Raw genomic sequence first — 72,089 nt, forward strand, 5'->3', positions numbered from 1 at the left:
TTTGGAATAGAAGAAGTTCCTGTCTGAACGCCTTCTCTGTGGTGAAACATTTATGGGGAGTATGTGGAAACGCTAACGAACACTTAGGCTTTAATAGAAGAGTGTCGGGGAAACGCAACGAGAAGGCTAAAGAGTAATAATCTCTTTCGCCAGTTAGAACTCCTTTAGAATACACTGCTTAGTCTAATATCTGAGATCTTCATGAAGTTGGATTGATTACCGTATCAGTCCGCGTTCAATATAAAGGGGCTAGATTTGTAGAACTTTGACGAACTGAGTAGCGTAGACTATTAAACTGTTAAAGAGTCTAGATTGGGAACACTTGGACCGAAGGCTAAATATCTGGCATATTTGAAGGATATCTCTTTAGCAGTAGTGTTGAAAAGGTATCATTAGCCCCATCATTCTACAGTAGCAGAGATCATGAGAATAAAATTAAGGAGATTAAGTGTAAGAACAGTGAAATTTCAGATGTTATTTTTCCTTAGAGCAATAAGGGATCGTAATAACTGTATCCGAGCGCACAACGGGGGGATTTTAGTTTTTCATTCGATGCAGCCTAGTTGCCTTTATCTCATCCAACCTTAGTTATTTTCCTTCTTATCACCAACAACTCTTCTTGTGTGCGCATCATGATCTACATTATTTGAATATTTTAAAATATATTTATTGTAACTAAAAAATAACAAAAAACTGAATTCTTGATATTTTATGCATATTATGGAATCACCCCCTGCCACACACCCTAACATATGGCTTGCTAGGTACCATCTAAAAGTGGAAGATATACTTTCCTAGTGATAATCGCCGGGAATACTTCCGCCTCTGAATCCCTGAGAATGGAAGCCGCACCTCTGCATCAAAGGCTCGGCTGATGACTTTCTGTTTCGGTGGAAAGTTGCCGCTCGTCCCCACTTCAGATCCAGGATTTTCCCACTCACCTCGTCAATGTCTGACAAATCTCAGCAGGGGGTATGTTGAGGAAAGCGGTCACTCTCCATTACCCGCGTATTTTTTGTTCATCAGTCTTTGTGAAGAAAGGATAATGAGAATGGAGAGAGAGAGAGAGACAGCGAGGTAGGGAGTGAGATTTTACGCCTTCAGATTCTTCTACTGTTAGTATCGTATGGTATGAAACAATGCGGTGGAACTTATCGGGGGAATTTTTTCGGGTTCACCCCTTAGGTAACTGATTTTCGCGATACTAGGGAGCTCATATTATTTTTCGTCCGACTTTTAACAGTTTTTCGGAGAATCAATTTAGATAGATTTTTAGCAAATAAGCATTATAACTCAGGCACCCGCAAGAGAGAAAGTTACACTATAATTATAATTTTCAAATCATAGACGTATTTCGCATGACACAACCTACCTGCGGTTCTTACACATAGCGGCGAGACTAAACTTTGAAAGTGGCAATACAGTTTTCCTGAGAAACGACGCTTTCAATAGCCTTGACCTACATACTTAGAAAGTTGCGATGGCTAAAATTGTCCTAGATTGATTTAATACTCGGGGGAAATGCTAAACGAATCATTCACAAAAGGAAAAGAGTTGATGATGACTTTTCAGGAAATATTCATAAGTGATGACAAAGTTGTATGATAAGCATTTGACGGGCAAATTTTTGTATGGAATAATAATTCAAAAAATGTGTTTTTAAGACAGAATTTCAAATGCGGCTCGTACGCATGGCATTTTGCATTTAGGATGTTAATTCTTGATTTCCATTTCTTTTCTTAACTATCAAAGAATTGTAATACACAGAAGTCATAGTGTTCATTGTTGAGATAAAATAAATTAAAGAACATCTGATAGTGCATACACCCATTTAGCGATGTAAATATTGTTTCTCTCTGCCAGGTGTAAAGATTTAAACTTATCAGAAACCATAAGGACTGGGTTCGAATCCCAGAATAGGCAGATATTTCTCAGTGGGATTGCTGACGCCGGGTTTCCCTCCACCTTTCATCGTAATGTCATATATGACCTCAGCTGCGTGTTGCCTCCCATAAAAACTACTGCTACGATTGGTAGTAGTACTTTATGATTTTGCTCTGAAGTTGAACTGGAATAACACCTTCACTGTGAGTCAACTGACACTAAGAAGATTTTGTTGATTTTAAATTACTTTAATTTAAAGTAAATGAATTATAATCTAGTTCTTATTATGGAAATAGGTGAAAGGCATTTTATGTCACTCATTTTATGTCTCATTTTATGTCACCTGCGCAAACACACTAGGTTATTTTTAACGCCGGTAATCATGCTTAATATGTTCAAATAATCATGTATATTTTAGTAATACAATTAAAATAAAGATATAAATTAAATATTTTAAATTAGTAAAGTATTGGGCGAGAAAAGGGACGAATGTTAAAAAGACTACCATAAGTCAAAGGAAAAAATAGTAAGCTATACTTTAACGCTTCCGTTAGAGCAACTAACATTAGTAAATTGGTATCACAATCGGGCTAAATTAATAAGCATATCATTGAATGGAAATCCTCTGATTTCAAGAGGAGAGAGAAAAGCAAGTCAAATGAGCTACCAATACTAAATATTTAGTAAATAATGATAATAGAACCTACTTTTACCAATAAAATTCCTTGAAGCTATTTTTATGCGATTTAAATTGTAAATAAAAAGCAGTAATTTCATTGTGAAAATTTACTACTTTAAGAAAGAACTTTCACCGCTTTCTATTTGGAAAAATCCCCAAGATATGGGAAATAAAAGATTTATGCATGGTAACCGTTATCATACTAGAACGGATTAGTTATGTTGAAATTTTCGGTAATTCATTGAAGACCACAATATTTTTATTTTTTTAACGACTTTTATTGGAGTGAAATTGAGACTTCATAGACCCTTCTTCCACCTATCCCTTTTACATTACATTGCAGAAAATTACGAACGCCCGAGCCCAAGGAGCAAGAAAGCCTACCTTCGGCGGGAATCAAACCCACGAGCAGGCGAAGACGTTACCTCTCCGCCACCGGCCCCGGTGCACCTGGGCCGCGTCGCCGCGGCGGTGGCGACAGGCTAACGTCCTCGCCTACCAAAAATTTCGTATATTTGTATGCACAGTCCTCATATTTTAAAGTGACGAACTAATGCAATTTTATTTGCGGTTGAGAACTACCGCTTAACTCGGATCTTAGAACGAATTGGCATCTGCGGTATTAAAGTATTATTTTATGTTATTCACACAATCGTTAAACTATCACTGCCATATGATTCTATGAAGCATGGCAAATATAGGAGACCGGAAAATAAGGTGCCTCCGTATCATTACCTAGTTCACGGGCGTGGAAAGAGTCCTTGTGGATTTTTCCCCCAGTGAATTGCGTGCAAACAGAAGAATAGAATCGTGACTTGGGGGGGGGGGGGCTGTCATCTAAGAAAAACGGAGGTGATTGAGAGTTGGTGAGTGTCTCTTTGTGGAAGTTGATGCAAAACGCCAACGTCGTCGTAACAATAGTGGACGCTGGCGGATGGTAAAAGAGGTAGGGGGAGGATGGGTAAGGGATGGATGGCGGGGGGGGATGAGTGGTGAGCGTGGGAGGATTGAGCTAATCGGATGACGGAGATTTGAGTCGAGAATGAAGAGGGAGTGGGTGAGCAAACAATGTGGGGAGAGTGGACACAAGAGTGGAAAGGAGAGAGAGAGAAGAATATCAGACGTGCCCTCGAGCATAAAGTGGTCACGTACATCGCAGACATTGGGCAAATAAATTAAAATACTCCGCCATGATCGAAGCAAATGAACTTGGAAGGGACGAAGCCCCCTCGCGCTCGTAACAGGGATCTTGGTCGCTTTTCACTAATGAAGAGTTTATTCAATCCTCGAGGTCTTTCCGGAGAAAGGAATTTGAGTGTCCTCCGCCCACGGTGTAGATGGATTTTGCATTGATTTAGGCGGTGGTTCTGAGGAAAGTTTGGACGTGTTATGCTGCGACACTCAAAAATCATCAGTAATGGAAGCATCCAATCTCACAAAAACAGTGTCAAATGGAAAAATTATCGAGTATGGTTTCAACATCACAGAGAGTAGGAGATGTCAGACTAAATGAAAAGATCCACTTAAATAAGTAGTACTACCTAATGGAATTTTAAGTGATATGGTAACTGAATGACTTTCAAATCCATCTCTAACAGAAAACACAGGGAAAGCCAAGAATTTTACTGATTCCCTCCATTATAAATACCTATATCTATACCTATACACACACCATATATACCTACAAATACCTATATCTTTACCTATATAAATACCTATATCTATACCTATAAATACTTATACCGAGGAGCAACATTCATGTTCTTTCGGCTGCAAGGTAAGGTGACCTTTTTTGTTGCTATTCAACAATGCTGTGTATACTTATGGGCATTATTTGAAACTATAACAGGTAAAATGGATAAAAGTTTCATCAAAGATCTTCGATAAGGAGCAACTCTAAAATCATGAATGAAAAAACAAATAAATGGGCACAACAAGGTTTTATTTGGTTGAGAAATAAAACCTCATACTTGCCTATTGGACCAATAGGATACTCAAGATAATACGAGCTAAGCTCGTATATGTACACATATCCCTTCCCATGGACTGCATCTTGAAGTGGAGTAAAGGCTGGCGCGTTCTGTTGGCCCATAGGAATGGGCTGGTGGCAGCAATGATAATTTCTTCTTGTAGGGTCACCTATTCCAGATAGGTCGAAGGCCAGAGGAGTCAGGCGAAAGGTCGTTTGCGTAGCGTCTGCTTCTTAGCTAGGCGACTACAAAGGCACTTGACACCAGCGGGGCAGCCATTCAAGTGATGACATCACGTCAAAAATACTATTCAAAAAGACAACGGGAAACCACTTCAATTAAATATTCCACACTACTATGATGGATATAATTATTGAAATGAGTCCTGTCAACTACAGGACTCGACTCATTGGGCCATGCGTGAATCAAAGGTGAATGTATGGTCGTTGGAAACACATTATAGTGGAATCCAACCGTCAAAAGTTATGGGCAGAAAATCGCTAGGGCGAAAAAGTATAAATACCTCGGAATACAGGGTTCGTCCGGAAAATAAGTGTACTGATTTTTTCCCGCCGCTCCAGGCGCGCCCAGCACCGCTCTGACGGGCTGCGATTGGAGGGGGGTATGTTGGCAAGCGACGCTGAAAAAGGCAGTCGGCTCTGAGCTGTGGTGTAGTGAGGAGCTCTGTTAACGCAAACCTCCACGCTCGACCCACGTCACGGAACGCGATGCCGAAGTTTTTGGAGCAGCGTTATTCCATCAAATTTGCGGTAAAGCTTGGGAAATCGTCTACCGAAACTGTCGGTATGATTAACCAGGCTTACGGGGAGTCAACCATGTCCAGAAACATGATCTTTCGGTGGCACAAGATGTTCGTGGAGGGCAGAGAAGAGGTCGACGACGAACCACGGCCTGGACGCCCATCAACGACACTCACCGACGAAAATGTGCGAAAAGTTCGCGATGTACTGAACTCTGATCGTCGTCTTAGTGTTCGGATGATAGCAGAGCAGTGTAATGTGCCAAAAACAATAGTGCACGAGATTATTAGGGAGCAATTACAGATGCGAAAAATTTGTGCAAAGTTGGTGCCGAAAGTGCTCAGTGTTGATCAAAGACTCAATCGTTTGGAAATCGCGACACAACTTGCGGATCACTGCAAAAATGATCCACATTTTTTAGAGAACGTTGTTTCGGGTGATGAGACGTGGATCTTTGAGTACGACCCGGAGTCGAAGAGACAAAGTGCGGAGTGGCACACCCCATCATCACCCCGTCAAAAACAAGCTCGCATGAGCAAATCTCGGATCAAGGCGATGCTCATTGTCTTTTTTGACAAAAGGGGAGTCGGCCACTACGAATTTATACCTGAACGACAAACTGTAAATGCTGCATTTTACGTCCAAGTGCTCGACAGGCTTCGAAAACGAGTCGCCCGCGTCCGGCCAGCGATCAAAAACATCTGGCGGCTGCATCACGACAATGCGCCGTCTCACACCGCGCTTGTCGTGTCGGACTTCTTGGCCAAGCACGGCGTGGCAACGCTGCCGCACCCGCCCTACAGCCCGGACTTGGCACCACCGGACTTCTTTCTGTTCCCGAAGATAAAGAGGAGTTTGAAAGGAACGCGATACGGGACTTTGGACGCCGTCAAAGAGGCCGTGACGACGTGTCTTCGAGAGGTTCCCGATGATGCCTTCGCGGGAGCGTTCCAGGAATGGGAACGCCGCTGGAACAAGTGTATCGACTCACAAGGGTCCTATTTTGAGGAATATTAGCTTAAGATATGTAAAAGTGTAATACATTTTTTTTCCTGAGCTCAGTACACTTATTTTCCGGACCAACCCTGTATATATAGACGACAAATTCAAATTCCAGACGCACGTTAACTATACCGTTGTTAAGGTTAAAAAGGTATTTTATGAACTACGAAGACACAGTCCAACAATGCTTGGGCAAAAATGAGTTTTTCATATTTTAAATGGCATTATTAAACGTATTGTTATATACGGATGCACAATCTGGGGTAATAAGGTTCAGCACATCAGGATTCAATAAAAACTGCAGGAGACGCAGCGTGCCTGCCTGATCCCTATTACGCATTGCTACAACACGGTGAGCACGATAGCCCTCAATGCCATCGCTTTGACACCTACACTTAAATACGATGGGTTGGAGCGTGTGGCGAGAGAAGAGTACAAATGGGACAAAGTCGCTACATACCTGAATATAGAAATTAATACCCTGGAGGGGGAATAAACATAAGTATTGTTAAAAAGGACTTCGTAGAATAACTTAAGAAGAGTGGGGTAAGGAATGGTCCGAATCCAAAAAAGGTAGAAACACATAAGAGATATACCCAGATTTAAAAACAAGGAAAAGTGTAAGGTTGAAGTAACAAGTAAAGTGTGTCAAATAATAACCGAACACGTAGACTGCAGGGCATATATTGCCGAGACAGGAAAAAAGAATAGTGGAAAACTTGAGGAATACGGACTACCGGATGCATTCAAATATAGAGTAACTACTTACATTTAATATGAAGCATGGAGGCTTATACTGTGGCATGAGATAGAGTATCCGGCAGAATCGCAAACAGAAATTATACCTACATTACTGTTTAAAAAGCAATATGTAAGATTAACCTTTTGATAAATTGATTCAACACATTAACAAGTGCCGAGAAGAAGGATAGTGTTCTAGACTAAGAAAATAGTGCCAGAAATAAGATTAACCGTATAAAAGAAGATCTCAGGTTAAAGTGTTAAAGACAAAGTAGAGAGAATTGCACTTAGAGAATTGTAAAGGAGAAAAACTATGGTATCAAACTATATCCAACGAGGATGCATAAATAAGAATTTGCATGCTGCATAAGACTTAATGTACTAGAACTATAAACACAGTTTAGATATTGAAAAAATTATTATAAGTAATGTACACCTATAAGCAATAAGCATAAACAATAAATAATAAGTGCTGATATAAATAGCAAGAAATGTAATAAATGTACAACGATGTAATTAGTATAAATAAAAGAGGACCATTAATGAAACAGAAAACTTATAGGAAACGTAGAGCAAGCAAATCATAAACAAACCATAACAGATACCAAAGCAAAAATAATAAAATTGTAAAACAAATGTATCGGTAGGACTTACAGATAAGAGTTGTAAGCATATGCAGGAATCCACAAAATGTACAAAAATTGTACTTATTCTATAGTTGAAATAAACGCGGCAAATTCTTTGAATGAGCCATGATATTGAAAAAAATTGGGCCATGTGTCGTGTTCCGTGGTGGGAAAAGCAAGGCTTCCACGGTCATTCTCCTACGCAACCCTTGCAGAGCGAAATCGACAGCAGAAACAGAGAAGGCAAAATAGACCGAACCGGTTAGAATACGGACTTGGAATGTTAGGACGTTGATGAGAACAAGGAAATTGGCAAATACAAAGCTGGAGATGGCAAGGAAAAATATAGATATTTGAGGGCTGTGAGAGGTGAGGTGAAGGATAGCGGGTATTAATGGAACTCTCTAGTGCGTGGTCTCTATAATGAAGTAAAGAGAAATACACAACGTAGGGAAAGATGAATAGCTAGGGTAGGTAATACTATTAAACGAAAATGTAGTTATAGGCGTAGTTAACTTAAAGTCGGTGAGTAATACATAAAATACCATTAGTAAAAGCTGAACCAAATAACATAGCCATTTTCTGGGCTACATGGCATCAAGCAAACATATAACGCTCGTCTGAAAGTAATCAGTAGCAAGTTTTGCTTAAAATACTAAGGAAGGGTAGCGCCAGTTTCAAAAGGATGAAAGTGGGAAGGCGATCGAGGAAATGAGAAGTAGGCGCATCAACAAGAACGATGGTTAATGAGTACCAGTAGACAATAGAGAAAGAGATTATAGGGGTGTGTATATGTATGTGTGTGTGTGTGTATATATATATATATATATATATATATATATATATATATATATATATATATATATATATATCGATTGTACGGAAACACTCACATGAGCAGTATAATATTGGGACGACACAATAGAACACAAATAAAATAGTAACACTTAAAAGGACAGTCTCATGGCAAATTGTTAAGTATTCTTATTTTATTTGTGTTCTATTGTGCCGGCCCAATATATATATATATATATTATATATAATTATATATTATATATATATATATATATATATATATATATATATATATATATATATACTCATATATACAGAAACAGATATAAGGAAAAGGGATAGGAACACACGTAAAGGACGAACATATATATATATATATATTATATATATATATATATATATATATATATATAATATAATTATATATAATATATATATACACACACACATGCACAAAATTACTTGTTCGTACGTTCGTCTAGTGTATAATGTTTCAAAACGTCTGAGTCTGAAGACCTTTGGGAAGAGTATAAATCAACCTTAGGTTGATTTGATCACAATATGCTACACCAAGCACTTTCGATGTTGCTATTATCAAACATCCATGGTCTGCTGCTGTGATTACCTTATGGTGTCTCAAAAACCTCTTCTCCATGTCTATCGCGTCGTTAAACTGTACAAGCTCGGAAGTGTTTCGGACCAAAAGAGCCTGGATAGTAACTCCATTTGAAGAAAGCTTGCTTTAGGCAAAGAGGCTTTCACAAAGAGGGAATTAATCACAGGGACTTTGAGTAAGAAGGTTAAATTAGTGAGAACTTGATATGAACCGTGGTTTTCTTGTAGTTGAGAACGCAATGCAAAAGTACATTTTTCAGCGCTAAATATTTTCTACCTCTCTTAATTCTGATCAAAATGCCTAGTCTCTTTCTACTTTGCCTACCTTTATATGTCTTCTGTTTTATCGTATTTAGCATCCCATGGTCTCTCCCACATTTATCTTCTCTGACTTTATTGAATTTCATCCAATGAAATTCTCTTTCCCTCAGATACAATACAAAATTCTCTTTCCCTCAAATACAAAAATACGTACAGTACATATCAAAGGTCTCAAAAATTTTGATTTTATCCCTAATTAAGTTTCCAGTGATCAACTCTTTTGTCTTTTTAAAATCTTCTTAACCTGGCGTGATTCTTCCAGCATTATCCTTTTAATTTAAGCGATTCCTTCTAAACACTTATAATATACTCTTGTCGCATTCCTATGCCACTGATTCTAGAAGTTGTCAAGCATTGACTGCAATCCTTTGGTGGACTAATTAATTCAAATTTGACCATCCGTAAGTGAAACAGATTTGATAAATTATTCACCTGCTTTCACCCCTTACCTAAACCTTTCTTTTGGGTCTTCTACTAATTCCAACGCGTATATGTTGAAAATCATGAGATATAATTGACAGCTCTGTTTTACTGTTCTGCTTAGCACTGCCAGTCTACTTTTTGCGTTTGTGAAGTTTTGAGCTCATGCAGGTTTCGGATGTATTCTGTTCCTCCAGTCTAATCCTATCGCACGAAAACGTTTATTTATTTTTAAGTTACTCTGAAGAGCGCTTCTTCAGATTTCACTGGGCATATCAATACATTGTGGTTACATTCTATAGTACAGTACTTTTTCCATTATTGCTAAGGCTACACTTACCTCTGTTTCTTTTTAAACCCTAACTTATATTCTCCCGATCAAGAAGTAACTTAAATTAATCTATTTTTTTTTTTTTAAATTCCATCTTGTAAGATGGATGCCAATAATGACAAAGATGTCTATCTCTTTAATGGATTCACATAAGCTAATTTGAATATTTCTCGGACTCGATGTTAGGCCCACATATTTACCGCATAGGGCCCAGAGTACTTCAGCTCAACTGCTACGAAACAGTAAAAAATTCTATTCATTTAGACGTACAAGTCTTGAGGAGCATAAATGATGAGAGTCAAATTTACTTGAAAAAATTAAGCAACGGTATTTTCCCATAGATGAAGTATATTTATGGTGATTATTGAAAAATACAATTTCATTTTAAAACTGCCGATATTGATTAATGAATCTCCAAATCCTGTGTAATTAACGTCATTTTTCTTTTGAGAACTCAAAGTGACTGTAGACTGATGCATTGAAAGCTGGTCTTGGGAAGCTTGTTCTTATTTGAGTGATTCTTTCTTGAAGCTCTCACTCTCAAGCCTGGGGCGGCTGACTATGCCGGTCGCTTTTCGAATACAACTGCGTGTACACAATACCTCGCAAGCCGCTGCAAGTGCTTGTGGCGTATTAGTATTTAGGACTCCTATATACCCTTGCTATACAAGCAATAATATTAGTTTATGCATTCAAGATAATATATGTATGAAGCGAACGGTAACTACGGCCGTACGATTTTTCCCATAATATTATCATATATTTATATTAGCTAATATGCCAAAAAAACTCACGGTGATCAAAACATACACGCCTATATACATCATGCAATAATTAGTGTTTGACTTAATTGCTAAATTTTAGCTTTTAAGTTAATATATTCGGGTGCTTGGGTTCGATACTCTTATGATGGCATTTCTAGTGAGGAAGATAAGAGTACTAGAAACCATATGTGTGCCCTTGTATGTCCCTCTTTATTTCGTACCAGTGGTTGCATAAATCAATAATATTTGGTGCAATAGAGATTCCCTTAGTGGTTCAAGAAAACTTAGAGGTCCTGTACCTTTCTAAAAGTTTAAGCATTGTCTGGCCTCCTCGAGAGTTAAGGGGAATTCAGTCAAATCACTCCGATGTACTCGTCACTTCTCGTTAAAGAAAATTGACCCCGGTGTATGGCATATCTTTTAGCAGTTCATTCATGAGTGGGTCTACCTTTCTCTTACAGAATTTAAAATACACACTTTGGCGTTTAGGGATGCGCGCACCCTACTAATGGGCATTGTTGCCGAGGCATTTCAATACTGGCCGAGCATAAGAGGGAAGAGAGAGAGATTGAAGCTCCTCTGTGCCTGACTCCAAAAAGTAGCATCTATACGATGCATAAATCATCTAACACTCTCACTTTGTTGGTATTTAAAAGATTATGCACTCTGGGTCTGGGCTGCATCTCTTAATTTTCACCTTTGCTTCCACTCAGTCTTGGGATACATAAAATACTTTGATGGTATTATAATTATTGTACGGCCAAGTTTATATTGGCTCAGAAGGAGTTTAATTTACTTGTTGGAATTCATAAGGGAAATGATTCTCAATAAATGGGCACATGAAATATCTACGTGGATAATAAATTCTTCTAACCTTTTCAAGTGTATAGAAAACGATTTAAATAATGAAAGATAAAAAAAACATGTTAATCGAAGCCTCTCAGCTTAGTTGATTAGCTATGCATCAAAATCTTGATCAGGGAAAATGGAAAATCCCATATTATAGCCTGAATCTTCTTCTCTGCAACGAATCTTTAAAATGTCTTAAAATAAGATTTTTAAATCGGGATAATAAGAAATTTGAAACGAATTTTAACAAATAATTAACCTAGGGCTAAATTTGTCCATTTTTGAAATTTTTCTTTCTCCCACAGTTTCCAGCTTAGCCGTTTCCAAGTATATGATCTTTCAACCTTGCTTAGTTACATTTAATTGAATATTTGATTTACTAAACATTTCCCTCCTGATCACAATCCTTTTTGTATTTTTTGCCCTCAGAAAGCTCTGGAATAGCGCGATACTATCTTTTGTGCATTGCATACTTTGCTCAGCGACTGAGCTGATCAGTTATTTACATCATGGTTTGGCTCTCGAAAGACTGGTGATGATGTAGGTATCCAACAGGTTAGGCACTGCTTGAGCCACCAGACGACGCCTCAGAGCTCTGTACGTAGGACGCATAATAAATTTGGAGGAGGGAAAACCAAGAGGAGCAGAAAATAGGTACGGGAAGAATGGGACGTGACCCTTTGACGCCCTGTCCCGCATTTTTTTTCATCGCCTTTCGCAGACGAACTTTTGTATGGCATACCACTGCGGGGGAAATGTTTTGCCACAAGCAGAGCTCCTTTCGAAATACATTCTTCACGTCACGTAGTGCGATTAACTCATCAAGCAACATATGAAATGTTCTAAAATGGAATTGGTTTCCTCCTCATGTGTCACCGCTCCGAGCTGTCACCAAATTACATCATGGAAAAGTCAATCACACTGTATTACATGCACCAACTGCTAGCTGTGATTTATATGCCTCCAATGAAAAGTACTTACATTTACGTTAAGAGATACAAGGATTAGGTAAATAAGTGTTCAAATCTAGGAGTTGTTAACATCTACATTAACATTATTACCCCTGCCACACACCGTAGCGGTGGCTTACAGGGTATTGAAATTTCAATTCAGCAGCTCACACTTCAATGCTTGTCCTGAACTTTTGGCTAAAAAAGCTCAGTAATGATATCCCTGCCTCAATATTCGCCAGGCATTGCGTGACGTTTTCTGTTCCCAAAATAAAGAGTACCAACAGTTTACTTAAGTGTACATAATATATAATATCTAATGGGAACTACATCGAAGGGGAAAACATTGATTTACATTTTAGACGAATAAATAAAATTATTTCCAAAAAACTCAAATTCACGTTTTTGAACACATCTCGTGCGTATATGATACTTTGTGCATGATACTCTGATTATTCATACATGATGCCCTGAAAGTCACCGTTAGGGTGTGTGACATGGCGTGATTCAACACCATGGCAGCTAGGTCGAAGGAAAGCAGCCAGACGGAAAGTAGTTCTCTCAGCTTCTGTTCCTCAGTGAAGCAACGGCGAAGGTGTCTGACCCCAGTGAGGGGATCATTTCAGTGATTAAGTCACGTAAAAACGCTATTGTAGATAACAATTGGAAAACATCTCAATTAATTACCCCAAGAAACTATGATGACATTAAATATGAAAATAAGCCACAGGTTAGGGCCCTCAGGGCGAGAGTCGTGCCAGGTAGTGAAGGAGGCTAGTCCACATAGTGACTTGCCTCCTCCTCTGGTGGTAATCGCACAAAACCCTATCACAGCCAAGCGGATGGCAACATAAAAGAAGAGCAATGTTTACATAGTAATATAGTACATAGCGGAGAGTCAGGGAGTCAACATGTGGTAGCCATAATTACTGAATAGGAAACTGGGGTGAAGGGTAGTGATTGCGGAGCAGTTGAATGACAGATTGTTACTGGTAGAAATAAGAGCATATCCAGTAAGCCTAATGATAATCCTGGTGTTCATACAGAAAAGTAGTAGGAGGGAGGAAAAAGTAGATAATACAAACGATTAATTAGATGAAGTAAGTACATGGCATGGGTGGGGCTAGCGGCAGAAGTAAAAGCAGGAGAGAAATTCTTCAAATCAGTTAGATTTGTAGATAATCAAGCGTTTGATGGTCAGCCTGCCAAAGGGCTGCAATAATTATTTGGACATTGATAAATCAGTGTGGCAGAATTAAGATGAGAATTAATCACTAGAAAACAAAGGTTATTGAATTCCCAAGAAATAGGACGGTAAACATTAAATTTGGGAGATATAAACATCTAGATCTACATAAATACTCTGCTATCCACCTAAATGGTGTGTGTCAGGGGGTGCAAGCACCATGTTGAAAGGGTAAGGGGTAAACTAGAGGAAGGCTGTTTAAAGGGTCAGAAAGAGGGGAAAAGATCCACTTAAAATACTTAAAGGTGGGCAAAGTAGTAGGGACATTTTAAGGAATCATTCGGGAATTGCTTTCGGTAAAGAATTTACAGGAAAAAGTGGGGGTAGGTGGCAGATACCTTAAGTAAAGATACTAATAAACGACTAAATGGCTAAAGGTAAAATATACGGAAAGAAAAATGAAACGAAGAAGTTATAGTCCTAGGAGGAGATGAGATAGGTCATTTAGAGAAATTTGAATACGGCAGTACAATTGAATTCAGGAGATACTGAGAGAAAATGGAATATTAATGATGGAAATAGAAGGGAGAATATTAGAAAAGAGAGGTGGAAAGAGGAGAAGAATATGCATTGCGGGTGTTATTAGTAGAGGTAGAAATTAGCTAAAGAATGAATTATTGTAAAATGAAGTATGGCGGTTTAAGATGGACCTGGATTGCGAAAGAATTATGGGGCCTATTGTGCCATGCTAGAAATTTTGAAAAATTTGTACGAACGTATTAACTAAAAAACCCGGGATGTTAACCCTTAGATATACGAAGACTTACACGAAGAGTAAACCTATTACGAAGGTACCAATTGTGTGGTTTTGCATCTGATATAGAAGATATGATTTAGCTTCCCGATTAGGTAAACAAGCAGCACACATAATTTTCACTAGATTGCCGAACGGTACGATTCAATTATTCGTTTTTCCCGCGCACTATTCGAGACAACTACTCAGGGGATACGGGGATAGGCCGAAAAGTAAGACACACATGTTTGTAGAGCGCGAACAAAAACAAAAAGCAAGATCGGGATTAAACTACATTAAGTACAATTCTTAAGTTTCAAAATCATATATTTATTTTTCAACGTAGTCACCGTTAAGGCTAAAATATTTCTCCCATCGTGTAACAAGTTTTCTCATTCCGTCACTGAAAAGCTCTTCTGACTTTTCTCGTATCCAGGGCTTGACAGCGACCTTCACCTCATCGTCGGATCTGAAATGATTACCCTTGAGGTGTCTCTTCAGTTGAGGGAAAAAAATGAAAATCGCAAGGCGCAAGATCGGGGGAATAAGGAGGGTGTGGAATCGGTTAAACTTTCAGGTTTTGCAGGGCCTCTCCAGTTGCACGCGAGGTGTGTGGACGAATGTTGTCATGTTGCAAGGTTCTTGGCGCCAGGCTGCCTTTTACACGAAAAACTCGACGTCGGGGCTGTTTTAGAGTCTGTATATACTGAGAAAAAGTTAACTGTTGCCCCTCGTTTCAGAAAATCGGTCACATAAGCCAGGTGAGCATCCCAAAACACAATCAAAATAAGTTTCATCAACAAATATGGCTTTTCCAGGCTTGTAACCACAAAATTTTACTACCCCTAGATTTACAGCAGACCTATCAACAGCATCGTCACCATAAACTGCCGATGGATCTCAGTGGGAGTCACTTTTTCAGCAGTTAAAAATTCGATAACAGCACGCTGTTTGACTGGCGTTGATATTGCACTAGAGCACGGCTCCATACTTCCGCTTCTCGAAAAACACTGGATGAATGAAACGACCTCAAACCTGCGCATGCATGTTGAGGGGGAATGTTGAGTCCATATGCCTTCAGTAATGCTTCTGAAGGTCATTTCGTTCGCGCTCTACAGGCATGTGTGCATTAGTTTTCAGCCTCACCTCGTAGAAATGGATAAACACTGGCGAAAATACGAGTAGTTAGGAACATACCCTGTAGTTCATGCCCTCCCATGGACTAAAATCTTGACGTGGTGGAAGGGCTTGCGCGTTCCGATGACCCCTTTTGCTGTGCCGGCGGGAGTAATGATTATTGCTCCTCGTTAGGGTCACTCATGCCAGATAGGTCTAACGTTAAGAGCCAGACGAAAGGTTGTTCACGCAGCGTCTGTTCCTTTTGTGAGGTGGCTGCACTTCGCAGCCGCCTCACTGAGGAAGGTGTATGACCCCATTGGGGTGACCATATATGTATATGTAAATGTATTATGTTTATTAATTGTATATGTTTATATATATATATATATATATATATATATATATATATATATATATATATATATATATATATATATATATATATATATATATATATATATATATATATATATATATATATATATATATATATATATATATATATATATATACATACACGAGGGTCATCCGGAAAGTAGTACCCGTTCGTGCCGCATGAAGTGCTGACGACGCGAGTAGCCGCTGGACGAGGTCAGATAGCTTCAGTGGCTTGTCTGCCTTCTCTGAGCCAAGTTGCGTGACGCTAGCATTGCCTGTGTTGTTTCTGTGATTGTTTACAATGTTTAAAAAAATTGAGAACGCCGCCAGTTGTGAAGTGAGGGCAGTGATTAAATTCCTCAATGCAAGAAACGTTCGCCCATGTGATATTCATCGCCAATTAAAGGAGGTGTATGGAGACAATGTAATGGACGAGTCGTCTGTTCGGCGGTGGTGTCGCAACTTCAACATGGGGAGGGGGAACACACACGACGATGAGCGTTCGGGGAGACCGTCTGTCATTACAGACCAACTGGTGAGCTCAGTTGACGAATTCGTGAGGAACGATCGGCGCGTCACAATTGATGACATCTGTGAGCATTTTCCCAATGTTTCTCGAACAATTGTTCATGAAATTGTTAAACACCATCTGCATTATGCAAAAATTTGTGCAAGATGGGTCCCTCGCGTATCTCAATGAGCTGGCGGCGAAGGACTATGCAGCAGGAATACAGAAACTTGTCACACGTTATGACAAATGCCTTAATTTGCTTGGAGATTATGTTGAGAAGTAGTTTAAAGTATCCTCTTTCAAATAAAATTTTTTATGTTTGTTAATATTTACTTTTGTGTCTTTATTTCACGAACGGGTACTACTTTCCGGATGACCCTCGTGTATATATATACATCCCTGAACTCATGGTGAAAGGCAGCAGTTTCACCATTGGGCACTGGTGGCGCAGACCGAATGGGTCGGCCCGGCATCAGATGCCAAACCTGCGGGCGAGAGTGAAGTGCACGGTATCGACCGCAGTACTACGATGTGGAAGGCACCGGGAAACCACCACATTAGTCTCCCTAGAAGATGCAGCCTTGCGTTCGAGTGATGGCACACCTCCCGGTAAAATCTTACGGAGGTAAAAGAGTCCCCCAATTGGATCTCCGGGTGGGGCCTACTGGGAGGGGAGCACCAGTCAAGGTAGACAAATGCAGGATAGAGATATGGAACGTGAGATTATCGGGAGTGTGTGGGGAGTTGGAAAATGCCAAGATGGAAATGGACAGGTTGGGAATCGACATCCTAGGAGTGAGTGAGATTGAGTGGGCTGGGGCTGACGACTTGGTGATATACTCAGGAGACGAACAGAGAATTTGCAATTGTGGCCATCATATTGAAGAAGGAGTGGGCTAGAAGAGTCAAATCGTGCTGTTGATACAGCGACAGGATTCTGACGATAAGGCTAAAGGGAGAGCCTACAGACAGCTGATAGTGCAGGTGTATATGCCAACATCTAGCCATTCAGAAGAGGAAATAGAAGAAGCATACGTAAAATTGGAAGATTTTATAGGAGCAGCAGAAGGGAAGGAGAACCTAATCGTGATGGGAGACTGGAGCGCTGTGGTTGGGGAGGGTCGAGAAGGAAGGAGCGTGGTACAGTTCGGATTGGGAAAACAAAATCCCGCGGCAGATAGACTGATCGAACTCAGCAACAAGAAAAACATGGTAGAAATAAATAACATCTTTGAGCAATATCGAAGAAAAAGGTGCACCCGAAAGATGCCAGGGGACAGGGCAAGATACCAAATTGACTACATCCTCGTGAGAGCGAGGTACAGAAACCAAGTTAAGCAATGCAAAAGCTACCCCGGCGCCGATATAAATAGCGATCACAACCTGATGGACACGCACAGCCAACTGCGATGCAAGAAAATCAACCAAGTGACACAGGAACCCAGATGGGACCTATATATGCCGTAGGAAATGCAGGCAAGAGAAAAGTTCACCACTACCATTGGGAGAAAAATAGAAGGAATGAAAGCGACTAGCACAGAAGGACATTGGAGAGATTTGAAAAATATCATAACCAAAGTAGCAGATGAACAACTCGTGAGTAAGATGGCGCCAACCAAACGGCCATGGATAACAGCTCAAATAAGATACCTCACAGAGGAAAGAAGAAAATACAAGAATCCAAGAAATGAAACTGAGGAAGCCCTTTACAAGAATTTGCGTAACCAAGTCATACAAGAGTGTAACAAGGTCAAGGAAGAGGGGATAGAAAGCTGCTGCGAGGAAATAAATGACAAAATAAGGAAGGGAAACAATGAAACTCCTTATAAACTGGTGAAGACACAATTCGGAGTAAGAAAAACAAAATCCCACAACATCCGAGATGCTACTGGAAAGATACTGACAGAAGATGAAATAATTGGGAAGAAATGAAGGAATACATTGAAGATCTCTAGCAAGGGCCCGAACCCCTTGAATGTGACTTCATCAAAGAAGAGAGCGTGATAGAAGAATACGAACGGGGCCCGGAGATACTGAAAAGGGAATTCGACCGAACCGTGAAAGACCTTAGTAACAATAAAGCCCCGGGAGTTGATCAAAGTTCGTTGATCAAACGAAATTATCGAAGTACTCGGGGCCAATGCAAAGGATGCCCTATTTGAAATAATGAAAGATATCTACGACACTGAAAGATTATCTGAGGACTTCGAGAAGAGTGTAATGATTGCAATACCGAAGAAACCTAGAACATATGAATGCGAAGAGCACAAAGAACATTGAGCCTGACTTCCCACGCATCAAAAATATCTACTCGGATAATCAGCCGACAAAGAGAAGGAAAGGTCGAAGAAAGCCTCTCGGAAAACCTATTCGGATTCAGGAAAAACCTAGGAGCATGAGAAGCAACACTCAGCTTGAGGGTACTGGCAGAAAAATTGATCCATGTAAACAAGCCATTATAGGTAGCATTCGTGGACTTGGAGAAGGCCTTCGACAATGTCAAATGGAACAAAATGTTCAAGATACTAGAAGCGCTTGGAATGGACTACAACGACAGAAGAATAATCCATCAACGGTACGAAAATCAGGTAACAACTATGCCAATGAAAAACGGAAGGAAAATAGAAGCCAAAATAAATAAAGGAGTTCGACAAGTATGCAACCTCTCGCCAGCACTATTCAACGTGTATCTTGAAGAGGCAATACAGAAAGTACAAGAATTGGGCATCAAAGGGGTAAAGGTGAATAGCAAAGAAATTGATATGATGCGTTTCGCAGACAATATGGCATTGGTAGCAGAGGCGCGAGAGGACCTACAAGCAAACCTGAATGATATGGACCAAGTACTGGGGGAATATAATATGAGCATCGACAAGAAGAAAACAAAAATCCTTGTGTGTGGAAGAGAGAAGCTGAGTACAGATATTACAATTTTATGAGTAAAACTAGAGCAAGTGGAATACTTCATATACTTGGGCAGCAATATAACTTGGAATGGAAGGAGCTCGACCGACACCAAGCGAAGAATAGCCCAAGCAAAGAAGGCGTTCATTGAGAAGAGGCAGCCACAATGACCAAAGAACATAAGATAACAAGCAAGGAAGCATTTCGTGAAAACATTCATGTGGTGCATGAAACACTACGGATCGGAGACATGTAATAATGGAAAAGTGGACCAACGAATAATAGAAGCATTTGAAACATGGTGCTGGAGGAGAATGCTGAAGGTTAAATGGATAAAGTGAGGAATGATGAAGTGTATAGAAGATCAGAAGAAGAAAGGACCATATGGAGAGCTCTACGGCTAAGACGAACTAGATAGATTGGACATACCTCGGGGCACAATGGATTAGTTCGAAACATAATAGAAGGAAATTTTATGGGAAAGATCACGCAAGGCAGGCCAGGAGACAAGTACATAGGGTAAATTAAGAAGGACGTAAAACAGGGAACCTATCAGAGTATTAGGGAATTAACACTAAATAGGGAAGAATAGAGGGCTGAAGTAAACCAATCTTAGGATTGAAATACTGTTGATGAAGAACATGCCAGTCACATTCCTCCTCAATCTTACTTAATGGTTGACGTCCTAATTCTAAGGCTTTAGCTGTTTTATAGTAATGTATTATTTCATTTTGTTTATTGCTAGACTCGTCCTTGCGTGATCTCATCAATTTTTAATACCATGCTCTGATGTCGCTTGAATGATATCCGGTCGCCTCCATATCCCCTTGAAGTGGATCACGGGGTGCCATGCGTTTGTATAAGTTTTGGGTTAGATGTAGTATGAGTATTGCTTGCGAACTGACACACCCTGGCACACCCCTGTCTCTAGATGTAGATAGATGTTATTTAGGGCCAAAGAGAACACTAGTTTCTATTTCCTGGAAATATTAGAAAATTTTTCATCTCATCATTTAAAAATTAAAATATTCGTGATTCAAATATTCTGCGGGAAAGAATTTAGAAATACTTGTGCGAACGTTAATATCAATAGTAATCAACAATTATGAACACTGAGGAATCAATTGAACCATCACTAAAGAAAGAAAAAGAATATGAATAGCCCTGGCACTGAATAAATATATGTTATATCCGAATTGCTGTGGTACTTGAACATTGCTGTTTATTTTTATGCTCATATACGACAGATATCAATCAGAAAAAATAATGAAAAGTCTAAGGCCAACAGAGTGCCGTAGCTTCGGTGCAAGATTAGATGACTCAAGGTCATTTCATCCGACCAAATCTTCATTCAACCAAATTTTCGCGAGCTCTTTCAAAACAAGGGCGCTATCAGAAGGTTAAAATTTCAAAACTACAAGCAATATAACACCTTCTGTTTCCTTCAATAGAAACACTGAAAAAAATTCCTGCACAATATGGCATTTTAATGCCAAATAACCCTTTATATTACTTGATCTGTCTATGTTTGCTATTCAGTCGCGTCAATTTTTACGGGTTCCGTTTAACATGCCAGTGAATTACCCACTATCTCATTACGTACTTTCGTGCTGATTGGAATTTCACGCTCATTCAACGCGTAATGAAGATGATAGTAACATCAATGCGTATCAATATTGAGTCATAGCTATTTACTTGTTTTTACCCTTTACAAGCGTGAAAAAATTAAACAGCCACTTTGCTCATCGGGAAATATTTATTTTATGGGAAATGATTTAAAAGTCTGATAAAATCTGAAATATTTCATACTACATTTGTTTGGGGCTCAAAAGGTGATCTACTGCAACAGTAACGGGTCGAACTGGAGTTTTAACTTTCCCGTCTTAACCTTGAAATGGTTTTGAAAACAGTGGATTGTGAAAATCAGCCCCAAGAGCTGGGAGGAGAGGGGAAAAACTGGTGTCTTTTGGCAACAAGTAGGACGTGCGTCATACGGGGCCTCTTTCTGGCTCCTTTCAAAGCGGTCCACTCCCGTCCAGACAGGTCCACACCCCCGCACGCACCAGCCGGGCCAACTTTCCCACCCCACAATCTTCCCGTTGCCCTCCCTCCTCGCCTCCTCCTCTTCAGCCTCAACTTCGCCAAACTCCTCGAGTTCCTTCCCTTCCCGCCGCCTCTAACCCCCCTCCTCCCGCTTCCCATTCCCACTTTCACTTTGGACTCACACCACTTCCCGCCCCAACACGCTCGGCCTCAGCCGCGTCACGTACGCATCTCGACATTTTCTGATCCCCTGCGTGTCGAGCGAAACGTACGTTCAATACCCCCAACCGGTGGACTAAATGGAGAGTGCAAATAAAATTTTAGCGAAGCAGGAAAAAAAATTTTTAAAGTCAACGCTTACTTCGACCGTGTGCAGCCTGAATTAAAAGAGCTTGGACCGATTTTGATAACGTTCGCTACTTTTCTGGGCGTGATAGACCAGTGAATATAAAACTAGGATACCGAACGGAAAGCCCGGGTTCGTTTCCGGGTAAGGCTTCTAGATCTCTGCCCCCTCAGCCTCTTTCTTGTATGGAGCTGAGGGTGCAGGATATTTCAGAGAAAAGACGTTCCTGGGAAACCATAGGTGGCACAGGCAAGGTAGCTGAACCGCTTAACCTGATGAGAAAATTTCATACGCCGGTGAGCTTTGTATCAGGGCACCTCGACCCTCACCTATAAACTATCATTCGGGTTGTTTATCATAGTTTTTTTACTATTCTAATGATGGAATAACTTTAATATTTACATCGTTAGGCTATGCCAGAAAATGACAGAAATTTAAATTAATTATGTACAGTAAATCTAAGTGCGCCGTTTAGAATATTCTGCCATTTTTCCGTTCTCCTTATACGTATAAAATGCACCTCTCTCATGTCCCTAGAGATTAATACCAAATTTCGGTTTAATTATCAATGATAGTGAAGACTGCTTTTCTATGTAAAATGTTGGTGGACTCTGAGTGTGACAATCCTCTTTGCACTGATGTATGTAAGTGACACTTATTTGTGGCAAAGACCTAATGTATCTAATTTAGTGACTGTGGCGAAACCAGCTATGCATGGTAAGTCAGTTGTGGAATCATGATTTTCATACGCTATACGTCAATCTTAATGTGGAAAGTTGAAACAATTATTTAAAATTTTCAATTTATTAATAAACATGACACGTGTTTCGATGATTTAACATCATCAGGTGCCTAGATAATGACGTTAAAATAAGAAAGCACATGTCCAGTTGATAAATAGATGGTGAAATTTTACGTAGTAGTTTTATCTTTCCGCATGAAAGCACAAAAAGCATTCAATGCGGCATTTCAATTCTAATTATGAATTCTTCAAACAGCCCAATCACGTTAAAAATAGTTGTTACTCATAATTTGAAATTTTTTTCGAAGCTTAGAGTTAGAGTTAAATGCAGCCTCAAACTATTTGGAAAATCTTCTTGATTAGAAGATACACCAACCCTTTTCATTCTTCGCCAATTAGCTCCATAATTACTGTTTACTATTATTTAAAATAAAATTTTCGGAAGGTATAATTTTCCAAGTAATAAAATGTCATTCCAGTTAAATACCTAACTTTCAGTAGATATGCAACACCGAGGGGGAAATCTCATCCTAACTATCGTTAGTTCCAATCATTCAGAGGAGCCAGAATTGTTCCATTGATTGATAGACAACAATATAAAAAAATACTTGGCCCAGCATCATTTTGGAATTCCATTCAGGCATTTATCTCTAAAGGATTTGCAAATTATTGAAATTCGAGGAGTATTTTATCTTTGAAATAAGTTATTTTATTGGCCTGGAAAAAAATAGGAAACGCAAAGTAAAATTTTATACTGTAAAACTATTTAGGAACTGCATGCCCCTTGTAATGTATTTTTGGAAATCCTGGCAGAACATTAATTTATGGATAAATTATCAAAATAGAACAATTGATTATAGCGTATTTTTTAAATATGCTATGAAGTAATAACGTTTTCCTTAAAAGCAGCTTCTCTAATTTTTTCGCGCGTAAATTTTGGAGACGAGTCGAAAGTAGTTGGCCGTGGCCCAAATTCATCTCGTTTGGAATTGTAAAGGAGGAAAGAGGTAAAAAGGATAAACATAAGGTCAATGAGTCTGAAAGATATCGAAATGTATTCAGTATATACACTTGGAATCTGTATGCAAACCTGCATCTATACTTTTATCTACGCACTAATATTACCCAGTAAGAAGCCGTAAGAACATATGCAAGGTAAAATAGCTTCCGGAATATCCCAGGAAAAAATAAAATACTCTCTGCTGCTATGTGTAAATTCTGAATCATAATTTTATGTAACAAACAGAATACCGGGAAATATACAAATAATGATTGGAAAACATTATTTTTCTTAAATTCGAAAATTTGATTGGGATAACTGGCTGTGTTAATTTTATATAACAACCGCCTACGAGTGGTCAGATAAGATAGAGAACCCGAGAAAATAAGGCATAAATTTGTGAAATATTTTTTCATTCAATTTTTTTTCTTATTCATCAAGTTAGAATATAGAAAATGCATCTAGAAAGAGAGGAAAATGTTTTACAAAATACAGACTTTCACAATCATGCTCATGATAGCATTGAAATCACCACCCTTCTTCCCGAAAAAAGTGATTTGTATATTTAATGTTACATAGTGTGAAAGATACGCTACAAATAATATTGCATTTATCCATGTCATCAGTGGCTATACATTTTTAAAATCTTATTCTGTTCGTCTTAATTTTCGTCTTTGTTAAATACCGATACATTTCGCTATAAATATTAGACTCAAATATTCAGTTGAGTGATATATACGGTATGGCTGTTGACATGCTGAGATGAACTTACCTGTAAGTTTCAATGATTAAATTTGGATGAGAAGAATGGAGAAGGAAAATGTTATGAAATTAAAGAGGAAGGAACCAAAAAAATTACAGCATAGTTGGATAACTAATGTTCTCACTGAAATTTTAAATTTCAAATTCTGGAATGGGTTTGAAAGTTTCAATAAACGGGAGTTATTTTTCAAATTTATTATGAAAAACAAGCTTTCTCTGAAAATATCTCCGGAAAAAAACACCACTGTGACATCAACATGAGGAGAACTCATTTAGAAATAACTAATAAATGTCTAAACAGTGTGCCGAAAAACTTTATAACTCCTCTTTATTCAATCCATTTCAGAGACAGATGTATCTTTGCGTTCAATTACCTTGTAAGGGTGCTAACGTTACTGGGGCAATTCGTTTTATTAGCATTAGCATAAGGGTCTTTCATTAACTTTCGAGAGACCAAGGACTTTAATATTCGTATAAGACGAGCAATTAATCGGAAGCATTGTTAATAACTTAATTTAATCCAATAATCTTTTGACCTACAATTCATGATTTATTGACCTTATATGCTTCTGCTTCTTTCAACTCGCGCATTTTCCACGTTAGGTATTAATTACATGTGCTAGAGAGCAACGTCAACGGAGAATCTCATGCGTGGAATATTCATGTATTCATTAATGTGGGTAAATGGTTAGTATATAATTTTAAATTTGCTATAAAATTGGTTGGCCAAATTTTGATCTCCTGCCGAGTGAATGATATCACAAGCGATAAATATTTAAATTCAAATTTCGATAACCAGCAGCTTTCGATTCCCCGCTATCCGAATATGATTATTTTAAGCCCTAAAGGGTCTTTCATAATACATTCCTCGTTGTTTTTCAAAAATACTTCTGCTAATGCCTACCTATTAAGATCCATTCTACCTGTTTTCCATTCTATTATGGACCTGCATAATAGATAGAGTTCCAAGGCGTGCACATTTCTCCCTATCCTTTCCAAGTGACCCGTAAGGTCCTTTTGTCTTCGATATATGGACTTATATCAATATATTTTCAAAGCCAATTTACCAGAATCATTGTAGTTCATCTTCAATAACCATTAATACTACATATTTAGAATAAAAGTTTTCATATTCAATTGTAATAACGACTGTAAATATTAATCTAGGGTCAAAAGTATGTATGTTACACCACTCAATATGGCATATAAAGTTTATTTGTCGGCTTGCGCCGGTCTCGAATAAAGACCATTGGGGAACGGCCACCTCCCTTAAATCCATAGTTCATCATGGTGCACGACCCCTCTTACGGTTGCTTCCAAATTCAAATGCCGGTGTCTATCACAGGGGATCACGGAAACCAAATATTGGTGGGGGAAACCAAATATTGATTTAGCACTAAATCTCTAACTCTAATTTCTAGTAGGTAGGCATATTTATCCAAGCTTTATCTACTCTACACCGAAAATAAAATTTGCATATGCAGATATTATTTAATTTAGCTTTCTGGCCACTTTAGGAAATTGCTAAAATATTTACATCTCTATAGCTTTGTACCACAAGGGTAATAATGATTATAAAGACATAATAATTAAATGATCCAAGACAGGCTTTACCTATTTCCATTTTTTATTAATTTCATCTAAGATCAAAATTTATGTACAACTAAATTATAATAATAAAACTAAATGTGGTAACGTTTTGGAATGACCTAACACTAAAGGTTAGGCACGTCAATAACCAACAACCTTCAAAGATAGCATTTGAGCAAAATGAAGTTTCCAAATTAAATTTAAAAAATATCCTGAAATATTTAGAAATAGTCAGCAGATACCATCTTCCATAGCAACTCAATGAAAACATTAATGCAAATTAAGATTATCATCGGCCGTTTTACCGGCATATCAAATATATCAGATTCAGATGTGTCTGTACACTTGAGAGATCTTGACGTCCGATTTACCGGTACATTTTTATGAACCTACCTTTCAGACCCATATGACTCCTGATTTCAAAATTTATCCCGCATCCACACCCGGGATTTAATACCTTCAAATTTCCTTCTTCAAATGTCCAAGTTCCTCATCCACAGAGTATCAAAAATATTTTCTCGCACATCTATGTCTCCAACCATAAATTCTTTAAAACATAATAATTACGGGAAATATTGAGTTTTTTGGGTGTATAGGAAAAATACGAAATGGGCTGTTACAGGAACTACAGTTCAGTTTATCAGCCATTGCTGAACACGCTTGGAGCGGACCTGGCCATGAAATCAAATTTGACGAGACCAAGATAATATCCAAAGAGAGAAGATATTATCCCAGGCTAATAAGAGACTCGATCGAGATACTCAAAGAAAAAGACAACTTAAACGGAGAAGATGCCTATCAGGAGCCTGGAAAATGATTTGGCGGGAAACCCCCGACCAATCACAGAGTAGGGAGGGAGAGGTGAAACACACATAAACGCGGCCAAAACAACGTCCCGGCACTTCGACCTGAAGACGCTCATTGAAACACGGGCGAAACTGTTATCAGAAAAACAACCTACGCGGTGACATCCCGAGAATGGAGACTTTTTCATATGAACGCCGCGAAAATCTACGATTCTATAAATATATAATGTTTATCATCTCCCAGTTTTCATGGTAATGTAGAATCAAGCAGTAGGCTGTTTGGAAAGAGCTGACGATGGAGGAAATGAAGGCTGTCATGGTTTGTTACTATACCTAACTTTGTTAGAGCATTGTTCTGCGTACGCATGACAGCCCACGCCTAGATTTTTATTTTATTCCTCCGGACGCTTTTCGTGCCTTATGGTGAGATGGACGTGTCCGTGATCCGATGGCCTTAACCGCACCGAAAGCCAACCAAATCTTCTTCCAGGAACCTTCCGGGAAAAAAAAACTTGGCAGCTTACTTCCGAGAAATATAGAAGATGACATCTTGAATGCTTTGTTTGCGTGCCCCAGAGTATGACTTCACAATCTGGACATGTTTGAAATAGTGAATATGACATTACAACTGTTATACTTCGTGAATGTAGAAAATTAATGTTGTCAATAGCAGAAAATAACGAGTTCTCTTTAACCAAGGGAATACAAATACATATATAAATTTATTTCCCTTCCATGAAGTGATAAAATATACGAACTGGAAGGGCACCTTTAAATAAACTTCCTTGTAATTCTTACCAACCGATATGCTGAAGAAAATAACTTGTATACCCTAAACAACCCTGGACTACCTGCTGAGTATTTTCTGATATTTAGAGAATATTCAATAAACGTTTATTTTACATAAAGGCAAATTTTAAGTTCAGAAAAAATGTTGCAAAAAGCGCGTCGTGAGCAGCTAACATTGGTTTGCGGATTAATGCTATATACGTACGAGTATGCTCATTCTGCTGGTTTTAAACTACAAGGTTTCAAAGCATCATGGATTCAAGGTTCGTGGGTTTTTTCGTTGGTTATTCCCCTTCATCGTCATCGAGCGTCGTGCGAAGAGTACGGAGTAGACTCTCAAAACTTTTCCTGCTGTCCCTAATTCTACATTCAGTTCTCATGGATCCTTCCATTTTTACAACCATAAATCGTTCTCATTCCTCTGTAAAACAACTGTATGGAGTTCTTCAACCATTGTGAACCTTGTTCTGATTGATTTTCACATTGCAAGAGATAATATAAAAATAATGAAAACATTTGCGTTTCACATGAATGCTAAAGAGATGATTGCTAGGACATGTTTCCTCTCTTTCTGAGTAATATTTGGTACCTTAATTTATCCAGTTTTTATATTTTTTCTTGCATAAAAGAAATAAATAATACAGTCAGAAGCATTTCAATTGGGCACTTAACCCCTCCACCCTTTCTATGTGCGTATATCCTAAGCTTATATCTTAAGCTCTATCTATAGCTCATCAAGCTTTAAATAACAGTGTTGGTAATGAGAGATGATGACGCGTGGCGGCTATCTAAAATATTCAGTGTATTCCGGAGTTGAGAAATGGAGTATTTACTTAATAATCCTCATAATTCTCAAAAGGAGCTGAATGGAGATTCATAACGCCAGTAATAATCACGGTTTTTCTAAATTGTTCATTTCAGTAGTGTTCAATGTAAGTGGATAAAATTCGCTCGCGTGTAGTAAAAGTAGCAGTTAAACTGACCATCTCATTAGTTGAAATTCGAAAAATTGCTTTACAAATCTTCAAACTTTACTAAAATACGAATAAATTCTCGAATATTATTATTATGTGTGTGCCTTGAATTTAATTCGGCATTTCGTTTTTTGAAACTCTATTATTTAAACTCACATTCTCCCTTTTTGCCACGGTAATCAAATAAAAAGTCCTTCACCATTCTTCCATATTGCCAATAGGAAATTAGATTTTTGAAAAATGTGTACATATATATACATATATATGTATGTAAAATGTGTTCATATATATATATATATATATATATATATATATATATATATATATATATATATATATATACATATATACCTGTATATATATATACATATACAACGGTTTTTTTTTCTCTTTCTTTTCTAAATTACGGGTGGTGTCCTAACACCCCCCGCCACACGCCCTTGCGGCGGCTTGCGGGGTATTAAGTAGATGTAGATGTAGATATATGTCGCGGTAGTCCAGGGGGTAGAGCGTTGGACTACTGACCAGAGGGTCCCGGGTTCGAGTCCTGGGACAGACACTCTGGGCACTTGCAGCTCCACCCAAACGGTGTGATTTTTCGGGTACCAGGTCTTCCTGGGAAACCATTACCGGCACAGGGAAAGGAACTGGCCCCCCTACCCTGATGTGTGAGTTTCACACGCCGTCGGGCTTAGTACTGGGTGAATTCTACCATCACCTTTCAAACCGACCCTCGGGTTGGTTACTGTGTTTAAGGTTTATATATATATATATATATATATACTATATATAAACTCTATATAAATGTATAATAAATAGGTATCTGGAAGTGTATCATATTAAACTCGACGCACAATAATAGTCGTTTGGCAATGCTTGGCCTTGTGAGTTGAAAAATATATTCCTTATCTACAAAGGGTCCCAGGTAGTCTATGTTGATAAGGCGTAGGAACAGAAAAACTATTAAAATATTAGTGCGAGAATTTCAAACTTTATAATTCATACGCCTATATGAGGTTTCGAACCCGAATCCCGTTAGTTAATAGCCAATTGTTTTAGCTAGTTAGACTACGTAATGCAATAGATTTTATTTTAAAAAGTAAGGTGCCGGTACTAGTAATGGTATTCCTGACATTTTTATTTTAAGTATTTTCAGTTTACTAGCTGAATGTTATGTATACTTTTCCATCTCTTTATTTCGACGTCATGATTTAATAGTATAATGAGATTTTGAAAAGTTATAGGTAAGCCGGTGAATAGAATCAGAAAAAATATCTAGTCCAATATTTAGTATTCCATGCATCAAATTTGGGGGAATTCGAGGTATCACTGTAAATATAATTTATAAGGCATTTAAAGGCATGAGACCACTTAACTAATGAGTGGGTCGTATAATTAGCTGAAAAATTACTCCCACAACATTTTCCAGGGGTCAACTAACGCATAATTATGCCCAAACATCCTAAAACCCCTGTAGTTTCGGAAATTTTACCTCCGGGCCAGTGACTACCAAAGGTAACATAAAACTCAGTCACTACTGATTCCTTACTGAGGTTGTAGGGATCCAGTAAAGAATCAACTAGGCCGTACATGAAGTTCCTGTGTTTGTTTGAGAGAAACTAACCTTCGCCAGAGACGATCCAGGCTTCAAAAACTCAATAGATTGCCTTTCCGGGGTTTCAGTGGGAGACCCTAAGTAAGTCATACACGCATTCTCACACACATACCAAGTAGTTGCAGTTTTAGGGAAGGCGACCGGCAGCTGAGGTCATTAGCACCAAGATGAAGGGTGGAGAGAAACCCGGCGTCAGCATTGGCCTACTCATAACGAAAGGCGTCAAGGGGTCCACAGCTTAAGTCTCATCCAACAGATGGCGTACCCACTCAAAGTGTCCTCTTTGAAGCACCTCATGTAGGATTGGGATAACACTGAAAAATATCTGCCACTTCTGGGATTAGAACTCGGTTCCTCTTGGTGGGAGGCTGGTACGTTTTCCACCGCACCATCCCGATCCCCCACTAACACCTTCGAAGTGAAACTTAGCTAGATGGGCCACTGCTATTAGGAACATTGAGAATGATGAGAAACCGACCATGATAGCTTAGGTAAACAATTTTTGCGTTTCGAAATCTTCGCACTTGTGCGCTAATTAGTGAGTGACTCCGCTATAGCTACTGCAGCGGTATTTCCGGCAGTTTATTTGGAAAGAAATACTATTTTTGGTGGAAATAGAAAGGATCGACTTTAAGATCGTCGTTAATCCGTCATGTCTATAGAGTTTCCCGCAATCTGGTATTTAGTATCTAATACCATCCGCATACCTGATATGAATAATGAAAATAAGTTCAATAAAGAAAAAATATTCTGGAAAATATGGAAGTAAAATTTCGAACCTTTCATAGTTAACATACGGTTCCTTTTAATAATAATTGTAATTTTTTAGGGAAACTTATGAGAGGAATGAATTATTCTGTGGAAAGAGAGACTATGGGTGAGAGAAAAGATCGTTTAGAAATGAGGTTGAAAGGCAATTATTGAGTGGTTAGTAAAATTGTAGCAGAGCCCAGACATTAGGATTGGCGGTTTTGGATAAGTGCGCGCATCTGTTACCAATGGGAAGGTAATAAATGCTTGGAGGGGCAGTTGGAAAAACCAGAGCGGAAAATATGATGCTGCAATCAAGATTATACTCACTAAATATTATAATCTCTAGAAAATATGGCCAAATGAGTGTATCGTACACTGGGGGCTGGTAGTTAGTTATTAATTAGTATGTCCATTAGATTCAAGGAATTACAATGCGTTAGGTATCAATATGTCAATGAAAATGATGGCTTCGATAAAATTTGGGATATTCTAAGACAGTTTTTAAATATTTCATAAGTTCTTTGTAAAATCTCTTGGCTGGATTTAATAATTTCATTCAATTTTATAACCTCAAGCAATTAAAATTGCTTGCTACCAATTTGAAGACCTGTGAGGCAACAGTAACTGGTCATTATTTTTCTAAAATCTTACTATCCACTCAAAAATTGCCTTTTAATTTCATTTATAAACAAAAGTCTCTCTCACTCATTGATTTTTTCGCCAGAATTATTAATGTCACTGACAAACTCTCGTAAAAATAATCACTATCCTTAGGAGAGGCCATAAATAAACCATTAGGCCAATTCTCAGGAAGAGTAGGCTCATGACTCTTGAACTTGCCGACCTTGGTGCACTTGAATCTACCAAACTACCCTTACATTCATTCAAAAGACGATTGGAAGAGTTCTTTTACTTATTAGGTTGTCACTTCTCTGCCACTTGATTTGAATACATTGTTTACAAAGTTTATATTTGCTTACACCCAAGAGATACTGTTTTTTTCATTTTAATTGCAACCGATCCCATTTTAAAAACCTCCAAAAATCTATTCGAAACCAACTTGAAGAAAAGTGGGTAAAAACGAAAGCAATTACCTTTCTATCACTCGGAGGCATTATCAAACTGCAATTGCATATCTACCACGGTTTCGTGCATTTAATTCTTGGAATAAAAATTATAGTCGCTGTTGATAACATGTATGAGTAGCGGTAGTGGTAGAGTAAATGCAACATAGATATTTATTAATTAAAGATAATTTACGTAATTTATAGATGAAGCAGTTCATTTCCGTAAAATTGTAAATGGCAATTAAGGGAGTTGATTGCCGAAAAGGGGGTCTCAAAAGGAAATTTCGAAATCTAAAATCTCATCCGATGGTTGGACCCATATATAATAGTTCGGCCAGATATGTTATTTTTTAAATGGAAGTCGTGAAAGTTGATGTGCCTATCTATTACAAAATATGACGGATTTAGAAATTATGATATTTTTATCTTCTTCAAAATCGTATCATCTGATTACAATTAATTCCTCAGTTGTCATGCTTGTTTGTGAAGAATATTGTGAAATGAAATGTGACGTGAAACTATTTGTAGGGTGAAATATTATAAATAATCCAATGGGCCTCTCATAATCTAAAATTCCTTGAAAAAAGGATATATTCCTAATAGTTTTCATTTGAAATGGAATACTATATGATAGAACAGGAATTTCAAATGCATGTAGTTTGAAAAATTTGATAATATTTGGTTATTAATTCTAGCATCACAGAAAGAAGGAAACGTCTTAAATGCATTGCATTTGGAGAGGTGGTTGAGGAATGGTAAATCAAACCGTTACGATTTATGAATCGGGAATATATTTCTAAGTAAAATATTTAAATTAATATATATTTTTAATTATATATTGATATATATTAATATAAATTAATAAATATTAATATAAAATGAGGATTATTTGAATTCGTAGACTTTTTTTCTGGTTAGAACATTTGTTTGCCAATTGAGCCTTTTAAACAAATAAATAGTAGCAAATAGTAACTGACCATGCATGATGTTTCACACAACATGGGCTATCAAATAGAGATGATCTAGAGAGAAAGGTCAACCTAGTACATGTTACTGACCTGGCTTTATCAATCTTCATAATCTTAATAAATAATTAAAGAAATAAGCATCCAAAGAATGGTGCTGCACTTCCATATACCTTGATCCTGATAACATGTACAGTGAGAAGGAGTGCAGCAGTAACTTGAACCTGTTCGACACATCTCGACGAAAACCCTAAATTTAAAAAAAGTTCCCTTCTTTGTGGTAATTTATCCCGCCAGATAAGGATGGTGAAGATTTTTTTCCAAACGTGATTGTGTAAATAATAACACCGTCAAACTTGCTCCTCGTGAGCCGAATATGATCATCTGGTCACCACCACTCATCGCCTCACCCAGTCACGTCTGTCGGTTAGGAAAGAGCTGGAAGCCGTCTCAAGGTCGGGGAAAGTGCTCACCTTTCCATTTCTTCGATCCCATCCTGAAGCTCTCTCCTCCTCCCTCCCCGTCGTCGTCACCCCCACTTCCCTAAGCCTCCACACGCACTGCCTCTGGAGACATCTCGGCTCTTTCGCCGCTCACACAGCACGGAGCCCAACCTCGACACGTGCACCAAGCACTGGGAGCGAATGGAAAGTTGGCCGGGGTAAACGCATCGGGCCGTCGCAGTCTGGAATGGAGATACGAAATTCGGAGCCGCGTATCGACGAAAAAAAGAAGGGGGCAATAAATTGAAAATTGTGGAGTATATGTTGGACTTCGATGCATTTAATGACCGGTTCCAAGGGCTTGGCACGCGGGATTTCGAAACTGTCTCAGAAGCAAGTCACTTGGGTCAGGATCCGAATCTTTGACGCATTCGTTTTCGTCATACCCACTTGTTAACCTTTCTACTTCGGAATCGTTTAATCTAGTAGTGATTACTTTAAAGGCTTGGGGGGTTTCATTTCATTTTATATCCGGCGTGCATGAGTCTAGATTTCAAATATTTTTTCGGAAGTTTTCATGCCGGATCGCTTAAGAGAAGGAGAGGCTATTATTTAGGAATGATACAGAAAACTGATGCAAAAATTACGGCTTTCCATTGCAAAAAAGCGTTGCCCGGCTAAGTGGACGTTTACCTTACGGTAGATCTCCATCCGTTGGCTAGTGAAATACAATACCACATGAGTACTATCCAGCAAAGCAGAGGATAATAGAAACTCTAAAATACGGGTGCTTTGAGTTGAATGTTGAAGGCTAAAAGAACATTAAATAAGAAATACAATCGTATGCAGAAGTGGAAAAGGAGAATTAAGTACGGAGCGCGATATGGCTAAGAAGAACATGTCGAATCGGAAATACATTGGGGTATGATGATATTGTAATGAGATTAATTAAGGAAAATACAAGGACAGGTAACAACAGGAATATTAAGGGTCGTGGGTAAAGTAGAAAAGATTGATATACGGAAGCATTTAAAAGAGAGTTGGAATTAGAAAGGGAAGAACAGTGGGCTGGCGTTTATAATCTTCAGATTGAAACTCCAATCATTAATTAGTCAAAACTAAATTTTCTTCCTTTATTTCGCTCAATGGCTTCTCGTAGGCTATATTCACTCAGTACCATTGACGTTTAAAGAGTACACTGGAAAATAAAATAATGACGATTCTATTTCAATGATTCGATTGAATTGAAATGGCTTAAATTACAATTATCATGAAGAGAATCTTATTTCACCAACAGATATACGTAATGAACCCGAAAATTGTTTGTAGATGGCTCGGACTTAGCTCAACGGTACTTGAAATTCATACAAATGAGGAAAAGTTGGGCCGGTTCCTTTCATGTGAAGCCTGAGTTAACTTGCAAACTTTTGATACCCAGAAAATCAGTCACGAGTTTTGCTTGGACATTGTCCGAAGTTATAACTGAGTTTAAGCACAAGACCGAAGGTAGGCGAATTTTATATTGACTTTGCTACAAACCTCTCAATAAATACTAATTTATGAAAGCTAAGGAAAGAGTGTTCCTATTTTCTAAAGATTATGTTGTAAATAATAGCAACAAAATTGTTGCTACGCGAAATCCAGATTAAAGTTTTTAGAAAACCAAAACATCTTCATATTAGGTGCCAACTCACTAATTTAGAAACATAATTTAGGACCCAGGTTTTTAGCTATTGCCTTAAATGCGCGCGTTGCAAGGCACTTTTCTCTCTGAGATACACAGGTAAGTTGAAAGCCTTAACTTCAATGGTGTCAGCCTTCAGTTCATGGAATTCCTTCAGTATATGCATCCATAACATTGAAGGGAACAACGTACTTTTTTACATGGCTTTATTATTTGATACAATGCAGTTCATCTTGATACAATATACCAAATGATGCCGTATCACGGTGAAACGTGTCGTTCTAAATAACAAAATCCCGTGGAAAAGCATGGTGTAGTTTCTAACTTTATGGGGGCAAAAGTAATTCCCAATATATTTATTGGTTTCAGGAATCCAAACTTTATAAGTGGATTACCAGCACCACCTATAACATTTTTCAGGAAATACAACAAATAAAAATGAGAAAATCTCTGCTACGACCGGAAAAATTAACAAAAACCTAAGTTCCGTGGAAAATCTGGACCTATTAGACCAGGATTGATTTCTATCGTTGAAAACTGCGCGCAGGTACCATAATACGAGGGTGGTCTGAAAAGTTTCGGACCTCAGAAAATTTCACAGAATTTCAGAAAATATCTTGTACAGGTATCTTTGTTAGGTCGGAAACTTTTCAGACCACCCTCGTACAAACACGGTAAGCTACCAGGTCGTGCGTACCTGAATTACGAAACGCAAATTTAGGGGGGCGCGGGCACAACACAACGTTACATTCCATTACGATGAAGAGTGGCGGGAATCCCAACTTCGCGTTAAGTAACAGTGAGTGAGCTAATAAAAGCGCGCGGTTGTGATGATCCACCTTCTTTCCATACGCTGCGCAATGTGACGCGTTCCGGTAGGGCGGCTGCGGTCTCTTACTCAGCAGCTTCATAGGCCTAAGGAAGAAATGGCCATGCACTGAGCAAGTCAGGTGTGCCTGTCGTAAGTCAGTCGCCACACCGGTCAGCTGATCAGAAGTGAACATGCTGACGGAGATGGGTTCTCTGCATTATCTGAGTGTAGAATTATTTAAGGCTCGTTGTTCTAATCTGAGACAGATATATCTCCGGTCATTCGGGGATGCTCTTTGACTCAATCAATCAATACATTATATGGTACGTAACTCATCCAACATCCCTTTAAATTAACCGTGTATGGCGTTACGTAGTCTTTTTACAAATAATAACATATTTTATGTCCAATCATTATTTTTTATACTATGCAACGAGCATTTCAACGAATTGGCGTCACCATCAGGCAAACAAATCTTGATTTTTGTGTGCACATGATGAAAATTTTCATACTTCCCTGGTGAGCGCTGTCAATGATGTGAGTGTCACTCAAAGCCCTAAAAACAATGGGAGAGTCAGCCATTGAGTGATCAGACGCTGAGCTTCTCGCCTATATGTCTTTAATGGAACCATTTATATCCTTTGAAAAAGTGGGCGAACGCTCTCAAAAGTCTCTTCATTTCCATTTCCCTTTTTCTCAGTAATGATGACGCTAAGTCCAACGTCTTGGCTCCTCATTTGTTTATTGTAATAAGTGAAAAATTGGGCAGTAAATGTGTGATCTTAATTATACCCTCTTAATTTAAATATTTAATTTACTGCAACTATAACGCAAGAAAAGGAAATCGAATAAAACAAGAAAACGAAATTGTTAAAATGGTGCATCTGCACCATGCAGTAAATTTGTTTCAATCCTATAAGTAATATCAAACTATTTATTTAATGCTTCATTATTTATTTGGTAGTCTACCGTTTAAGGTAGGTTTTAAATGTGCAAAAATTTAAAACCCCTACATTACTTAGCCTCGCCCAGGCGCCAACTGATCACCGTCTACAGTAAACCCTTCTTCAATTCAGGATACATTCTCTCTCCTTTCATTCCATCTAAATATACATTCATTTTGTGATATTATGTGAATGGTTCTGAATTGTTGACAGCTGTTTTGCTTGGACATGTTTTGCCTTGTCTTTGATTTTCGCCTGTTCCAAAAATGGATCAAAGAATCTGTATCAAATTTTGTGTGAAAAACGAAATTAAGTGCAGGGACGCAATCCGTATGTTGATTGTGGTGTATGGAGAAACTACCTTGGACCGAAGTAACGTTTATCGATAAAACAAAATGTTCTCAGAGGGCCGAGAAGATGTGAAGGACGAAGAGCGTGCCGGATGCCCGAGCACGTCAACAACAGACGAAAACATTGATGAAGTGAAGAAAATAGTAGTGGCCAATCGTTGAATCACTGTTAGAGAAGTTGCTGAGGACAGAAACATATGGATTGGCTCGCGTCATACCAATGATTTGGGCATGACACGGCTCGCCGCGAAATTCGTACCTAAATTCTTCAATTTCGACCAAAAACAGCAACGCATTAAAATTGCTAATGAGGTGTTGGACTCTGTCCACTACGACCCAATTTGCTCCAAAGGGTCATAACTGGTGACGAATCATGGGTTTATGGTTATGACGTGAAAACTCCCAAATGCCCATTCACCCCCATGGAAGCTGCAGCACGAGCCAATACCTAAAAAAGCGTGCCAAGTTTGGTCAAATGGAAACGTTTTGCTTACAGTTTTCTTCGATTGCAGGGGCGTGGTGCATCATGAATTCCTGACACAGGGTAGGACGGTAAATAAGGAATATTACCTGCAAGTTATGCGCAATTTGCGCGAAGTAATCCGCCACAAACGCTCGGATTTGCGGAAGAACAAAAATTGGCTTTTGCACTGACAACGCCCCTGCTCACACATCGTTCTTTGTGCGCGCATTTTTGGCCAAAAACAACACACTAACGTTGCCGCAGCCACCGTATTCCCCAGATCTGGCCCCCAGTGACTTTTTCTTGTTGCCGAGACTTAAGAGGCCCATGAGAGGATGACACTACGCCAAGATTTACTAGATAAAGACTGCATCGAAGGAGAAGCTGAACCAGATCACAAAAGTTCTTCGAGGATTGGAGAAAACGTTGGCGCATGTGTATACTATCTATGGAGATTACTTTGAAGGGGATGAGTGAGATATTCGTGAATAAATAAATAACCTTTGAAAATACACAAAAGTCGTGATGCTTTTTGAACAAACCTCTTATAATAGTTATGGGATGTCACCTGAGAAATTTTCTTTCGCCACTTTTACAAGGAAAAAATAGTCAATACAAGTTATTTCGCCATCAGTGAATCAAAATAAACTTCTCCCGTATAGTATATCAATTTAATCAAGGAAATGTATATCAACTCTTTCTATTTATCATCAAAGCTCACCAAAGTAAAATGCTTCAGGTTATATAACATAATTGAACTTGATAATAATTTTTGCAATGAACCCTTTCCCTGGTGTCATATGCTACAAAAAATGAACTTTAATCTGCATTGAAAGTAAAATTCACTGTAAGCAATTCGTATAGCATTAATCGCATTACCTTGTGTAGTTGGTATGGTCATATACTAAAAATATAAATTAAAAATACCCTTTGGTATGCCAAAGTATATATACCTTTGCATTTTCGTAATATACCTTTGGTATATTACGAAATTACTTGCTACAAATCTGCTGGACATTCAATTGTTTCTAGTAAAGCTGTGGACACATTTTTTTCAATCGATTAAGTTTCAATGTGTCAGATCACTTTAATACATAGTTATTTTGTTTCAATTTGGGTTAACACTAAAAATGAAGCATTTACATTTCAAAGTGGTACAACGTAATGCTTACAGTTTCTCCTATACCAAGTAATTCATCATGTATGTTTGATAAATTCTTTCCTTTTTACTTTTGTTACTTATGAAATTAAGAGTTTACAAATTCATTTCTGCTTATATTAGAAAATTTCCATTTGGATACTCTAGCAAGCATTGACTTTCTGAATTCCTCGGTAACATTGAATACGCGTATCAAGAATACTTGTTCTGACAAAAACTTTAAAACTATAAAAGGCCAACATTCAAAACTGTGCATGTATGCCGCATTTCATAGCACCATTAAATTAACTCATCTGTATAATGATGAATAATTTCCTGGCTACGCATATCTAGGTGGATATCTTGGATAACCTTCGGTGGTCCCAAGGGTCCCAACACCTCCCCTCCCCCCGTAAATTCTTGTGACATTTTAAACCTTTCCAATGCCGGGCTCTGACAGTGAAGTTTCCGTTTTAAGTAAAGGTCTATCCTTTTCTTCTACACCACAAGCTATCAACGTACTCACCGAATCGCTCAACTCCCGCGGAATCCTTCGATGGCGGGCCTTCTAGAAATCCTAAAGTAACCCTTCCGGTTACATAAATAGCAATACCGCACTTGACAAATTCTGCCCTGCTTCAACCCATAAAACAAACCCCCTTCTACGTAACCATCCTGTTGAAATTTTCATGCGTCTACCTCTCCACAAAGTCTTCAATAATTTCCTTCATAGAATCTCTCAAATCTTAACATAACCTCTCCACGAAAGAACGACAGAAATTCGGTATTTCCTCCTACAATTTGGACCAGAAGAAGGCTTTACCTTCCTAGACATATCCCTACTCTCACCTTTAAACCCTAGAACAACCCAGTTTTATCTCCTCCCAAAAATTCAAAAACCTAATATCCCCTGTAGCCCTATATTTTCCAATTTCAACTCTCCCATCGAAAGAATCTCCGCATGCCTTGACCACCACCTCTTGTACTCTCCTTGAACTCTTCACGAAAGACACATCACTTTTTCCCCCGTTTAAAGTCTGTCTCCATTCCCCCCACCTTCAACCTTCTTATGGCCACCGTCAACGTAACTTTCCTCTATACCTCTTTTCCCCATGCTGAAGGCTTATTCTCTCTCCGACATTATCTCTCTCTACGCCCCCCACCCCCGCACCTTTCAACCAAATTTTTCCTTAGCCACTTTCGTTATGTCAAAAAACGCATTTTCGTCCCAAAAATTTTTTATTTACAAGCCAAGGGCCACCTAGAAGAGACTTTACTTTCACAACAACCCCTCCAACCTCTTCTCTGGATCCTCTGCGTAGACGATATTTTTATTCTCCGGACACACGGCTCTGAGTCTCTCCATAATTTCTTATCGACTTTAATTTCACTTGTTGGAACACGGACGAAACTGTTGTCCATAAAAACAATCTACGAGGTGGCATCCCGAGAATGGAGAGCCATTCATTTGAGCGCCGCGGAAACGTACGATCTAATTCTTCTCAGTATGTACAGACTCTTAAACACCTCCGACGTCGAGTTTGTAGTATTAAAGGCAGTCTGGCGCCAATAATCTTGCAACATGACAATGCTCGTTCACACACCTCGCCCGCAACTGGAGAAGCTATGCGAGACCTGAAATTTGAGCCGATTTCACACCCTCCTTATTCCCCCAATCTTACGACTCCCGATTTTTACTTTTTTTCTCAACTCAAGAGACACCTCAAGGGTAATCATTACCCCTCGGACGATGAGGTGATGGCAGCTGTTAAGTTCTGGATTCGAGAAAAGTCGGAAGAGTTTGTCAGTGACGGAATGAAAAAACTTGTTTAATGCTGGGAGAAATGTGTTAGCCTTTACCGTGACTATGTTGAAAAATAAATATATTATTTTTAAACTTAAAAATCGTATTTTGATGCAATGTTAGCCCGATCTTGCTATTTGTTTTTGCTCGCACTCTACAAGCATGTGTGCATTACTTTTCAGCCTAACCTCGTAAACACTGATATAGATTTTTAAAACATAAAAACGCAAGAAAGGTGATACATTTATATATATATATATATATATATATATATATATATATATATATACGGAGATGAAGAGGAGCTATATATATATATATATCTCCGTATATATAATTCCTTCCTCCCATAATTCCGTCCAGCATCCCTATCTAATCCTGCCCCTCCCTTATTTGCATAACCCCTCTTTACCACTCTCAAACATCCCAAAGCCAATTAAAATACTTTTCATCCACTTTTCTTGCCTCTTCATGATTTCTCCCAAATATCACCTCTCCTCCCCCACAACACCCAGCTCTTAGTCATTTCTTTTCCTTTTTGCCCACTTCTCCTTCTCCGTCCTCCTTACATTTCAAAAGCTTCCAATCCACGCCTATCATCCTGCTTCAATGAACATGTTTCCGCGCTGTACTATATATAGCTATGCCCAAATCAAAAATCTTCTTTGCCTTAAGCAATGATACTCCTTATATGACCCTCCTTAATGACCCTCCTTCTACTACTTTGACCATTTTGTTCCGAAAGACTTCCGAGATATGTGCATTGTTCCACCCGATCTAGTTTTTGCCCTCTTATTTAAATGTTAAACATAGCTTTTCTCCTACACTAGATTATTCATCCCACATTTGCTTAAACCTTTCAGAAGTTACGCAGGAATTTTGTCTACACCCATGGCCTTATTTGATTTCATTTCCATCAATACCCTTTCTATCTCGTCGTCGAGTATGCTTGAACTTAAGTATGCATGATCTTCATCTACGTCATATTCTCTTTCCATGTATAAGCTTGTTGGCCTAAGTTCTTTGCCATCAAGTTCATCTATAAGTACATTCCTATTACGTGTATATATATTATGTATTTATATTATATATATCATATATATGTATTTTATATACCTCATATATATAATGTATATTACAGATATAATTTTTTATATTATATATATATATAATATTTTATATATATTATGCATGAATATAAATTAAAATTTTAGCATTTTAGAGCCTTGATCTTTACTAAGCATATTGATATTTATTTCAACTCACTTCATCGAAGATATAATTTCGAAGTGCATGTATAAATAGTCAGGCGACTCATAAATTTGATAATAATTTTATTCAACTGAAATTAAATAGGCGTTCAATGAGCCTATATTAGGTGACGCATAAACTTGGAAAGCCTTGAAATGATCCAACGACCTTTCTAGCAATATTTTTTTGAAAATCGATTGAGAATCTCCTTCCTTTGTTTCACTATGCAAATGCACGATTAGGGATGCTCCTGTGAGTTTTGGCGACACCATCAGCATTTAAAGTACTGTTTTTTATTCGTGTGCGGACGTGCAACGAATTCACCTTGTGCTCCTCTACTGGGAACCAAATTCCCTTTTCTAGTTACTCGTGAGATGCTTCATTAATTCTGGAAGTAAAAAAACTTTCATTCTGGGATAAAATTAAAACTTTAATGGAGCATTTATTTTTAGAGTGATTAAGATTAGCTATTTTGTTATGTTAGCCTGTAGTCCTAATGGATACATGTATTATATTAAATTTTAAGACATAGAATGCCTTCGCATACGAAAGTTTTGAGGAAAACATGCTATGGATCGTATGTAGAATGATGTAGCTTTTATTGATCAACAACTCTTTCTTTTTTTTTTGGAATAAATTTACGATCTTTCCTGAAATTTTTATTCAGGTAAATAAATTTCAGCTTGGTTCTTGGAGGCTACTCCATAATACGGAAATAGAGCCAATTCTTGAAAACTTCGTTGAAAGAGCAAATTTATACCTTATTTCTTCCTATTTCATTCCTTTAGATCAAGTTGCTATGAAAGTGAAGGCTCTTTATACTTGTAACCTCTACAAAATTGATTTTTCTAGATACATACTTCATTACAAGCAAGGAAGTTTGCGATTTGCTGTTTCTCAAAAAGTGCTGGAAAACCGATTATGAATGAGCATATGGGTAGCACATATGTATTACATATGTAGTCATAGTGCATATGTAATAAATAATGTACTGTACTTTAGATGATATGGGTTCAAGATGTATAGTATGTTTATATACTCGTACAAGCGATGGCCTTCGTTAGTTAATATATTGACGCTTACGCAATACTGGAGTAAAATCAATTAAACCTATTACCACATTTAATTGCGCCATAAAATAACAATATAATATAAAATTAAGTTTGTGCCCTATAAATTATGTGGATGAAAAAAATTAAGATCTCTTCATTTAACAGCCCTTGTTAGTAATCGATTAATAGTCTTGAGGCGCCCTTTGGCCTTGGGCTAAGGCATGCTGCTGGTTACACATTCTTTCGCATAGTTCCTGGCTTATAATGGAAGGACAAGGTCATGGATGAAAATTTTTAAGACACAATTGCACATTTTTGAAATTTTTCACTAAAATTATTTAGGTGCACGCCGTGAAAAGGTATTGACAGTTTCATATTACTTCTTCCTCAGAAGGAATGGAACAATTAAGTACACGTATTAGGGCTTCTTAAAAAATTGAGAACACTAATGCTTAGAATGTTACCTTTCATCCTCGATAATAAACAGTTGAGGATTCTTCAGACACGAAATATTTTAGCATATCTTAAGCAAACAATGTTTGCTATACAAATAGTGTGCATTTTCCGGGGTCATGTTTGTTCCATTATGTGATTTCTGTGATAATAAGGTCAAAATTTGAATTTGTCTACATTAATTTTCACTTTCTCCCACTTACTAATACAATATCATGATGGGTGACTTGCTCTTAATTGATTGCTTAACAGCACATGGATTTTTGTATGCATCATCCTCACAATAGAAAGAACTCGCGTGAAGTCCCTGTGATTTAGGTTATAGGAACGCGGCTCTTCACTCTCTACCTTCAAAAGTAACCCTGTCGAAGACTTTAATGAATACAAATCATGTAGAATCATTTGTACGTTGCTCATTTATTACAAATCCTTACATACAATTTTGAAACTTCATGCTTTTGTTCACGGCAACATTCTCAGAGCACGTTCCATAGATTTCAAATTTTGAAAAATTGATAATGAGCATTTGACGAAGGGCATTGACAAAAATGTCACACCCCATGGAACTCAGCCATAAGAAATTACAAACGAGTCGTTTGAAAGGAAGCGATGTCCTAATCTTTTGTTTGATGCGCCTTCCTCTTGGCTCCTGATGATTACGAATTACATAATCAACCCTGATTCCCAGCTCTTGGCCTCTTTGTTGGCTACTAGCGTCATTTGCGGCAATAGAAAGCGAAGTTGGGTAATGTGAGGCATCAAAATGGGAGAAAAGAACGCTTTTTCCTCGCTTTGTCTACTCATTGGAAAGGATTCATCGCCTTTCAATTAGGCACCTTATAACTGCATGTAGGGGAGAGAGGGATTGGTCTCTGTTACAAGAGGTCGTAGGCTACCTTGTACTTTCTTTGTGTTTGGGGGATCAGTGCGTTATGAATCACGTGGTCTGCCTATCTAGTAGTAATTTTAGCAGGTTCTGTTGGGCGAACCATGAGGGAAGAGATTTAATACAGGTTTGTGTGATTTCGTTTTTCAAAATTATATTCTCTTCACACACTTTTCGTGACTTCATTGTGCAAGATGCATCAATGAGTGTGTAAAATCCTTTGATGTACCGACATGATACGTTGAAAGCTGAAAAATGGTGCGTTGCCGGGATGAGGGGGGGTGGTAGTGTATGCATACAACGCGAAGAGTTGAACTGCGTTACCAGTTAGTTACAAAAAATCCTCCCTCGGGTTTCGCAAGAAATGAAAAACATGTCATATTTATCAAGAAGAAACCATTGACATTAACAGAGGGATCCTGAAGTCAAAGATAACACTTGAAATTCTTAGAAAACATTTTTTGACAATACTATAAAACAAGATTATAACCCAACTACATAAGTAAAATAAAAGAAATATCGATAACTTCGAAAACAGGGTGGGTAATGGGCTCGCCTGCGAAACCTAAGGTCGCAAGTTTGAGTCCCGCCTTGGACGTGTGATATGTCGACTTTCTTGATTCGGTAAGTGGTTACCTGGATACCAAGGGGTGTAAGAAGGGTGAGAGAAGTCTGGAGTGCAAAAAACCTCTAGCTAATGATACCTCGGTTCCATTATCCACCCCAGTAATCATGGGTGCCTTTTCACACAATGAAGAATAAATTTGGTAAGCATACGGCTTCAATCAGGGGCATTGCATCAATGATGTCGTCTTTGTGGACAAAACTAACATATATATATATATATATATATATATATATATATATATATATATATATATATATATACATATAGCGTACGGATCTTTTGGAATTTTGTGTTTGTCTCCCATACGCATGAAGTACCATCCGCCAGAATGAATTTCACAAGCACCATTGGCGATAATTCTTTGAATCGGCACCTAGACAGCGCTATATAGGACAAGAATCCTAGATATTCGATATTGATAATTTTACTCACCCCCAGTATTTATCCTAAAATGAGAGGGGGGTTTGAGATTGGTGATCGTTTGGGAGGAAAGCCTGAAGCCACTGGGTGCTTATTTAGAAGAGACGACTAAGGGGGAGTGAGAGGCTATGAACAGTAGCTGGGGGAGAGGACTTACATTTTTACTTTAACCATACTATGTAATATTAATATGAAAATGACTACTCTCCTTGACCTAGGTAAATTGCGGGGCGGTGGCTTCTGACTAGTGATTTAGAATGTAGGGAAAGGAATTGGGAATGGAAGGGAAGCACTCTATCATTCGCCAGTACTGTGCGGTCCCTATGATGTTGACGTTATCACTTGGGACTTAGGTGCACGGGCAAACCCAATTATTTACAGATATTCGTAATGATTATGAAATTTTCTTGTCATCTGAAGATGGCAGTCTTGAGACTCGGTTTTCGTGAAAATAAAATTTCATATTTATTAAATGAAGAATACAATGTATCTTTCCAGTGTCCTTTATTCACGTACAACTAGTTTCAACGCTCAAGCGTCATCATCAGGTATAGATAAAGGACAGTGGAGAGATACATTGTATTCTTCTTTCAATAAACATGAATTACCACAAAGTTGAGCCGGGAACAATTGAATACATAAAATTTCATGTTCCGATTTGCTGTTGGAAAATGTGACTGATAGCAATTGAATAAATTTTTCGGTAATAAAACTAATAAAAAAATAAAATACCACTTAATTGAGTTTCTAATTATTCGGAAATACATTAATCTCCAATTTTTTATGATAAATTATTTTAAGATATTTTAATGTAATGGAATACAAAACGGAAAGATCTGAAAAGTTCAAGAGTATCGCCTATTTCATTTACTCCTGGAGGTGAAATTAATATAAAACCTTGAGATTTTTCTCTTCAGCGCTCGAAATTATACGCATACCGATATTGAATGAGATTTCATTATTGACTATTAATTGGCATTAATAACTACTGGTGGGAGATATTTAAATTAGTCATTACTTTATTCTAAATTTATACAATAATGTGATTGCACAAAGTTTTTCCCTATTTAAGGATACCACAATTTGGTTAGGACATAGTTATTCAGAAATATACGTACCCTAAGTGGTAATTAGATTATTGAAGGATAACTTCGATTGGGACATCGAGTGAGGATGTTTCCCTCCCATATGAGTAACAATTACGAAAGCAGGAATGAGAAAAATGTATACATTTGCATTTTTGGAATGAGTACACCGATTTTCGGTGAACATTAACTTCATTTTTTACAATGAGTAGGTGCATCGATCATACAGAAATACTAATATTCCTGCAATCCTGTGTCCAATATATCTGTTCTAATTCATTGCTTAATAATACAATGAAAAGCACATTTTTTTCGTTGTTAGAAACTACAGAAGAAGAAGTCAGAAATAGATTTTGTTATGTTTTGTATTTTTCCTGGCTTGTGTCTCCAAATTTGTATTTGTGTGAATATATATATATATATATATATATATATATATATATATATATATATATATATATTTATATTTATATATAAACCAACACATGAACACATTAATGCCTTCATGTATTAGCACATATGTGTGTGTTTACGTGTATGTGGCATGAATGTATTCATAATACGTTTTCATACCGTTGAAAAAACTTACAAATTTTTATCGGCCATCTCATTAACCAAAGTTATATATGGATATTTATCTGTCTATTTAAACCGGCCAATATTTTTTTAGCAACCCTTCACCTCCTACTTTATAAAAACTTTCAATTCATGCAGTCTTCCATCAATCGTATACATTTATTCCTCAACATCTATCGCCCAACCTACTATCCAAAAATCCCGTTATATCCATATCATTCCCCCTCTTATCTCCAATCCACCCTTCTTCCATGTCCTTTCGACACCCTTCTTCATATCTCTTCCATCTATATACTCTCATTTTTTCGGATTTCACCAAATAACTTCCTTTCTTTCCCCGCCACAAGGCCTTACAGTTTCTCTTCCCCGCTGCCCAAATAACTTGCTTCATTTTTCTCAGTACAATAACTTCAAAATACTGTGATATATATCCTCATCCTCCTGGTTTAAGTAACAGATTTAAGATCCACGTAGCGCCACCCTCCATATTAGTCGTTACTTAACTGGCCTCACTTAACTTACCTGCTACTCCGTCCTATTTTCTAATGATCCTTTTTCCAAAGCCTTTCCTTCCCAGCATGCCTACTGCCACGCCCAATTTAGTTCAAAACCACCCAAATAACTTAAACACATACTACTACTTACTATACTACTACCTACTTTCCTTCTTCATTCTTATTTGATGCTGCGTTCCTGCTTCTTGAGGGTCTCATTGATTTCATTTTCCTATGAATACTAGCAATCCCATACCCCATGCATTGACCCTGCAATACACTAGGAAATCTCTCTCTTGACTGTCCGAATAAAAAGTGTTTGACTAATTGCATATCTAACTTATTTCGTTCCTCGGCCATCTTTACTCCCCACTGAAGTCCTTTTCGTATTTGCTGAGGCACGTAGATACACATTTCATTAGCATAGTATTTTAACAGTATTGGCGTTAAGTGAGAATCCTAGCTTAAATCCTTATCTATGATCACCCACCTCAATATTCTTCTTCGGCCCCTATACTGTACCATCTAATTGAAATAGAAATGCCCAGTCCATTGGTTATTTTTATACTATATTTAGTCATTAATTTAATTTGTTTTCTCTTCTCTTTCAAAGTTCGTCTCTAAACTATCGCGCACAAAAAACTTTGTATTTTATTATTCGTCCTACTATCAATGTTCTCATTACTGCAGTAGTACCACCTACTCCTTTGACCCTCCAGAACTCAGACTGATTTTTGGCCAGGGGGTTATTTACCCTGAAACGCCATCCTCTATTTATTACTCTCGGGTACTTTTTCAATTGTGAAATGAAACTAATTGTCCTAAACTCACTATCACTTCATCCTACCTCGAGTTGGGGATTAAAGTTGACACAATTGACTTAATCAAGCCTCATTACTGAACTTTTATTTCATAAATTTGACGAAGAAATAAAAATTTATCTTTCTTTCATTGTTACCATAATCTGTTTGTTATTCTGGGCAGGAGGAGGATGTATCTGTTTCAACTGATTTATTTTTCCTCATTTTTTAAAAACACTTTGGGTCTCTCACTTGACTTTGTGATAAACATGAATAAACATTCCACGGCTATGACACTCAGTATGCAATTGAGACACGTTTTTTATATTGATTGACGAAATTGATAGCGAAAGCCACATATCTAGCTGTATTCAGAGATAATCTAGAGTGATGACATGATATATTTCACTAACTTATTCAACATTAAATATCTTTTAGAATTAAAAATTGAAAGCATTTGCAAGAATCTTTGCGCTCCTCTTTAATTTTCACTTAACTCAAATGGATGCATTCAGTGGTAAGTTATGCTACTGGCCTAACCTATTCAAATTTTAATCAAATTCTTTAACGGTTAAATATTAAAGAAAAAGAAATTATCATCTTCAGTGCTAATATACTAATTTTATGTAAATTTGGAATCAAATTGAAGTTATGTGGCTGAAGATGATTCTACGCTTGCGTTTTGAGGGTCTTCCCATCTATTTTGTCACGTTTAGAGGGTCTTGGGGATCGGTTAAGATCGATAAGGAGTAGCAATAGGTTACGGTTATTGTGAAGTCATATGGAAAGTGAAAATAATTTCCGCATAGCTCACATAACGAATATCAGACAGTAAATTATTTTTCCCTCTAACTCTGGCGCACAAAAGTAGGCCAGTCAATCGTACAGCTGTCCTTTTTGAGTGAAGTGTAGAAAATATGAAGAATTTGAAGCGGTGGGTGTTACGCAACATCAGGTGGGTGTGAATATTTGTGTCAAAATGCGTCGCCAACAAAGGAAGTAGTCAACAATGGCCAGCAAATTGTGACGCAGCATTTAGGCAGACTTCAACAGAATAAAAGAATAATTCCCACAAAGCATAGGGTGAAAATCCAAATAAAGTGAATGACACAGGGCTTGTGGCTTGCGTCGAAATACCTCCTCAGCAGTGAACGATGTTCCTTGTTTGCCCAATAGCCCACTTTTTAAAGACGCTTTCTTTAATTTAGAAAATAATGTATATTCATCGGATCCAGAATGAGCAACATTCAGAAAGAAGAGAGGAAAAAAATGTTCTCGCAAAAATATAACGAAGGACAGAATACATCTCTTTTCTGAATTCACGGAAGGAAGTGACGATGAAAAAGATTTAAGGGAAATATTTTGATAAATCTTTATTGTGACTTATACCGTGCCTATGAGCCTTAGGGGAATCTTTCAAAAGTGGTCATAATTATTTTCTCTCAAAAATTATATTGAAAATATATAAATTGAGTGCAGCGGTACCCAACAAAATGGATAAAATGCTCGTGATTTGTGAGATAAATTATTATTTTGACATCGCGGCCACTAAGATATTTCGATACCATACAAGTATCTTACCTATATCTATCGATACCTACAAGTTTTAAAACTATTTTCGTAACTCGTTTGGAGGCAAGACGTAATATTGGTAGCCGTGATTGAAATCAACCGTTGCGTGCGTACGGCTCATTAACGTATGGGGAACGCGTTATAAGCAGCGAGGCGTGGTTGGTTTTGGTTCAAGCCGCCAGGAAACTGCTGACGATGGGGCGCTTTCCCTCGAGCTTCTTGATGACACAATGAGCGCGTGCCGAGAAAAATTATCGTTTCGTAAGTGTAATATTTCGGCTCATTAGTCCCGGGTTCGTGCTCTCCTATGACGGATTAGAGTACCGGCTCTTTATGGTGACGAAATAAGTGCCTCAAAAGAAACCTCAATCTTCACAGCCACTTAGACGAAGAATGGAGAAAGTAGATCGTTCGATATTTTAAATCCCTCACTAAACACGAAAGCTGCCACGAATGATCGCAACACCATTGTTTCTCTCAAAAGGAGGGTGAGGAAAAAGCCATTGGTCGACGACAACTGCTCGTTATCTCCGTGGTTTTGTGAAGAATGTATGTCTGAGGAAAATAGCTCCACGTAATGCTCAGTGAGTTACCATTTTGCCTGTTAGTTTTTTGAAGGGATAAGTGCTTCTGGACGAAATGTTTTGTCTTTTTAATATTTCTTGCATGAATTTGTCTACTTTATATTTTCATCTCAGTATTTTCTTCATTCCACCATTTGAAAACACGGTTGAAAAAAATTCAATGCTATGGGAAAAAAGGTATTTTTTATCAACCAAAAAATTTGGTAAAACAACATCTTTTATCGACAAACCAAACTGTGTAAATTGATGAAAACTTCCATGCATTAATTTCTAAGTATATAAAATTTTACACTATGACATCTTCAGTGTTATCTTTATTAAATAATATCCACCGATAGCAAAATAATCAAAAGGAAGGCTGGTTTGATATGATACAGGGTGCTTTCCAAAAGTAATGCAATTGAATTTCCCGCGCCGCTCTCATTGGTCGGGGTGGAATCAAATTACTTGGAGAAGGTTTGGGGGACGCTAAGTTTTGCTGTGAAACCGGTCTCAGTTATTCGGTATTGCAATTATTATATTTTTTCCGAAATCTCCTTTTATCTTCCCACTGTCGTAGATATCTTTGATTATTCCATAGAGGGTATCCTTCGCTTTGACCCCGAGTGTCTTGATTATTTCTCCGCTTATTTTGCCAACACCTGGTGCCTTGTTGTTTCTCAGGTCTGCCATGGCTCTCTCGAATTCGCGTCTTCGCTTATACCTTTAAGTACCTGCGGACCCGGATAGTCTTTACATATCATACTTTAATCTTTAATTAAGCCATCTTCTAGTGGTTTGAGAGCTTGATAGAGTACTTCAATGAATTATATACATCTCTTCCCATTGTCGTCATCACCTCTTAGTATTTTTCCACTGGTCTATTTGACTAGTCAATTTGGAATAGTTCTTTGTCTCCAGGCATCTTCCATGTATATCTTCTTCTCGGATGTTGATCGAAGATGGTATTTGCCACAGCCATGTTTTTCTCGTTGCAGAATTCTGTTAGTCTCTCTCCCGCGGCGTTTCGTTTTCCCAATCCGAAGTATCCCACGCTACTTCTCTCTCACCCCTCGCCGACTACAGCGTTTCAATCTCCGTTTACTATGAGATATTCCTTCCCTTTTACTGTACCTAGAACCTTTTCCAGTTACTCGTACACTTCCTCTATTTCCTCATCTGAATGACTGGACGTCGGCGTATACACCTGTACTATTACTGCATCCGTAGGTTCTGCCTCTAACTTATCATCAATGTCTTATCATTATATTCATTATATTTCCAGCACGTTATTGTTTTCCTAGGCCATTTATTCGTGAGTATGATGCTTACTCCTACAATTTCCTGGTCGTATCCCGAGTATATCACCCGCTGGCCGTCGCTCCAGAAGTCGTTCGTCCCCACCCACATAATTTCGCCCAATACCAGGATGTGTATCCCCAGCCTATCCATCTCCATCGTTGCATTTTCTAATTTCCCGCACACAATTCCCACGACTCCCACAATCCCGCCCACATTGCCTGTAAACAATTCCGCACATTTTCTAATTCCTTAATGACCTTACGTCCCATGTCCCCATTCTGTATTTATCCACCTTGACTGATGTTCCCTTCCCAGTAGTCCACACCCGGAGATCCGATTGGGGGATTATTTTACCCTGTGTATTGGATATATATTAAATTATCTATGGAACATATTTTTGGAAGTTTTTGTTTCACTCATATTTTAATTGAGTTACACATATTTTTGGACCAATTTTGCCTGTATCTAAGGAGTACATGTATTTTAGGTAAAGTGAGTGACAAATATTATGTATTGTAAAGATAAATGCAAAGAAATTGAAGTACCATTTTATATTTTTGGGAACGAAGTCATTCTTCGATAATGCAAAAAAAAACTTTTTTGTAATCTCTTACATGGAACATCAACTGTAACTGAAACCAACAGTGTTAATTTTAAATACACCTCAACATGCCAATCATTTGTATTTTCCCTCATTTTCCTTTCATTCGTCTTAGAGAAAAATCTTAGTATCATCCCAGTTTATTTGAACTAGTATTGTGTAATTCCAATCAAATTGTAAGATCTGTACAAAACATAGTTCTTTAATATTTTTAATACATAGTTCAATAGCAATATATCTAAGATTAAATTCAAAGCTGTAATCAAATCCAGTAGCTTACAAAACTATCACTTACTAATTTTAAATCTTTCTTAAATTTTTAAGTAATTGTGTATGGCATAAGTTAGGACATAAGTCATGCTATATTGCCATAATTGCTGAAAATTTCTCATAAGAAAAAACTTACTGATGCTTGAACACGAGATATTTTTGGTTTAGTATATAGTCAATTTTTAAATCCAATGGGTATTGTATGAAAAGAAGGTGTAATATGATTCATAGGACTATTGTAAGCAGAAAAATGTCTTTGGCAATCTTGCTGTCAGTTTTGGAGGTTATAAACAAAACAGGTAATGAGAAAAGAATTAAAACTACTTACAATGTCAAGTGCACACTCTCCTCTTGAATGAATTTTGAGATACCAATTTAATTGCTTCTGAGTATCAGTTATTTTATCATTCGGGTTCCTCTTATGCTCTCTCCTGATAGTGCAGAGAGGAGGGGAAGAGGATCACTGTAATGACATTTGCATGAGGATATATACTCCTTATTATTAAATACGACTAATACTAATTTATAAAAACAACCCTCATGGCATATATCCCATCAAGTCAACCTACACACTAGTTTGCTAGAAGGTTACTTTGTGGCTGAGAATCACTCAATGGAATTACCTGTGCGATGGTTTGCGTGTGGGGAATGCCAAATGACTCAACATGCTACTACACTACCTACTACCCTGTAGAATAGTATCGAACTCAGCTTCCAACGCATTTAAAATCCAAACATCGCATTTATGTTCTATGTCGTCTTTTGTTTCTCAGGAGAACCAGTACACGAAAGACCGCGCAGCTTGGATGAGTCTGGGGTATCTAAAGTCACAAGGAATCTAACCACGGTCCTCCGGTTATTAGTCAAAAGCTGTATTCACTTGACTAAACCCCACTAATTTTCCAAAATTACCATGCATTTTCCACAAATTGGCCACACTATTGGTAAATATTTTGAAAAATAATTGGTGATACCTGCACGCTCATTTATTTCAAACAGATTTGGCAGTTATTAGGGAAGCTTTACGATTAGCAAGATGATTTTCACTATTAAGAGTATTAGTAATTAAAATTACCAAGTTGGAGTGAGGATGGAGTTGGTGAAAAGGCTAGTTATGGTGCTGGTTTCCCACCAGGCAGGATCGGGTTGGAATTTAGTCTGTCCGTTGTCTTTTGATTTCAACTTGGGTGTCATCTTGAAAGCATTTCCAGTGTCTTCTGTCGGGTGGGACGTTAAAATGTAGACACCTCGGAGCCTTCTGTTAAGAGCCATCACAACATCATTACAACGAGTTTTGTCCATTCCTCTCTCATGCCCAGAAAATTGTACAGCTACCAAATTACTCACCTACGTCCGTAAGAGTGCAAACGACCATAGCAGTGTGTTTTGGTAGATATTGTGGTGAAAATCAGCGTGGATGTTACTAAATTTAAAATAAAAAATGATTGATATATCCAAATGAGAGATAACTCGATACTCAACTCAAATAGTTACCGTGAAAAGTGAGTTTTAACAAATTCAAGTGTCGAATTACGAATCCCAGGAATACTACCTTGATCAAAAATTTCCCGGAATTTATTCAGAAAATTAAAAATACAAGTTTATTCATCTAAATCTATATTGTCCCCTTCAAAGTAATCCCCATCGACTGCAACACACTTATGCCAGCGCTTGATCCAATCCTCGAAACATTTTTTATATTCGGTTTTCGGTATGTCCATCAGTGCTTCCTGCGGTTTTTCCATTACTTCCTCTCGGCTGCTAAAACGCGTTCCCCGTAATGGTTTTTTAACTCGATTGAACAGAAAGAAGTCACAGGGAGCCAAATCAGGTGAATTCGGTGGCTGTTGGATGGTATTTGTTGCATTTTTCGTCAAAAAATTACGAATAATGATAGCACTGTGCGACGGTGCGTTATCATGGTGCAAAATCCACGAGTTTTCTGCCCACATTTCTGGTCTCTTTCGGCGAATTGCTTCACGCAAACGTCTCATAACGCCCAAATAATACTCTTTGTTTACTGTCTGGCCTTCTGGAAAAAATTCATGATGCACTACACCGTTGTAATCCAACCGTCAGCATTGCCTTCTTTTTTGACTGAAAACGACGTGGTTTTTTTGGTCTCGGCTCATTTGGTGAACGCCATTCACTTGCCTGATGTCTGGATTGCGTGTCGTACTCATAAACCCACGTCTCGTCTCCAGTAATGATCCTTTTGATGAATGTGGGATCGGATTCAGCCTCGCAAATCATGTCTTTTGCGACGTCAACACGGTCTCTTTTTTGCATGAAATTGAGGTCTTTTGGCATGCTACACGACGGAAACCCAAATCATTAACCACAATGTCTTGGGCGGATCCATAGGCAATGTTCAAGTCCTCCGCTATTTCTCTGATGGTTAATTTGCGGTTATTGACCAACATTTCTTTTACTTTATCAATTTTTTCACCGACTTTCGATGTCGATGGTCTGCCACTGCGTTCATCATCTTCGATTGACTCACGACCACTTCTGAACCGCTCGTGCCACTGGTAAACGACCGTTTTTTTAGAGAATCGTTGCCGAAACACTTTTCCAACATTTCCAACGTCCGTGCGCCACTAAATCCGTTTTTTACGCAAAATTTAATACAAGTTCGTTGTTGCAAATTTAAATCCATTTCTGAAATTGTAAAAAATCGCCAACACACACAGAGATAGATGTACTCTTGGCTACGTAACTTTTGCAAATGTCAAGTTATGACACTAAGATTTAAAGGGAATATCAACAACAGATGTACCAATTTAACAAAAAAAAACAGAACTCAAATCGGAACGATGGGAGCGCCACACGGTGGTTATTCCGGGAACTTTTTGATCAAGGTAGTATGTATATATATATATATATATATATATATATATATATATATATATATAATAAGTCATATGCAATCGAGAAATGGTATTTATGTAATCACAAAGCTAAGGATTACAAGTAGGATATTGCGCTAAAAGGTGTGAAAACAAAATGAATATTATACTATTCATGAAGGATGGTAGAAAGTTCAAAAATTATCTTGCTAATGCACTTGAATGATATTTTTGATAGGTAATAATTCACCCAAAATGAAGTGATAATATGTGGGACATTCACTTATTCTGAGTATGGAGGTCATTTCATTTTTATATGTCACCATTCCCCAAGAAGCTAAGAAGATACAAAATGCATACTGCTTGTATTTTAAATGGAGAGAGACCAATTGCTAACCCCCAGGATTTGACCTCGGTACTACTTGGATAGGTACAAAACATTCTGTCAATTAGGAAAACCACCCCCTTCGAAAAGCGTATTACAAATAAATCGAAGAAAAAAGAAAACCAGTGACCAGAGTCTCAATAATTATAAGAACCGTACAAGGTCTGTGCTAAAAGTAGTAGGAATGAGTCGATTTAAAAAAAATGCATTGCCAAAATTGATGCATTCACTCAATAGTCTTCGAAATAGCGCTCATGTCTGTCCACATACCGCTGCCAACGCGTTTTCGTACGCCTTCTGGAAGGCGGCACTTGGAATATTGCTAGGCTCCCTCGTCACGGCCTACGATTATTCTCGTTTTATACTCGCATTACTTGAAAAGCCTCTGCACGATATGTTATACGACTGTTACGGTACACGATTATACTCGTATTATAACGCTTACCACGAGCCGCGGTGGCGTTCTTCCAGCACAATTTTGATATTGGGGAAGAGAGAGAGGTCTGGTAGGGCATTATATCAAAAATTATGATCCTCACTTACATGGTCGAGAAGCTCTTGTCAGATCTTCGCGCGAGTGTCCTTTTGTTCGTCCGAGAGCACTTGCGGCGCCAACTTCGCACACACCTTTTTCAAGTACATTTTTTCGGTCACATTTTTTCGATCGCTGCTCATCACTTTCAGAGATGCCATGTTCATCAGAAACCATGCCAACACTTAATTTGCGATCTCTGTTCCACAAAAAGGCTTCACTCCAACAAGATTTTCGTCACCTTTTGAGGTCAAAGGGCGTCCAGAACGTTCGGCGTCTTCAGTATCTTCTCTACCCTCTCGAAACAACTAATGCCACTCAAAAACACTCGATTTTCTAATAGCGTTATCGCCATTAGCTGACTTGAGCATGTCATGGGTTTCTTTCCCGGTTTTGTCTAGTTTCACGGAAGTTTAATGGCGTAGCGCTGTTCTAGTAACCGGTTCATGACGGAGAAAAACGAGGTCACGCTATAGAGGTTTCAAAAATGAACGATCCGCACTCCGCAAAGGCTGGGAGCCAACTACCACCGGCATCCAGATTTTCCTGAGACTCCCCTCCCTCGGACCCAGCTAGACAACCGCTACCCGTCCGTTCATCTATCCGGAAAAAAATAAGTCATACTGCTTTTGGGACAGACCTAAACGCAAGCCAGTGAAAGACATGTTTATATACAATAGACAACCACAGCAAATGGCTTTGACGTTCCGCACATTTATGATGGTAATGAAAAAAGAGCTATGGAAAAAATTCGTTGTCCAAGAAAATTTCCCATCGAATTCCCAAAGATAATAGATGTGTTGTTTATGCCAACGTTCAGCCGGACAGCAAAGACTATCATTAAAACATTCCATTTCCGATCGTAGACTGCCTACACAAGCAGCAAACACTATCAATCCCATCCGTTGAAAGTATCTCCCAACTGATGAAATGAATAGGTACTCAAGGACTTTTCAACCGGTTTTCTTGGAAAATATTCCAATTATCCGTTATACAAATGTAAAGCCGTAAATTCCACACTTCAAATCATTTCTGCTTCGTTACTTCTAAATCCAAATACAACTAAATTATTAAAAAAAAGTCTTTACCCTCGATGGTTATCGTTTTTTCAGACAGTAAAACAAGACCTCAAAAAACATGTAGTTTTACATAAATTCATTTTTTTTAAGTCATCTGTTCATTTCCACAAGCTAGAGGTTTATTATTATTTCATTCAGCATCTCTCCACTTATTCCAAGCCTTAAACGATTACTCTTTTTCATGTAATTTATATTCATACACATCGGAGTACATTAGTTTTTGGACGTAAATTTGAGATTTTATGAGAACCGGCGTTCCAAGCTTTACATTTCTTTTGCTTCCTAAACCGAAATTACGTAATGGTTTCATGAATAATTGTACTCATACTAGCCCGGTCGGAATGGAATTCTGAGGAAATTAGGTGAGTGGTATATATACATTATCACTCGTTAGTTAAGAATGCTTGGGATTATTATTCGTGGCAGATTTGCGTTACTTTCCAATAGAATTTATTTCGCGTTCCATCATCTCCACTCACCCACATTTAGCATATCGTTCTGGATCACTGCCTATGCTAATGATAATTTTCCTTCATACTTTCCTGCATCCGGAAACCATACAATCTTTCCCGTTTCTAACTTGTACCAGTCAGTGAAATGCACCGAGTATGTGAAGCAAAGGAAATGGTGAGTCTCCTAATTCTTTTTCTCGGTCACGAATCAATTCCGTGATGCTCAACTAATGCATCCTTAACGCCAACTCATTGAGAAATTCCCTCTTGACTTTCACCCGTCTAGTTTCAAAAAAATATCTGCATTACTTGAGTGATTTTTATGCACGGAGAAATTTTATTTTAAATCAGGGATGATTTATTGCAAAAGTAAACGAACTTATGGTATCCAAAATAACAGAAGGGATAAGGTACTTTGCCAATGAATCTCACTGCACGGTAAAATGAGTTTCACAGTGATATAAAAAATGAAGTAAACCCTAAAACTACAAAATAAACGTATTAGAACGGGTTCTACCCGTAATTATTTAAGATTGCTACATTCCAAATATTCAGTTTTCAAAAAAGATATAGTAGCTTCAAAAAATCATTGATTAAGTGTTCAATGATTACATCATGAATCCATTGTAAGAGTAATGAATATTTTAACTGAAGGTTGAAGCTTTGTAAAATTATAGGAAACAATTAATTCTTAATAACAGAGACGCAGACTATTACGTGATAATTTATAAGACTATTATTTCTAATGTCATACTGTACAATGAGAGCTTCACTTGAAAATGATTTAGTACATAAAAACTTGTCGAAAATAAATTTTATTGAGTGCACCTTGGTCAAATACAAAGGTCTGCAAATAGACTCCCATATTCCCGAATGACAGCGCTCTTTTGAAATCTTTATTTCAAATTTTATCAACACCGCTAATTGGCGTCTCTGCAGTTGAATTAGCTGACCTTAAATGCGATCCTTGAGCGTATCCTTGAGAGAGCTCTCATCTTCATCACCGTGTCCCTGTAACAGCCGTCGATAAACTTTGACAAAGAATGACCCACTTCAACCTTGTAGCCGTCCCTTTATTCTTTCCGTGCCGAACCACATGGTTCAGTCGACCATTGGCGATTTGATTCACCCCCACCAAAGTTCCTCTATAAATGAGATTTTTTCCAGTAGAGTTTCCTTTCTCCAGTAACTTCTTTGTCACCTTCTTTCATAGTCGGTATCACGTACCAAAGCTGTAGGAAAATGAATAAAGATTTCGAAACATGATCATTTAAATCTTTCTTCACGAAACTTGAGTGAGATACAAGAGGTTTTTACGGTTATTTACGAGAAGAAGTGGTGAACGTGTTTTCTAATTGCTCGCATGTTGATCGTCAGCTGTGAATAGTGAAGGACTTAGTGAAAGTAATCACGAAGTTGTTCTTATTTCCAATCCAAGTGAATTAGTTGAATGATGAAGGGGTTTAAGTGCGCGAATTCTTTCTAAGCGTAAGGCTGCTTTCTACACCTTTCACACAGAGATGGTAACAGTGACACAATTGAATGTTTCCACATGATTTTAAGTCTCACAGTTTTATTATTTCCGCCCGTTTTTTGAATAATTTCAAAACAATTCTCTTCTCAACGCTCACTGAGTTGTATCTTACAATAATTTACCTGAAAATTATCTCTCCTAACTCACATCTAATAAATTTTCAACGGTGATTAAATTAATTGTTTCTCCCTGAATATCATTAATTAATCTCGCCAAAATCGAAGTAATCTATCAATTTGGTGTATAACTATCGCATCATTTTTAAGAGTCTATGCTTTCTCTGAATTAATGGTGATTCCCCGTTCAGTCTTGGCGAGACGCCGTCTTTGCCCCAACGCGACGCACTATTTCCTCGGCCACCTTTTACACCTTCTTTACACCCGAGTGATTCCTCATATTAATGGAGCTCGAAAGCGCACCGCCTGGAATTCATTATTCTTGGGAGAAGGAGACTGAAGGTAGCCGAACAACCTCATATCCGAGTCGAGGGTTTAAGTTAAGAGTAATTTGACAGTCGGTTTAGTATTGCTAGAATTCTAATACCGGTAGAGATTGCCTTTATGATGCATTATGTCTTTTCGTCCTAAAAAAATCGGCCTCACATTTTAGGTACTTAGTTTGCTTTGTTTAGCACAGAAAACAACCATAAAAAGATAGGTTTTTACATTTTGAAACTTTCTCAGGATTTATTGGAAGTGCATGTCAACACAACTTCATCTGAGGCTAAATTATTTTAACATTTGTTCAAATTAATCACTGCACCTATTTACTTAAGAAGTAAAAAAAATCGAAGAACTGGTACAGAATAAAATCTTGTTCAGTATAAACTAGTAAGCGAATTCTCAAGTCAGATTTTACTCTTTTTTGAATGCAGAATAATTTTCTGGTACACAGGGTGATTTGATCTTATTAACCGTATTATTATTAAAGTAGTATCTGTTTCTTCGATAGATATGGCATAACTTATGTCACCACCCCTTAATATTATACAGGCATTTATTTTTTACACATATTATCGTACTTATAGTATTCTACAGTAGATTTGACGTGACGCATATCGTCAGCTAACAAAAATGTTGAATTTTTACAGAGTTAAAGTGAACAAGGTGCCGTAAATGTATTACTTATAAATATTTACAAATATTTCACCTTTGTTGTACCACTTTCGATGTCTCCGATTACCATACTTTAGGAGAAAGTAATACCGTATATTTATGAGTCATCTTTTTATTATAAATTTAAGATAATTTGAGCCATAAACGTAGTTTTGTATTTGAATATTTCAGCATTATTTAGCATATTCTTTTTGGTTTTGCTTATTTAGCACACCAATTCCGATTATTATAACAGGTACTTAAGTTAAAATTGTTGTAAACCTACAATAAAGATCACAAAGGTTGATTAGCCCTTATGCCTCGTAAATTGAAAAGTGGTAGGATTGATCCTAGATGGTGCAATGTGGAAGTACGTTAACCCCTAAAACAACAAAGAGCATGTTATTCGAAAATGAGGAGAGCTCGAAAGAGCGAGTCTAGCAACGGACGAAATTAAATAATTCAAAACTATAAATCAGCTAAAGCGTTGGCAAGGTAATCATGTCGCAAGGTGTTAACAGAACTCAAAAATTAAAGATTATGTGAGTATTTGGACGATAACCAAAAAGCATTTTGGTCCTACGGGATAGATGTACGGGAGATTCAGAAAAATTAGTCGACAGTGCAATCCCTACATAGTAACGGAGGAAAATCACCAGTTTAGAAAAAGCTAGTCCACTAAACTATAATTTTCATAGCGTTTTAAATAATCGCCCGGTGGAATAAATCGAGCCACTACTCGATTGCTTCCACGACCCTATGTCTAAAATTTTAATATCTTCTCGTGGAATGGAATGCCAACTTAAAGATATCAGCTCAAACAAATCGGCAGGCCCTGATCAAACCCCTACCCACGTTTACAAAGCGATGGCATCTGAAATAGCTGCTTATTTGGAAATAATATTCAATAAATCTCTAAATGATCGTGCCTTACCCAAGGACTGGAAAGTAGCTAATGTCACGCCCTTATTTAAAAAGGCGACAGAGAAGATCCTGGTAATTACCGACCCTTCTCTCTCAGTTCCAATTTCCTAATTCAGATACATTTTTCATGGTGGAGATCAAGATGGCGCGGTGGCTAACGTACTGGTTTCTCACCCAGAGAAAACATTCGAGGAACTTACGGAATAGCTAATCAAAAGTTAGAATTCCTGAAAAAATTGAATAATAAAATGAGATAATAAAGTAGGTCTGATGTTTTACGCTAGTTAGACCCCACCTAGAGAAAACCGGGAGTGAAAGGGATCTATAATAGGTAGGTTAAGTTTTGAAACTATTGTCGTAGGGGGGTGGAGCGAGAACAGTAACGGGACTCCTTGGGACACTAGCCCAACGCTCTCATCCCTCCTCGTGCGTCATCTCCGAGGTATCAATTCGCCCTTTGGTCCCCAGTATTTCGCATAAATACAAGGGGGACCCAACTAGGGGGGCTAGTCTGTTCCTTTGCCGGTCTGCGCCATCGCAAGACCCGCTCCTACCTTCCCTACGCCGGTCTGCGCCCTCGCAAGACCCGCGACTCCGCCTTCCCTACGCCGGTCTGCGCCCTCGCAAGACCCGCGACTCCGCCTTCCCTACGCCGGTCTGCGCCCTCGCAAGACCCGCGACTCCCCCTTCCCTACGCCGGTCTGCGCCCTCGCAAGACCCGCTCCTACCTTCCCTACGCCGGTCTGCGCCCTCGCAAGACCCGCGACTCCGCCTTCCCTACGCCGGTCTGCGCCCTCGCAAGACCCGCGACTCCCCCTTCCCTACGCCGGTCTGCGCCCTCGCAAGACCCGCGACTCCCTGCCTTATTCCCTGTGACTCCCCTTGGGCTCCGAGCATCTGTGTTACAATGTTGTAAGTAGCAATAAATACGTCCAACCAAAAAGTGGTGGTTCTTCCTCCCTTAATGTCCCCGACGACACTATATCGAGGGCAAGATAACGCAGTTAGGCTCGTGAAAATTTTTATGAAGAATTTGGCAGTGTCACGATACTATTGGATGAATTAGGATGGGAGACACTAATTGATCGTAAGTTGAAATACAGGTTATAAATCTACTGCGAAAATCGGAGACACATCACATATTCGAGGATGTTAAATATGTATATGTTATGAGCCCAGACTTACCATGGTATATCAGACCAAGTACGTAAAATCAGGGAGATGGATAGCAGAATGGTTAGATTTAAAATGTAATTTTTACCTCGAGCGATTAGATAGATATGATCACGGGCACGAATAGGATAATAAGTTTTGGCAGAATATTTTATCGATATCCTTCAAGCATTTTCAATAGACCCATTTTCGAAATATTTCTCCCACATGATTTGAATACATCCTTTAATTGAATGATCCTGTAAATGAATGCTCTTGAATGTAAGTAGCTTCATAGTGTGAATAATTTTGCTCGAGTGCATGATCGAATTGATATCCGTGTAGAGATGTGATGATTGTGAATACATGGCTGGTGACCTACCTCTCCCCGCCGCACGCCCTTGTGGATGGAGATGGGAAGGGGGGCACTGATAACAAGGAATGTGATTTTTTGTCTTTGTAATATGAAGACGATGAATAAATTAAAGCTAAGATTCCTAAGGTATACAGGACACCTTAAATTGTTGATGTAAAGAAACAATGTAAATATACCCAAAAGTTTTGATAAAGGAGAATATTTCACTTCTTTGCTTGACAAGTCATGCATACATTTGATTTAAAAGCTCGCTAGATGCAGCAAGCAAGAATGAATTTTTCCCAAAAACTTCTTCAGGGACTGCAGGCATTTTAGTTTTGTTGAACGTCTAGTTGGTGAAATCACTCTCAGATTACTTGCCGTGCCCTTATACTTTGAAATCCACAAAAACACTCTTAGGACACACTTCCCTTACTAGATTTTAGAGTCACTCTTTCAAGGGAAGCTGTTTAATGTGTCTTTACGGCAGTTTGTAGCTGAAATAGCTGAATTTGAAGATAAAATTCACTAAGTGTAAAGTTATAGACTAATGTACAAGCTAAGATCCATTTAAATCGTCAAATTACGTATTCATCAACTTCAGGAGGTATTTCTGAGTAACTGAATATGTCCTTACTTAAAGCTTTAAGTTCTGCTGAGTTTTGTCGGCTAGTTTGTTGACTTAATACTACCTTGATCAAAAAGTTCCCGGAATAACCACCGTGTGGCGCTCCCATCGTTCCGATTTGAGTTCTGTTTTTTTTGTTAAATTGGTACATCTGTTGTTGATATTCCCTTTAAATCTTAGTGTCATAACTTGACATTTGCAAAAGTTACGTAGCCAAGAGTACATCTATCTCTGTGTGTGTTGGCGATTTTTTACAATTGCAGAAATGGATTTAAATTTGCAACAACGAACTTGTATTAAATTTTGCGTAAAAAACGGATTTAGTGGCGCACGGACGTTGGAAATGTTGGAAAAGTGTTTCGGCAACGATTCTCTAAAAAAAACGGTCGTTTACCAGTGGCACGAGCGGTTCAGAAGTGGTCGTGAGTCAATCGAAGATGATGAACGCAGTGGCAGACCATCGACATCGAAAGTCGGTGAAAAAATTGATAAAGTAAAAGAAATGTTGGTCAATAACCGCAAATTAACCATCAGAGAAATAGCGGAGGACTTGAACATTGCCTATGGATCCGCCCAAGACATTGTGGTTAATGATTTGGGTTTCCGTCGTGTAGCATGCCAAAAGACCTCAATTTCATGCAAAAAAGAGACCGTGTTGACGTCGCAAAAGACATGATTTGCGAGGCTGAATCCGATCCCACATTCATCAAAAGGATCATTACTGGAGACGAGACGTGGGTTTATGAGTACGACACGCAATCCAGACATCAGGCAAGTGAATGGCGTTCACCAAATGAGCCGAGACCAAAAAAACCACGTCGTTTTCAGTCAAAAAAGAAGGCAATGCTGACGGTTGGATTACAACGGTGTAGTGCATCATGAATTTTTTCCAGAAGGCCAGACAGTAAACAAAGAGTATTATTTGGGCGTTATGAGACGTTTGCGTGAAGCAATTCGCCGAAAGAGACCAGAAATGTGGGCAGAAAACTCGTGGATTTTGCACCATGATAACGCACCGTCGCACAGTGCTATCATTATTCGTAATTTTTTGACGAAAAATGCAACAAATACCATCCAACAGCCACCGAATTCACCTGATTTGGCTCCCTGTGACTTCTTTCTGTTCAATCGAGTTAAAAAACCATTACGGGGAACGCGTTTTAGCAGCCGAGAGGAAGTAATGGAAAAACCGCAGGAAGCACTGATGGACATACCGAAAACCGAATATAAAAAATGTTTCGAGGATTGGATCAAGCGCTGGCATAAGTGTGTTGCAGTCGATGGGGATTACTTTGAAGGGGACAATATAGATTTAGATGAATAAACTTGTATTTTTAATTTTCTGAATAAATTCCGGGAAATTTTTGATCAAGGTAGTATATAATGTTCAATATTTTAAATAAGTAAATATTGGAGATATTTTCTGTAAGATTATTTAATTTTTCCGTTGTCGTTTTCCACTTTCATTTCCAAAGCTCATTGTGCATACCCACTTGATAGGAAATCTATGTTTGTCATTTTTTTCGAGGACAGAATGATTAGCTAAGGACTATAAAATTGAAGAACTCAATTCTGTGGACGCAAAGTGTATTGCCAATCTATCTTGACCAGGTTTTTTTATATTATTCCAGAGTAATAGCAAAATAATTGGTTTTTCTTGGACGGATTTTGTGATTACTTTTATGGGAAGCGCTGGAGTAAGTAACCAGTGTTTGGTTGATTTCAAGAAAAAAAACGAAAAATTAGTAAAAATAGTGAATAAAATCTTTTCCGATGCTCATATTGAAATATTTCGCCAACAAATATAGAATGTATGAAATAAACGGAGTATATTACCATTGCTATACATTGATATACCAGTGATTTGAAACCAAAACCAAGATCAGGATTAATATTTCCTTTTCCAAGTTCATTCATGTTTTCTTGTGAATATTTCACTAATTAAATTTACTTGTGAACACATCGTTTTAATGTACAAACATTACGTCAGTTATTCCTTTGTAATGGGTAGACTCAAGGATCTCAGTGATTATGCTGTAGGTAACTCTTCTTAATGAAAATTCACTATTTCCGTAAAACGGAAGTCCATTAAAAGGAGTATATTTAAAATAAAATCAAAACTGTACTACTCCATATAACACACCATCATCAGTCCTTCATTCCCAGTGTTCGATTAAATATTCAATTTCTGGAGGCCTTGCCTCGCCTTGCTATCGCCTTGATATATGCGCAGAAACTTTTCTTTGCTCTTTTCTGCCGACAGGAAATTAGAAAAAGAAAATTTACATATCCTGTAGCAATTATTTCTTCTTGACAACAGGCTGGAGTTTTAATGGGTCGGTAATGTTTTTCACGTTCGGCGCAGCACAATTTCTCTGCGTACTGTTGATTGTGGGTGTTTCTCTGAATCAACACAAAATATGGCAATGCTTAGAGAACCATCTTCAAAAGGGTATTCTGCTAGTGATGAAAGAATTGTGTTCTAGGATGTTCTGCAAATAAATGGCCATACGATATCTTTTCATTTAATTTTAAGCGAGATAGATAGTTTTACATTAAAATATAATGGAATGAAATATAAAAAGCACATTATCATATGAAGTTAATAGTAAAAATTAAAAAAAATTGTGCATATAGCTATGCTGTACTAATCATTATTCATGTACAAGTATGATTGCCCTCCGATTTTATTTTTTCATTATTCTGCTAATATGTAAGTTCATATTCTGGATACAAACGGAAAATATTTTGTTATAATCGTTGTATCTAATAATATGATAATGCATATTCCAATTTATTCCAAATATTTTGCACTGTTTTAAAGTATATAAGTTTCAAGAGTCTAAACCGCCATAGAGTTCATCTGTTGAACCAAACAATTGAAGAATATTCCCATGCTATTATTAATCATTATTTATTATTAAAAATTAGAACATAGCAGAACAATTGCATGCAGGATATACTGAGAGGCGATGGGATGCTGAATATGGGGGAGAATGCTGGGAAAGCAAGGTAGAGGGGGGAAAACAATGGGAATTTAGAATGGAAATAAGGCAGATACGGGTATAAAGTATGTATGCAAATATAAAAATGAGTTATATACGATATGGGGTCTGAAGATGCATGTTGTCTAATGTTTCGCATTTGTTAGGGCTTAGGAATACTTAGTGTAATACGTAGCGTGTAGTGCCATGGCTCATCAAAAACCAACCTAAGCCAGTAGGCTACGACTTATTCGAATTATAATTTATTATACGATAAGAATTCTACGTTACTTTCCACCTTGCTTTAGAATGTTTATTTCATACTTTTTCACTGGGGTTTCTTCTGCTAAGTGAAAACAATCCGTCATCGACTTTTAATTGTATTGTTTTTTGAAAACCTCTCTTCAACCCTTCGGCATTTTCTACCGGTAATTAGCTATTTTTTATTTAGTTATTACACCCCTATTTATTTCAGAATGATTGGACAGATATGTGTAAACATTTCATATTTGTCTTCAGAATTTATGCTTGACCAGTTTTTTCATTTGCATTCAACATGGTAAGAAATTCTTCCAAGTACTCCATTTTAATCAATTATATGGGAAAGTGAGTGATAGAACGTATCTTAGAATATATGGTACGGTATGATATGTGATATATAAACCAGAAAAGGTGATTTCTTCAAAATATTGACTCAGCACCTAATTCTACGAAGAAAACTTGTCTCGGGGAATTTGTTTCAACATTATTGGGGCTCAAATATCAGTAACTATGCTTTCAATTGACAGGTATACTATATGTTGTCGTTGTTACCTTTTAGCTGTAGAAAGGAATTATTTTTATGTTGAGGCTCACGGCAGATCATTTCCAAAGTAAATATAAAACGATATTCATTCATAATTTGTGATAAAAAGACTATTTTTGATAATTTGACTGGTTGAAAAATAAAATATTGCCGAATGTGGCTGACATATGAAGTAAGTAACAACTGTTGATTGTTTTTCAATATAAATAGTGCCGTTCAACTGAAGCTCACCATACTGTAGAATACCATAAACTATTTGGTCCATCTCAAAGCATTCTGGACACTGGGTAATGGTCCAAGGACGCGAAATCATGAAACCATGAAAACAGGCCATGGCCATGACATATCATGACGAAGCATTGAGAAATAAGGTCCGACGCGACGCTTAAACCCTAAATTAGCGCTAAGTGGCCGTTACAAAACCACAGAAAGTAATGAAAAAACACTGAGATACATTGATGTTTTTGTCTCCTGATCATTTTTGCGTGTCAATTGGTGATTTCTTTCATTAGCATGGTGTCACATATTGCACAAACACCCGCCCAAAAAATTATTCTTTCAGGCACTGAGAACTATATGATAAATTCTCATGAGATGCATATCCAGTTCCTGCAAATGGGCCATCATATTACCCAACGAGTTATTACTATCTGAAACCATTACAAAATTAATACCGTGGTTTCTGAATCAATCAATTACCCGTAGGTTTTAAACTACCTCAAATATTATCCATTGAACTTCGCTTCGATGGTTATGAAAAACGGCCAAAAAAGGCATTCATCGGAAATCATTAAACTAGACAACAAACTAATACTCAAGAAGTGTGTGTGTCAGGTGACGAAGCAGAATGAACAAAATGAAGAATGTTGTCTTTGGAGATACTTGGTGTACCATCTCCTGTGACCAATCTAGGGCATCAGATTTGCGCTGTCGTCAGATACTGGCATCAAGTGTCGAAATACTGAATTTGAAATTCAGTATTTTTGGATTTTTGAGTGGTGTTCCAGTTGCTGAATGGAAATCGTTTATAGTTAAAAATACCAACCACCAAGCCGCATTAAAATATGAGCTCCGTGTGCACACTCGATATGGACATAAAAAGGCTTGCCAATTCAAGATTTCTCCTCATTCTTTCTCTAGTCCTGAAAACCCTACGTTTTTCAAATATTCGCCCATTCTATGGAAATGAATATATCTAAGCTGGTTACTGCCTCACTAAAAATTCAATTACTGGATCAATATTTGTTATTTATGAGTTCATCGATGAGTCCTCGCAACACTTAGTTATTACCGAAGTATTTTCACACCCTTAAACAGTCCCCAGCATAGACTAATTTTTATGCGGGCCCTCTTCCATTACGTTGAATCATATTGTCAAATAACACGGCGCATATTTTTTAGCGTTAAGTAATTATTTGCTATAGTTTGCAAAAAGATTTGATACCTTCGATGCCTCCGTTAAGAACGGCGTCTTAGATATGATAACGCTATGAATGCGGAAGTATCATTAAGACCTCTTTAAATTATTTTTATTCGCATTAGCGGGAAAAATAAACTGAAGGCTGTTGACCGATCAAGGCATTTGAGTTTCCACACTCTTTTATTTACAGGGAATGAGCCAAGTGAAAAGTTATAGTGAAAAGTTATGATCTCGTATGGAGAAAAGCGAAAATAACATGTTTAGATCGAGTAATAAATGCAGTTGCATGAAGTGTGGGCGAAGAGAGAATTTTATGGAGGAAAATTATAGGAAGAAGAAAGAAAATTGTTGTACTCATGGTGAGGCACAATAGTTTACTGAAGGCCATGATTGAAGTAAATCTATAAGAAGTAAAATACGGAGAAAGGCCAAGGATAAATAACGGGAAGCAGGTGATTGAAAATGTCGGCATAAGGTGCTGTGAGGGAACAAGGAGTGTGGCAGGTAACAGGATAGCGAATAAAGCTGAAGCAAAAACTAATCCGCGGATCGGTAGGCCATGATGATAACGTTTATCTTTGGTAAAAATAAATCAGTTTGGAAAACTTTTTGATTTATTCGAATTGTTTATTTGATGAAAAAACTCGTTGGATTGTCACGGCTCCGGCATCAATAATGGTCACATACCCAAGAGTTCATTTCGGTGATAGTGTACATGTATAATAGATGAGACCCTAGTCGAGAGAGAATAATGGTAACTCAAGGGAAGTAACATTGATGAATTGATATAAGGTATATGGCCAATCGTCGTGAACTTAAAATTAGAACCTTATCCACAACTTTGAACATTGCATGCTAATGAATATTAGAATTCTTTCCAATAGTATTTTTTCGATGAGATCAATAACGTGAACTACTTAAAGAAGAACCCTCAGAATAATATAAACACTCCCCAAGGCTAGTTCGTAGCCCATTTTAGGTAGATTTACAGTGGCTTAATCATTCCAGAGCGTCTACCTTAATCTAACATGCAAAATTTGATAATTCTAATTTTGGCCCATTAAACAATCCAGTAAATTCCCTATTGGAATGTTATAAAAGTGACCATAATGATGACAGATGATCGATCACCAGAAAGGGGTGGAATAACATCACGTAACACAAAATCATCCCACCTGCTTTTATCTTTACCTCTTCTTTATTTCGCAGCAGGTTGAAGAACCCATTTGTGGAATTCACATGTACTTTTTGGATTACATTAAGGTTTTTCATTTATGTTAACTTTAGACTCGGGTTTAGTAGTTATATAAAGTCAAAAATATCCATCGGTAAAATTTAGGCCACAGAAATATGAGTGAAGCAGCAGAAAATGCCGAGGGCATTTCTACCTTCTACGGACCGGGTTGGTTTATAGCACGGTGTAAATTTCTTGGGACACGGTGCGAAATTAAGTCTTAAAAAAGGCCTATTTTCCGTGGTCTGGACTTTCAAGTTTGTTCCTTCGGTGGATTCATTTGAGACAAACTTTATGAGGTGTTACACTGACTTTCTTTCATTTCATATTTTTTAAAGTAACCGCCTCATTATTTAATGTGATGGAATACGGGGTTGGGGGAGTTAAAATGCCACGTTATATTACAGCATTGGCGTTCATAACCGGTAGTGACATTTAGTTGAGATCCTTGGAACAATTTATTGTTTAATGAAAGTATGTATATATATATATATATATATATATTCTAACACACACACACACACACACACACACACATATATATATATATATATATATATATATATATATATATATATATATATATATATATATATGTATGTGTGTGTGTGTGTATGTATTGTGGGTCGTGGTAGTCTAGGGGGTAGAGTGTTGGACTCATGACTGGAGGGTCCCGGGTTCGATTCCCGGGCAAGGCACTCTGGGCACCTGCAGCTCCACACAAGCTATATGATTTTTTGGGTACCAAGTCTTCCTGGGAAACCATAACTGGCACAGGGAAAGGAATTGGCCCCCCTACCCTAATGTGTGAATATTCACACGCCATATAGGGCTTAGTACTGGGTGAACTCTACCATCACCTACCAAACCGACATTCGGGTTGATTACTGTGGTTATGGTTTATATATATGTATATAAGTTTTATGTTTCATTTACTTTACTCCTCTTTCTCGTGTTTCAGATGTGTCAGCTACCCAGTGGTGAAAAGTGTCGGTGACACAGTCGATTTTGGGAGAAGGCGTGAAAAATAAAATATTCGTGAGGTGTGGACATAAATGGCATGTCAGTCATATTTTTTCACCTCGATATTAGTTTACAAAAAGACAGTGACTGCAAACATAACTAATGGGAAATGCAAGAAATGGCAACAACTGCACCACTGCATGAATAAATAATTCACCCTGGGGACAAAGTCTTGCTGACTTTATGTAGATATTTTATCCTTTCTTCGCAATTACAACAGACTCTTATGGTAATATACTGTATGACGTTCTTTTTCATTTATTAATGCCAGATAAATAATATGATGTAGTCAAAAATATAAAGAAATCAATGACTTCAGAGTTTCAAATAGTGGAATTTTTTAAACACCTTTGGTAATAATTAAAAGTCATAGGTAAACTGGAAAAGAAGCCTTACCAACCATGCAAATATCTTCTATCCATAGATAGCTTTAGCTCAAAGAACCCAAATACTACCTTGATCAAAAATTTCCCGGAATTTATTCAGAAAATTAAAAATACAAGTTTATTCATCTAAATCTATATTGTCCCCTTCAAAGTAATCCCCATCGACTGCAACACACTTATGCCAGCGCTTGATCCAATCCTCGAAACATTTTTTATATTCGGTTTTCGGTATGTCCATCAGTGCTTCCTGCGATTTTTCCATTACTTCCTCTCGGCTGCTAAAACGCGTTCCCCGTAATGGTTTTTTAACTCGATTGAACAGAAAGAAGTCACAGGGAGCCAAATCAGGTGAATTCGGTGGCTGTTGGATGGTATTTGTTGCATTTTTCGTCAAAAAATTACGAATAATGATAGCACTGTGCGACGGTGCGTTATCATGGTGCAAAATCCACGAGTTTTCTGCCCACATTTCTGGTCTCTTTCGGCGAATTGCTTCACGCAAACGTCTCATAACGCCCAAATAATACTCTTTGTTTACTGTCTGGCCTTCTGGCAAAAATTTATGATGCACTACACCGTTGTAATCCTTGAAAACCGTCAGCATTGCCTTCT

Source organism: Hetaerina americana, unplaced genomic scaffold (assembly GCF_022747635.1).
Source record: "Hetaerina americana unplaced genomic scaffold, ioHetAmer1.1.p SCAF_2, whole genome shotgun sequence".
Lineage (NCBI taxonomy): Eukaryota > Metazoa > Arthropoda > Insecta > Odonata > Calopterygidae > Hetaerina > Hetaerina americana.